General features: G+C 54.4%; 2 protein-coding genes across 9 annotated transcripts; both read left to right on the forward strand.

Annotated features, from left to right (window-relative positions):
• Window positions 1-22448: 22448 nt before the first annotated feature.
• On the forward strand, window positions 22449-32819 carry LOC141976237 (leukocyte immunoglobulin-like receptor subfamily B member 3). Of its 2 annotated transcripts, XM_074937088.1 has the most exons (10): window positions 22449-24051; window positions 24280-24315; window positions 25117-25407; window positions 26157-26441; window positions 27266-27331; window positions 28020-28127; window positions 28681-28708; window positions 30118-30167; window positions 30804-30841; window positions 31131-32819. In XM_074937088.1, the coding sequence occupies exons 1-10, from the start codon at window positions 24021-24023 to the stop codon at window positions 31278-31280; spliced, it is 1083 nt and encodes a 360-aa protein (XP_074793189.1). In that variant the 5' UTR covers window positions 22449-24020; the 3' UTR covers window positions 31281-32819. The 2 variants fall into 2 exon arrangements, with proteins under 2 accessions (XP_074793189.1, XP_074793190.1); XM_074937089.1 differs by lacking the exon at window positions 25117-25407.
• A 3914-nt stretch (window positions 32820-36733) lies between these two features.
• On the forward strand, window positions 36734-60071 carry LOC141976238 (osteoclast-associated immunoglobulin-like receptor). 7 transcript variants are annotated; one of them, XM_074937092.1, is made up of 5 exons: window positions 36734-36777; window positions 50047-50082; window positions 51146-51436; window positions 51860-52150; window positions 52922-53276. In XM_074937092.1, exons 2-5 carry the CDS (start codon window positions 50073-50075, stop codon window positions 53179-53181), a joined length of 852 nt encoding a protein of 283 aa, XP_074793193.1. In that variant the 5' UTR covers window positions 36734-36777; window positions 50047-50072; the 3' UTR covers window positions 53182-53276. The 7 variants fall into 7 exon arrangements, with proteins under 7 accessions (XP_074793193.1, XP_074793192.1, XP_074793195.1 ...); XM_074937091.1 differs by lacking the exon at window positions 36734-36777 and adding an exon at window positions 48988-49505; XM_074937094.1 differs by lacking the exon at window positions 36734-36777 and adding an exon at window positions 53410-56650 and having other exon boundaries at window positions 49988-50082; window positions 52922-53032.
• Window positions 60072-69565: the final 9494 nt, after the last annotated feature.

Raw genomic sequence — 69565 nt, forward strand, 5'->3', positions numbered from 1 at the left:
GAGTCAGTGGTGGAGTATGTCCTGACCTTCCGAGAGAGACTGGCTGAACTCATGGGCCTGGCCAGGGAGAATCTGGCCAGAGCCCAGAGGAAGCAGAAGGTCTGGTATGACCGCACGGCGCGGGCCCGTGCCTACGCCACCGGGGATCAGGTGATGGTTCTCATCCCCGTGAGAAAGAACAAACTACAGGCCGCCTGGGAGGGCCCGTTCAAGGTCGTCAAGCAGCTCAATGAGGTAAACTATGTGGTGGAGCTGTCGAACCGGGCCCACCACCGCCGGGTGTACCATGTGAATATGATGAAGCCATATTATGCCAGGGGGAATGTGGTGTTAGCTGTGTGTGGTCAGTGGGAGGAGCAGGGAGATGACCCTTTAGTAGATCTATTCCCTGGGACCAGAGCTGGTTCCCCCCTGGAAACAATCCCCCTCTCGGATCAGCTCACCCCTGCCCAGCAAGCTGAGGTCAGGGGGGTGCTGCATCCGTACCGACAGCTGTTTTCCAACCAGCCTGGACGCACTAATCTGACTGTCCACCGGGTGCAGACAGGGTCGCACCCGCCGATAAGATGCTCCCCCTTCCGAGTCACAGGGAAAACTGCTCAGGACCTGGAAAGAGAGGTCCGGGACATGCTGGCTTTGGGGGTGATCCAGCCATCGGCCAGCCCTTGGGCCTCGCCGGTGGTGCTGGTCCCCAAAAAGGATGGGTCAGTCCGGTTCTGTGTGGACTATCGGAAGCTCAATGCCATCACTGTATCGGATGCCTACCCCATGCCCAGGCCGGACGAGCTCCTAGACAAGCTGGGAGGAGCTCGGTACCTTACCACCATGGACCTTACAAAGGGCTACTGGCAAGTGCCGCTGGATGCAGATGCCCGGCTGAAATCGGCCTTTATCACCCCTCTGGGGCTCTATGAGTTTCTGACCCTGCCTTTCGGCCTCAAGGGAGCGCCGGCTACCTTCCAGCGCCTGGTGGACCAGCTCCTGAGGGGGATGGAGAGTTTTGCCGTGGCGTATATTGACGACATCTGTGTCTTTAGCCAGACCTGGGAGGACTACGTGTCCCAGGTTAGACAAGTGCTGGACCGACTCCAGGGGGCTGGGCTGACTGTCAAAGCAGAGAAGTGCAAGGTGGGGATGGCTGAAGTATCTTACCTGGGCCATCGGGTGGGGAGCGGCCGCCTAAAGCCGGAACCGGCCAAGGTGGAGGTGATCAGAGACTGGCCCGCTCCCCACACCAAAAAGCAGGTCCAAGCCTTTATTGGGATGGCAGGATACTACCGAAGATTTGTGCCCCACTTTAGCGCCATAGCCACCCCCATCACTGAGCTATGCAAGAAGGGGAAGCCAGACAAGGTGGTCTGGACCGAGCAGTGCCAGGAGGCTTTCCGGGCGCTGAAGGAGGCTCTGGTCAGTGGCCCAGTTCTAGCAAACCCAGACTTTGACAAGCCCTTTGTGGTGTTCACCGACGCCTCCGACACGGGACTGGGGGCGGTGTTAATGCAGGAGGATGAAAAGGGGGAGAGACACCCCATCGTGTACCTGAGCAAGAAGTTGCTACCCCGGGAGCAACACTACGCGGCCATCGAGAAGGAGTGCCTGGCCATGGTGTGGGCCCTCAAGAAACTAGAGCCCTATCTCTTCGGGCGACACTTCACCGTGTACACCGACCACTCTCCCCTGACCTGGCTGCACCAGATGAAAGGAGCCAACGCCAAGCTCCTGAGGTGGAGCCTGCTCCTGCAGGATTACGACATGGACGTGGTCCATGTGAAGGGAAGTGCCAACCTGATAGCGGATGCGCTGTCCCGGAGAGGGGGCCCCGAACTTCCCCAGGTCACTGGTCACAGTGACCCCGCTCCGTTCAGTCTCGAAGGGGGGAGAGATGTGACGATGTGATGCAGCAGGGAGGGGGGAGTGTTGACCTGGGAATGTGCCCTGGGGAGGGGAGACCTGAGAGCCTGTGACCTGAGCCAGGAGGGGGAGGGGGAGGTGACACCTCTGCCCAGGAATGTGGACGGAGGCTGCAGCAGGGAACCTGCTGGGTGGGTTTAGTTTCAGTTTGGGGCTGGGTGGAGGAACACAGGGAACCCCAGGGCTGGGGTCTAAGCTCCCTGCTCCCCCAGAAGGACTTGACTGAGGGGTCCTGGGTGTACCCACAAGCTCTGTTTTGGACTGTGTTCCTGTTGTCCAATAAACCTTCTGTTTTACTGGCTGGCTGAGAGTCTCAGTGAATCCCAGGAAGAGGGGTGCAGGGCCTGGACTCCCCCACACTCCGTGACAGAGGACAATGGGCTGTGAAGAGAGGACCCCGGTGACCTGATCAGCTGGTTCCAGACAGAGGATGGAAGAGAGGAGAGGAGGCCCAGACGACCCTGTTTACCTGGAGAGAAGACAATGGACAGTGTGGGGGCTTGGGGTCAGTGAGATCAGATGCCCAGCTGGGAAGCAGGGGGGCTCAGGACTGGAGAGAGAGAGCAGACAGAGCCCATGTGGATGCAGGGAAGACTTGGACGTGCTGTGCTGATGGAGGCCATGCCTGAGGCCCGGAGAGTTTCCTGTGCAGAGTACAGACGTCTGATGAAGTGAGCTGTAGCTCACAAAAGCTCATGCTCAAATAAATTGGTTAGTCTCTAAGGTGCCACAAGTCCTCCTTTTCTTTTTGTGAATACAGACTAACATGGCTGCTACTCTGAAACCTGTCAATAAACCCTCCTATTTTAAGCGGGCTGAGAGTCACTCCAGTCTAGAGAACAGGGTGGCATTATTCCCTCTGGGAGTGGAGACCCCAGGGGTCGAATGTGAATGGACTCCCTGAGGGAGCCTACAGTGAGAGGCAGGCGTGCTAAGGCTCAGAGAGGTGCAGTTCAAGGAGGCGGAGGGGCTTAACTCCGAGGGAGAATGGACCTCCGAGAAGGGCTGTCACACTGAAGGGGGTTCCCCCCAGGGACTGCATGGGGCCAAGAGTGGGCATGACCTGGGAGTCTGTGAGAACGTGGTAGCAGAGGATGGTTGGCGGATGCACCCGGTAGATGGTTGGCTGCCAGCGATAAAATGAGGGAATTGAAAGGAAGCAGCGTGGAAATGGCTGATAACCAGCTCCATAAGAGGGACCTGGCACGTCTCTGCAGGGAGAGAGGGCTGAGCGTGGGGAGGCTCACTCAGGAGCAGCTGATTGCTCAGCTTGTAGAGAATGACCAGTCGGAGGAACAGGCTCCAGACCCCAGAGGGCTCCCGGGTGCCCAGAGAGCCGGGGAGTAGCCGTGGGGGCAGTCCGTGTAGCAGCCGGGAGTCTATCAGACCCGACTCCCCAGTCAGTGCAGGGGGACCCCAGTCAGGTTTCTCCCTGGAGGAGCTGTGGAGACTGGAGCGGAAGGCGAAGGAGCTGGAGCTGGAGGAGCGGAGGCTGGTGGACCGTGCGGAACAGCAGAAGCAGGAGTTGAAGCTGGCAGAGTGGCGGGCCAAGAGGGCCTGGCGGGGGCGTAAGTGGGGAAGGGCCCTGAGACGCCAGTGTTGTGGGGAATCTAGACACCAAACTGCTGCCCCAGTTTAAGGAGGGGGTGGGGGGGCTATTGATGCCTACTTCACAGCCTTTGAGAAGGCTTGTGATCTGAACCAGGTTGACCCCGCAGACAGGCTTCGCTATCTGACCCCCCTGCTGGGGCCCAAGGCCATTGAGGGGTTCAGCCAAATGGATGGTATTGAGACTGGGGGACTATGCCCTGTTCAAACAGGCTTTGCTGCTGAAGTTTGAACTGACCCCTGAGGCGAACAGGAAACCAGTGTTTTCCCCAGGAATTGAAATGGGGGAGGGGGAAGAAGGGTGGTGTTCCAATTTACAGGTGGGGGAGTGAGGGCCCATGAAGGGTGAGACCGTGAGGGTGAAGGGGGGCTGTATGGCACCACAGTAAAAACTGAAAAATATCCGATGATCATTTTATTAGATTTAACTCATGGTTTAAAATCATCACACAAATTAAAGTTGGCTACTCAAGCCTTCTGTGAAGCACTACGTCTACATCCTTCTTGGTTTCTTGTTATAATTTTTCACAACTCTGTGAATGAACTTCTTGAATGCAATGTGTTCATCTTTGGTGGCTTCTCGTGTGTCTGGTACTTCCATTCCTTCAACTGATATGCTCATTAGTTCATAGACTCATAGATATCAAGGCCAGAAGGGACCATTATGATCATCTCGTCTGACCTCCTGCAGAATGCAGGCCACCGAATCTCACCCACCCACTCCTGCAATAAATCTCTCACCTATGTCTGAGCTATTGGAGTCCTCAAATCATGGTTTAAAGACTTCAAGATGCAGAGAAACCTCCAGCAAGAGACCCATGCCCCATGCTGCAGAGGAAGGCGAAAAACCCCCAGGGCCTATGCCAATCTGCCCTGGAGGAAAATTCCTTCCTGACCCCAAATATGGCGATCAGCTGAACCCTGAGCATGTGGGCAAGACTCACCAGCCAGGCACCCAGGAAAGAATTCTCTGTACTAACTCAGATCCCATCCCATCTAACATCCCATCACAGGCCATTGGGCCTATTTACCATGAATAGTTAAAGATCAATTAATTGCCAACATCACGTTATCCCATCATACCATCTCCTCCATAAACTGATCGAGTTTAATCTTGAAGCCAGATAGGTCTTTTGCCCCCACTGCTTCCCTTGGAAGGCTGTTCCAAAACTTCACTCCTCTGATGGTTAGAAACCTTCGTCTAATTTCAAGTCTAAACTTCCTGATGGCCAGTTTATATCCATTTGTTCTTGTGTCCACATTGGTACTGATCTTGAATAATTCCTCTCCCTCTCTGGTATTTATCCCTCTGATATATTTATAGAGAGCAATCATATCTCCCCTCAGCCTTCTTTTGGTTGGGCTAAACAAGCCAAGCTCCTTGAGCCTCCTTTCATAAGACAGGTTTTCCATTCCTCGGATCATCCTAGTAGCCCTTCTCTGTACCTGTTCCAGTTTGAATTCATCCTTCTTGAACATGGGAGACCAGAACAGCACACAGTATTCCAGGTGAGGTCTCACCAGTGCCTTGTATAACGGTACTAACACCTCCTTATCTCTCCTGGAAATACCTCGCCCGATGCATGCCAAGATCACATTAGCTTTTTTCACGGCCATATCACATTGGCGGCTCATAGTCATCTGGTGGTGAACCAGTCAACCAAGGTCCTTCTCCTCCTCCGTTACTTCTAATTGATGCATCCCCAGCTTATAACTAAAATTCTTGTTATTAATCCCTAAATGCATGACCTTACACTTCTCATTATTAAATTTGATCCTATTCCTATTACTCCAGTTTACAAGGTCATCCAGATCCTCCTGTAGGATATCCCGGTCCTTCTCTAAATTCGCAATACCTCCCAGCTTTGTATCATCCGCAAACTTTATTAGCACACTCCCACTTTTTGTGCTGAGGTCAGTAATAAAAAGATTAAATTAGATTGGTCCCAAAACCGATCCCTGACAAACTCCACTGGTAACTTCCCTCCAGCCTGACAGTTCACCTTTCAGTATGACCTGCTATAGTCTCCCCTTTAACCAATTCCTTATCCACCTTTCAATTTTCATATTGATCCCCATCTTTTCCAATTTAACTAATAATTCCCCATGTGGCACTGTATCAAATGCCTTACTGAAATCTAGGTAAATTAGATCCACTGAGTTTCCTTTTTCTAAAAAATCTGTTACTTTCTCAAAGAAGGAGATCAGGTTGGTTTGGCACAATCTACCTTTTGTAAAACCATGTTGTATTTTGTCCCATTTACCATTGACCTCAAAGTCCTTAACTACTTTCTCCTTCAAAATCTTTTCCAAGACCTTGCATACTACAGATGTCAAACTAACAGGCCTGTAGTTACCCGGATCACTTTTTTCCCCTTTTTTAAAAATAGGAACTATGTTAGTAATTGTCCAGTCATACCCCTGAGTTTACAGATTCATTAAAAATTCTTGCTAATGGGCTTGCAATTTCATGTGCCAATTTCTTTAATATTCTTGGATGAAGATTATCTGGGCCCCCTGATTTAGTCCCATTAAGCTGTTCGAGTTTGGCTTCTACCTCAGATATGGTAATATCTACCTCCATATCCTCATTCCCATTTGTCATGCTACCATTATCCCTAAGATCCTCATTAGCCTCATTAAAGACTGAGGCAAAGTATTTGTTTAGATATTGGGCGATGCCTAGATTGTCCTTGACCTCCACTCCATCCTCAGTGTTTAGCGGTCCCACTTCTTCTTTCTTTGTTTTCTTCTTCTTTATATGGCTGTAGAACCTTTTACTACTGGTTTTAATTCCCTTTGCAAGGTCCAACTCTACTTGACTTTCAGCCTTTCTCACTTAATCCCTACGTGGTCTGATCGCAATAAAGTAGCTTTCCTTGCTGATCTCTCCCATCTTCCACTCCCTGTTGCTTTCTGCTTTTTCTTAATCACCTCTCTGAGATGCTTGCTCATCCAGCTTGGTCTACAACTCCTGCCTATGAATTTTTCCCCCTTTCTTGGGATGCAGGCTTCTGATAGCTTCTGCAACTTTGACATGAAGTAATCCCAGGCCTCCTCTGCCTTTCGATCCATACGTTCTTCAGTCCAATCCACTTCCCTAACTAATTTCCTTAATTTTTGAAAGTCAGCCCTTTTGAAATCAAAAACCCGAGTCACAGATCTATTTTTGTTAATCCTTCCATTCAGTTTGAACTGAATTAGCTCATGATCACTTGACCCAAGGTTGTCCCCTACAATCATTTCTTCTATGAGGTCCTCACTCCTCACCAAAACCAACTCTAAAATGGCATCCCCTCTTGTCAGTTCAGCAACTACTTGGTGAAGGAATCCATCAGCTATCGCATCTAGGAAAATCTGAGCCCTGTTATTATTACTAACGCTCGTCCTCCAGTCTCTATCTGGGAAGTTAAAGTCTCCCATGATCACACAGTTTCCATTAGTATTTACTTCATTAAAAACCTTAAAGAGGGCTCGATCCATACCCAAATCAGATCCCGGCGGTCTATAGCACACCCCAAGCACTATCCCAGGGGAGGCTCTGGTAGTTTTCTTTCCCAATGTCATTTTTGCCCAGACGGACTCTGTCTTATCCATTCCATTGCTTCTTATTTCTTTACATTCTACCTCATCATTGACGTACAATGCTACTCCATCACCTTTGTCTTTATTTCTGTCTTTCCTAAACAGCACATACCCTTCAATACCTGTAGTCCAGTCATGACTCCTATTCCACCATGTTTCTGTTATCCCTATAATATCTGGTTTCACTTCCTGGACCAGTAGCTCTAGTTCTTCCATTTTGTTACCTAGGCTCCTCGCATTGGTGTACAAACATCTTAATTTTTGCTGTTTGGCCTCGCTCACATTCTTTACCCGACTAGGCACGGTCATTCTATAGACAGTATGACCTATTAGACTGGTATCCACACTGCCCTTCCTCCTTTTGTCCATTCTCCTACCCACGGCTGTCTCCTTTCTTACTTTGTTTTCTTCCCTCTCAATGCTAAAATCCGGCATGGAGATTATGTGGACATCTCTCCCAGATTACTAGTTTAAAGCTCTCTTAATCAGTTGTGCCAGCCTCCATCCTAGAAGTCTATTTCCTTCCCTACTCAGATGAAGTCCATCCCGAGAGAACTGTCCTCTGTCCATGAATGCCTCCCAGTGGCCATATATCCCAAAGCCCTCCTTATAGCACCACTGCCTGAGCCATCTGTTGATAGTCATAATCTTGTCACACCTTTGTTGCCCTTCTCTAGGAACAGGCAGAATCCCACTGAAGATCACCTGAGGCTTGATTTCCTTAAGTGTCTTCTCCAGCCTGGCATAGTCTCCCGTGATACGTTCCAGCGAGAATCTACTGGTATCATTTGTTCCCACATGAAGGACGATCAGTGGATTCTTTCCCTCTCCCTTTAGGATCCTCTTCAACCTCAGGTCCACATCCCGTATCTTAGCACCTGGTAGATAGCACACCATTCTATTCTCTGGATCAGCTCTGGTTACAGGCCTGTCCATTCTTCTCAGTAAGGGGTCCCCGATCACATAGACCTGCCTTTTCCTGGTGATGATTCTCCGGTCTGTCCCCTGTTCCCTCTGGCTGCAAGTTCTTTCCATTCCTATTCTCCCTTGTAATCCTCTTCAACCCATCCTGTATCCTCCTGGGGCTCATATTTTGTGTAGTCTCCATTGACTCTTCCCCTTTTCCTATAGGACTAGCCGCTCTTCTCTTCTTCCTTGCCCTTCCACCTTCAGTGACCAGCTGCTGAGCCCCTTCTTCATTTTCCAACTCTGCAAACCTGTTCTGGAGCTCTATTTCTCCTTCACTGGCCCGTCTTTTCCTCTGCCTGGTTCTCTTAGTCATAGGCTTCCACTGTCCATTTTCTTCACCCAGCAGTGTCCCCTCCGAGTTCTTCGGTCCTGCTTCCATCTGCAAATCTGAGCTTTTCCCTTCAGCTGCCTCATGTCTTTGCTCCATAATCCACTCGAACCCCCTTCTAAACTCAACCAGACTTTCCACCTGCATCTCCAAACCTCGGATCTTCTCTTCCATCAGCTCTATCAGACGGCCTTTCATGCAGACGAAACTCTTTCCAGGTCCCCCCTCCAGGATCATGGACATACCGCAGCTTCCACATCCCGTCATCTTCATTGTGTCTTCCACTACTTGGGTCACGCCCACTGCTGCCTCTGTATCTGTCGTCGCCTTCCCACCTCAATCCTGTTCATCTGGGAAACACAAACCCCACCAAAACCCCACTCCCCACAGCAAAAACAAACCCCAAACGAGCAGCGCAATGCAAACTCCCCTGTTTACAGCTCTGTTTGCCGGCTCCTGTGCCGCTGAAGCTGTCTGTGCCGCTGCCTGACTGGCTGGCTACCTTTATAGGACCCCTACTCAGAGAAGCCCCGGCCCCTATGATCAGACAGACGGCGACGTCTTTCAGAACACAAAATTCGACTCAGTGGTGAAGAAGAACGCTCCACTGTAGCTGTTGTGACGGGGAGTAGCAAGAGATGAATTCCTACTTCTCTCAGCCCAGGAAACGTAGCACAAAGATCGGGTCGAGCCACGAGTGAGGATAAAAAAGAAGTTGAAGTCAAATCTTCAATCATTCGTCGTATGATATTCCACTGTACGTTCAAATTTTCTATTCTGTCCTGGGCACACGGCAGCCCCATTGCTGGTCGTGCCTCACTCCACTCAACGGTCGGTGTTTTATAGGACAGGGATCTGTAAAAGCTACGTAGAGGTTGAGTAGAATCTGGAAGTCGCTGTTGTAGATTTTTAAGAATCGAGTCTGTGTACTTTTTCAGTTGCTTAACAAACACTTCTTGTCCTCTTCACTTAAGGATTCAATATAAAGGCCTTCATTAGTCAACTTCTGGACTGAAGTCTCATAGACTCATAGATATTAAGGTCAGAAGGGACCATTATGATCATCTCGTCTGACCTCCTGCACAACGCAGGCCATCGAATCTCACCCACCCACTCCTGTAATAAACCTCTCACCTATGTCTGAGCTATTGAAGTCCTCAAATCATGGTTTAAAGACTTCAAGGTGCAGAGAATCCTCCAACAAGTGACCTGTGCCCCATGCTGCAGAGGAAGGCGAAAAACCCCCAGGGCCTCTGCCAATCTGCCCTGGAGGAAAATTCCTTCCCAACCCCAAATATGGCGATCAGCTGAACCCTGAGCATGTGGGCAAGATTCACCAGCCAGATACCCAGGAAAGAATTCTCTGTAATAATTCAGATCCCATCCCATCTAACATCCCATCACTGGCCATTGGGCCTATTTACCATGAATAGTTAAAGATCAATTAATTGCCAACATCACGTTATCCCATCATACCATCTCCTCCATAAACTGATCGAGTTTAATCTTGAAGCCAGATAGGTCTTTTGCCCCCACTGCTTCCCTTGGAAGGCTGTTCCAGAACTTCACTCCTCTGATGGTTAGAAACCTTCGTCTAATTTCAAGTCTAAACTTCCTGATGGCCAGTTTATATCCATTTGTTTTTGTGTCCACATTGGTACTGATCTTGAATAATTCCTCTCCCTCTCTGGTATTTATCCCTCTGATATATTTATAGAGAGCAATCATATCTCCCCTCAGCCTTCTTTTGGTTGGGCTAAACAAGCCAAGCTCCTTGAGCCTCCTTTCATAAGACAGGTTTTCCATTCCTCGGATCATCCTAGTAGCCCTTCTCTGTACCTGTTCCAGTTTGAATTCATCCTTCTTGAACATGGGAGACCAGAACTGCGCACAGTATTCCAGGTGAGGTCTCACCAGTGCCTTGTATAACGGTACTAACACCTCCTTATCTCTCCTGGAAATACCTCGCCTGATGCATCCCAAGACCATATTAGCTTTTTTCAGGGCCATATCACATTGGGAGCTCATAGTCATCCTGTGGTCAACCAATCCTCCAAGGTCCTTCTCCTCCTCCGTTACTTCTAATTGATGCGTCCCCAGCTTATAACTAAAATTCTTGTTATTAATCCCAAATGCATGATCTTACACTTCTCATTATTAAATTTGATCCTATTCCTATTACTCCAGTTTACAAGGTCATCCAGATCCTCCTGTAGGATATCCCGGTCCTTCTCTAAATTGGCAATACCTCCCAGTCTTTGCTTCTTCCCATACTTTTTCAATGGATATCTCGGATTTATCCAAATTTACCTTCTATTGCTGGACAAAGATCTACTACTGTTGTAGCAGATGCCTGGATGGCGTTGTTTAATGACCCAAGTGTTTTCAACAGTCGAGTTACAAGAGAGAGAATGGCAATAGTCTTCTCTGAATGTAGTAGCAAAAGTAATCCACCAGCCTCACTACTTAGATCCATCCCATCTTGGTAGATACTTTCCAAAGCCAGTAATACCGGCTGGAGTAATTTTAAGACAGCAGCCAACGATCGCTCATGAGAAAGCCAGAGGGTTTTCCCAGGTTGGACTAATTTGAACTTCAGTCTTCGTGTATCTTCTATATTTTCCAAGATATTCAGTCTTTTCGGATTCTTGCTGAAAAAAGAATATAATGAAGACATTAAATTTATAGCTTCTTAAATGTCTTTTGAAGAGTCTGCAGCTAGTAGTGATGCTAGTTGGAGTAGATGGCCTATAGGAGAGACTAGGGTTACACTTTTCTCTGAGCAAAGCTTGTTCTCCACCATGTTTTCCAGAGAAGTTTGCAGCTCCATCAAATGCACAAGCAGCCGTCTGTTTGGGGTCCAACTGACAAGCATTTAACTCTTCTAAGATGTGGGTTGTCACAGATGCAGCCGATGTGTCTTCTATAACTTGAACATCTAGAAATACATCTACTGGCCTACCACTGACATCAAGATAACGTACACAATGACTTAATACTTGATGCCTATTTGCATCGGTGCATTCATCAGCCATGTATGCAAATTTTTTGAATGTGGTGAGAGAGTTCTTCACTTTTTCAGTTGTTGAGTCTTTCACTGTTGCACAGTATGCTTCTAACCAATCAGCTGAGTTTCTTGCAGAAAGATAGTGAGCATTTGCCCGTCCACCACTGTTCAACTGACAGTGCACTTAACACTGGCCTCCAGTTTGCAGTGTGTGGTATCTCCTGCTTAAATAGAAAGGAGGACGCCACGGCCACATTTGTTCGCATGAACTGTGTTGTGTCTCCAGCATTCTTAACAGCCTCATTAAGTATTTCTAAAACTGGCTTTGAAAGTGGGCTTATAAGGCTTTCTGCATGTTGATGCAGTCCAGAGTCCTGGTGTTTTGCAGCCTTTTCACGTAGTTTGTCAGCATTGGCTTTGCTGATCGATTTGACAAACCCAGCTCCTCCACTTTTACCAGTTATAGCATTGGGAAGCTTTCCTTCTTCGTAAGCCTTTTTGGAAGAGGTGCACCAGTCGCCATCTTTTGTAATTTCAATAAATGGGAACACTCTGACCGACAAACATCGGGAGCTGCCTTTAGGTTTTGGAGACACCGTTTCCTCAGTAGGTGACTGTATTTGTGCTTCGGGCTGGACGGATGTAGATACACCACTGGACCCTTCAGACGACATGCTGATATATTCTTGGTTCTTGGTGTGTTCTTCACCTTGGTTGGTTTTTGTCTTTTCAATTTCACTTTGACCTGCAACATATAAAAGAGATCTGAATAAATTAAATGTTTTGTTAGGATAATGCAAATTTACCATAAGGATCACGCAAATTATACCAAAACACAACAGTTCTAGATTTCTAAAACAAATATAAATTTAAAAAAAAATTATTTAAATTGATTTTTGAAAAGTAAGCCATCATGGGATAAGAGGGAAGGTCCTCTCACGGATCAGTAATTGGTTAAAAGATGGGAAACAAAGGATCGGAATAAATGATCAGTTTTCAGAATGGAGAGAGATAAATACAGGTATCCCTGAGGGGTGTGTGTGGGGGGTCTACCTCAGGCCCCATGCTTGTGAAGCCAGCTGGGCCCGGATCCTGCAGCACCTGCCCCCCGGCCCTCGGGTCCTGCCCCTGTCCTGGGAATTTCTCAGCACACCCTGTCCCCACCCTAGTACAACCTTCTGCCTTTGGGAGTGAATCCTCTGATCACTGTTACCCAGATCCCTCTGCACCTGCCCTCCCACTAGCCCTCCCACTAGATCCATAGCACGTTCTGCTGTGGGTCCCTGGGTCCTCGAGGGGGAGGGCCTGGGGCAGCAGGTAACAAACCAGCCGCTCATGGCGCTCACGGCCTGGTGCTGCTTCCCAGGTGGATCGGAACCAAGCACAGCACCGGATCTGACCCGCCCCATCATCGCCGGGGTGAGCACAGCAGCCGCCGGCCTCCTCCTCCTCCTCATGGCTTGGGTGAGAGACAGGGAAGGAAACCCGGGGGTGGGGCAGGGGCCCAGCAGGGGGCGCTCTCCCCTGGTGGTGAGAGCTGGCCCCAAAGCCCCTGGGCAGCACTTGGGGGCGCTGAGCTGCAGGGGGTGGGGGCTCAGTAGGGGGCGCTGTGGTGTAGGGAGAAGGGGGTGGGGGCTCAGCAGGGGGCACAGTGCTGCAGGCGGCTGGGACCTGTCTCTAGGGTATCCAGGCTTAGCAGCTGGAGGGGGCAGGGCTCCCCCGGAAGAGCAGTTGGGGGGGAGACTCCCTCCTGGGCCCCCCATCCTAGCAGCCCCATAGGGCTGGCGGGCTGGGCCCGGGGCCATGATCTGAACCCAGCCCCTCACCGGTGGATTTGTCTCTGTTCCACAAACGCCCCCATGGGTGAAGGGAAGGAGCTGGATGTCTGGGTCAGTGCCCCCCACTCCTCGACCCTCCCCCCAGCACCATTGCACCATCCAGCCTCCCCCCGCCCCGCCATCCGGCCCTGCAAAGGTCCCACTAGAGCCATGTTCTGACACTGGCCCCCCAGACTCTGCCTGCCCCCCCTGTACCCTCTCAGGGCAGACACCGGAGCTGGGGATGAGCAACAGGGCTCCCCCCTGAGAAGGGTGGGAGACCCAAAACACAGAGAATAAGAGCCTGACCCTGCACCCCCCAAACTCTCCTTGACCCCCTCAAACCATCCTGCAAACGTTTGCATTTGTCTGAGTTTTGCGGAGGGTCAGCCAAATTCCATGGGGGGCAGGTGCTTGTGGGGGGGGGATTTCCCTGATCTCTGCCCCATGGGGCTCTGTGGGCTGGAGTGAGCAGGGAGGTGGGTGTTGCTGGATTCCCTGGGGGGCAGGGGGAAGAGCCGCTCTCGGGAGCCCCCTGCTGGACAGGAGAGAGCGTGTCAGTGCAATTGTGCATGGGGAGGGGTTGGGGGGCATCGCTGCCCCCTGGTGGCTGGGAGCAGAACTGTCTGGGGTGCGTGTGTGTGCACATGGAAACCCAGACCCACGCCGGTGTCTCTCTCCCCTCCCAGCCCCAGGAGCCCGACCCCAGCGCCGAGGGATTCACCTACGCTCAGCTGGACCGACAGGCGCTGCAGGCCAAGTGGAGGGACCCGGCCCCTGCCCCCGAGCCCGTCCTGTACGTCACCATCGACGTCAGCAGGGGGCCCGACGGGCAGAGCCCCCAGGGTGGGTGGGCGCCCCTCACCCACCCCCATAGCCTGAACCCAGGGGGAGTCATCGGAGCGATGGGGCAGGGAGCATCGGCCACCACGGGGTGACAAAGTGATCCCCCCCACAGAGAAAGGGCTCAGTTTATAGCCCCCCCCGTAGCCCTCCCTCCAGCTGGTGCTGCCCCACTCGGCCCCACGGTGGGGAGCCAGGGGGTCTCAGCACTGGGAGGGGGAGGGGACATGCCGATGCGGCTGCTTGTGTTATTTTGCATCCCGTTAATCTCCAGATTTGTAATAAACACAGAATCACAAACCAGCCTGTGACGTTCCCCTGGTGTTGTCCGGACCGGTGATCTGCTCGGTCACTCCAGTCCTCGGCTCCGAGACCCAGCCTCACCCTGCCCCGCTGTGAGACCCCCACTCCCGGGCTGTTCCCGCATAGCCTCTGGCGTGTGAGCTGCTCCCAGCCACGGGAGTGAGCACTTTGGGCAGCCGCTGCCTGGACTGTGCAACCGAAGGACGCCAGCCGATATCTCCGGCCCCAGACACCCCCCGAGGAACCTCCGTCTTGCAGCGCCCAGCTACGCCCGCTGGATGCCGCAAGCGTCTATGAATGTCAGTGGGGCTCCCGTGGCTCCGGCCTGACGCCTTGGTGAACCGACGTGCACCGGGTGTTACTAGTCCCCCGCGTCCTCCTCCCTTCCCCGGGGTCTCCCCTCACCTGCCATGGGGGAGCCTTCAGCCTCCACGCGCTCACACTCCACTGAGGCACTGGGACACCGGGGGAGTCTCATCCTTTCAGAGCAGCGGGGTTTTCTCTCAGTTTGGACCAGCAGCTTCAATTCACGTATCAATTCAGTTCACTAACGACAGACAATATTTCCTTTGTTTAAGAACTCAGATTTAAATGCAAAACATTTTTGATAAATACTTTTCTTATGCTTTTCTTTCTGGCTCTGCCGCGGCCTTGCTGTGTAACCACCTCTTGCTTCTGACCGCTATTTTCACCACCTCTGTTCGGGATAGAGACACTTCTCTAACTCCTAGCAGTAGTGCGATTTGAGTAGGTCAGGAGCGTTAGACACCTTTGAGCTCCAAAGGACAATGGGTGATTGTTGTTTGGGGCAAGAATTCATAGTGATTTCCTGCTTCTCCCCCATCCAAAGCCAATGCCACATCTTTGGGTTTGGAATCAATGGTTGGAAATTCTCCGTGTCCCTCAGTCTCCTACTGCCTTCAATTCTTCCTTGAATTTAGAGGCTTGGCTGCTGACAGGACTGGAATTTGTTAATGGGTTCCTGGCTGTTCCTAGTCACTGAGGGTCTCAGTCTGGCCTCCAAAATTCGGAATCCCAGAACTAGTCATCAGGCTGGATTGATTTAAACCATTGATTTTAATCCGGTTTTACAGTTGTACCTTTTAGTTTAGTTTTAGTTATTTTCCTAATGATTGGTTGATCCTCATTAGCTGTGAACCATTCAAAAGGTTGATTTGCAACTAAATACAGTCTTTACACTTTTTCTTTTGCTAACCCTGATGGTAAACTATCTCTATGCACGTTTATTTAAGGAGTTATATGGAGTAATTTACATTTCTTCAGTCTAATTTTGACATGTTTATTACGTTGGAAAATGGCGAATGATGCATTCATTTCCTCGACGATGGTGATTTTTTTACTTCCGATTTGTCCAAGCTCTGTTTGGATGGAAATTCAAATGCACTCAAATGTACAGAAACCGCCTTTTCAATGTGTTTGTTAGTTAAATAAAACTACCTTAAATGTGCTGAATACATAATAACAAAACCATGGTTCCCATTTACACCTAACTGATGTAAGAAGCCTGAGCTGGAGCCTTGTGAGGTCTCCGGTAACTCAGCAACCCACCCATCGCTCGCTCACTCCACTAACCCTGATCCTCAATCCTAACCCTGCCGCCTGCCTTGGCCATCTCTCCCCTTGAAACCTGCAGGTCGACTCTTTCTAACCAATGGGGCTGAATTATGCAAATCACCTGGGGAGAGCTGGCACTGACTGGCTGAGTTAACTCTGATGTCACAAAGCGCCTCCGCGCACAGCACCAATTTAACGGGCAGGGTGCAGAAAATCAAGCTTTTCTGGGGTTGCTGTTTTTCAATTGTCACCAAAACCAACAAGGTTCTTCCCGCCGATGCCCAGAAATTTTGAAATCAAATTAACGGAGTCTTCAAAAATGATCGTGTTCCAGACAGACAAAGAAACGCCCTTGAACTGAGCATTCGGCCTCGCTGCATTCAGCCAACGGGGACCTGAGTAAGAACCCCAAGCTCAGCCCAGCGGTGCGGAGACCCTCATCCAGAAGAGGAGCAGCAGAGAGAAATGAGACCAGAGAAGAGAAAAGACAAGAGGAAGGGAAGTAAAGGCAAGCAAAAAAGGACAATTTCCAAATGCCCCAGTGAATCATAGATTCCAAGGCCGGAAAGATCCACTCTGATCATCTCGTCCGACCTTCTGTATTACATGGGCCAGGGAACATCTCTCAAATTTTAGAAATGCCAGTTATAGAGGATCCATCACAACCCTGGGTAAATGGTTCCAAACCCTGTCAGTTAAAAATGTTCACCTTCTTTCCAGTCTGAATTTGTCTAGCTGAATTTGTGAGATCTTCTTATCCCTGTGTCTGCTAGAGTGAAGAGCCTATTAGGCAGTATTTGTTCCCTTATGCTCATCCCTTAACCTTCTCTTTGTTAAGCTAATTAGATCAAGCTCCTTGAGTCTATCATTCTTAGGCAGGTTTTCTAATCCTTTAGTCATTCTTGTGGCTCTTCTCTGAACCTTCTCCAATTTACTGGCATCCGTCTCAAATTGTGGACACCAGAACTGGACACAATATTCCAGTAGTGGTCACACCAGTGCCAAATGCACCTCTCCACTTCTAGCTGAGATTCTGCTATGTATGCATCCAAAGATCGCATTTGCCATTTTGGCCAAAGTGTCCCACTGGGAGCTCTTGGTCAGCTGATGATCAAACATGACCCCAAGTCTTTTTCAGGGTCACTGCTTCCCAGGATGGAGCCCCCCATCTTGTACATATGGCCTAGATATTTTGTTCCTAGAGGTATAACTTTACATTTGGACATACTAAAATGCATGTTGCTTGTGCTCAGCTTCCCAAACAATCGAGATGGCTCTGTATCAATGACGAGTCCTGTTTGTTATTTACCACTCCCCCAATCTGTCTGTCATCCTAACGTTTTATCAGTGATGATTTTATATTTGCTTCCAAGTCACTGATCAAAATGTTAAACCATGTCGGGCCAAGAACCGATTCCTGCAGGACCCTACTAGAAAGATACCTGTGCGATAATGATTCCTCATTTACAATTACATTTTGAGACCCATTAGTTAACCAGGTATTAAGGGGCAGATTGCCAGGTGGGACATTTTCCTGCCAACTTACCTTGTGTTTTCCGAGCTAGCGCTTGGCTGGCAATGTTCGGATCGGACTGAAATGTTCCAACCCTCACTGAAAATTTTACCTTCTCCACAGGGGGTGTCTGCTTTCTACAGAATCAAGCTGGAAGGGAGAAATCTCCCAAAGAAGCTCCTCCTCAGCACTCGGGGGCGTGAACACAAATCCTCCAGGAGAGACGGCGAGAAGGAGGCTTGCTGCAGCAAGCTCCAGGGGTCTCTGAGGTTCCCCCTGCCCTGCCCCCCTGTACTGCATGTCTGATGTCACGGGAGCTCTGTGAGGTCACAGCCGCCTCACCACCTTTGCCCAATAGGCTGCGTTCCTGCCGAAGGCCCTTGTGATGTCACTGCCACGCTCACCTCTCCCTTGCAGGGCTGGGGTCTGCCCCTGGCCAGCCTGTTTGAGTGTCTCAGCTGCTCCCCCAGATCACCCCACTCGCTCACGATTGATCGTAGGGAACAAGCAGGCGAAACAGTAAAGCCGCAGGATCTGTTCCTGCTCCCGCACACTTCATATAGTCCTAGATTTTTAGGCCTGACGTGGCCACCATTTGATCTCCTACTCTGACCTGTATTTCACAGGCCGGGAAGTTTCACCCACTTACCCCCATATTAAGCCCAGTCGCTCGTGTTTCACTGAAACACGCCTTCCAGACAGACACCCCGTTGTGATATGAGGACATCAGGAAACAGAGAATCCACCACTTCCCTTGGTAATTTGTTCCAGTGGTTAATCAGCCTCACTGCCTTGCTTCTGATTTGAATGTCTGGTTTCAACTTGTTGGGGACACTGGGGCATGGCCACTAGGTAACTCGAGGGGATGGAAGACCACGAGTGTCGATGAAGCCCCCTCGCACTAGGCCCAGGTGTCCTTGGTCCCCCCGCCTGGAGGCACTCGCAGCAGTTATGCTGAGGATCTGCAACAATATTTTGCAGAGTCAGACTCCCTGAAACGAAACAAGGCCAAACAGGGCAAATATAAAAAAACAATGCTGAATAAAGCAGCTTTATGTATAGTTTAACAAATAGTACAAAAAACAAGGGCACTAGCTGGTCAGTACATTGGCTGGCTATATGGATACTTAGGGCATGTTGCCGGCACCCAGTGCCAGAGGCGAACAACAGCAGGGGTTCATTACCCGGTGTGCGTCACCCAATAATCACAACGGGGTGGAGAAGCAGAAAAGTTTATTTGCAGCTGCAAAGAAGGTGCGGGGAGAATAGAATCTCAAATCCTGCACCCAGAGCAGGAAGTTACACAGGCTTATATGCATTTTTTTTTAGCATATTTATTTAATAGCAAGCTGCCCTAAGTATTCATATAGCCAGCCAATTTAGTGACCAGCTAGTGCCCTTGTCTTTTGTACTATTTGTTAAACTATACATAAAGCTGCTTTATTCAGCATTGTTTTTTTATATTTGCCTTGTTTGGCCTTGTTTAGTTTCAGGCAGTCTAACTCTGCAACATATTGTTGCAGATCCTCAGCATAGCTGCTGCGAGTGCCTCTAGGCGGGGGAGCCAAGGACACTTGGGCCTAGTGCGAGGGGGCTTCATCGACACTCGTGGTCTTCCATCCCCTCGAGTTACCTAGTGGCCATGCCCCAGTGTCCCCAACAGCAGCTTGCTATTGGATAAGTATGCTGAAGAAAGGATGTATAAAAGCCTGTGTAACTTCCTGTTTTGTGTGCAGGATTTGAGATTCTATTCTCCCTGTACCTTGTTGTGACTCCCGAGCTGGGCCTCCCGGTCACCAGGTCACCAGTCGCTGGGGTCTCCATTCTCCAGGCCATTGGCCGGGGTCCCAAATTCCGTCGCCGGTCCCCTGTACCAACAAACTCCCTCTCCCATCACCTCGTTACACCCGTAACACCCAGGGAAACTGAATCCCACCCTCTCTGCATGCAAACCATTGAAAATAAAACAAGAAAAAAACCAAGACCCGCCTCCCCCCCTTCATCACAGAGCCTTCAACCAAGTGTCCCCGAATGGTGAAATTATTGGAAGGCCCTGGCTTATATGCTCACCATCACCTGGCTGTGTCTTCTGTTTTATGCGCAAATTGTTTTCTCCGAACAGCACATCTGCCCTAGCTACGAGAGGATTTGATTCAGGGGCTCATGTGGGCAGACTTGGGGAACATGGAAGTTCTACTGAGCTCCAACGAGCTCTCACCCCTTGTGTAAATGCGTTTATTGAAAACTCGAACCCTTGATAAACAGACAGCAGGTGGCTGTATTAAAGAAAGAAATTAGTGGACAGAAGTGTTGAAGCGAGTCGTACGGGAATGCGGGTCAGGGCACAACATCGTATCTGTCATCACCAATCTGTGAAAGGTTCACCACACTCATGGCTAACAAGGTAAAGCAGGACACTGTGGATGCGCTAATACCGGCTATGTAGTTTTCCTTCCGCGTTGATTCCACACTGGATATTAGCCATACTGATCAGCGGACATTTACAGTGGGCTATGTGCTGAGTAACTGCACACCTGTAGAACGCTTCTTGAATCTTGTTCCAGTTACATCGAACGCAGGTCTTCATCTGTTTAATGGTATCCGTGAAACCCTAAGGAATGAACTAAATATCAGTCTAAAGGGCTGCAGAGGTCAACCATACGACAATGCTAGTAACGTCCGGCGTTTATTCTGGTGCGCGAGCTCGGGGAATCGCAGTCGATGAGAAAGCAGTGTACATCCCCTGCGTGACCCTTGTCAAAGTCAGATTCAGGACTCACATAATTTGTCAGACCACTCTGTTTATTAGCAAAGTGCTTTGCCAATGCACCCAGATGTGAGCCCCTCTCTGAGGCTCATGCTAACTTATTTATACAGCTAAGCCAAAGCCAATTTAACATAAGAGACAAAAGGAAGCAGAAACTGACAAATATCTTATTTGCATACTAACATTTACCAATCTCCTAGCTCAGTAGGAGCTATAAGTTAATTAGTTTGAGGACCCATTGTCTCACATTCCTTAATGTTTCTCTTCCTGACAACTATATTTCAACAAACCCTTCAAGTAGCATTTCTTTAATGAATTATAATTTCAGTATAATTCATTCTACTTTCACACCCCCCCTCACTAAATCTATGTGGTGTTGCTGATGCAGAGTCATGCTCTGATGGATTTGTCCAAAAACTGTATGTTTTTTTCTCAGGTTCAACTTATCGCTGGGGCCTGTTGTGAGATTCTCTGGAAGAGGAGACATCCGAGGCCAGTAGGAGAGAACTTCTGGCACAAGATGGTCAGCTCGAGCAGATGCACTTCGCAGTTTATCATGCAACTACAAAAGCTATAAACCCGTGCTTCGGGCTTTTGGTGCAGACCCTGTGCAGAATGGTGAAAAACGAGCAGAGGCAAACTCATGAGTGGAAACCAGGGATCGGTCGGAGACTGCATTTATGACAACGTTTTGGAGTAGAGTTCTTACAAGAGTAAAGAAAACAAGTCAGCTTCTGCGGTCTGAAGCAAGGGACTTCGGTGACGCTCGCTGAGTTTGTGGCATCACAGCGGAGTAGTGTTGAGGAATACCAGGAAGCTGCAAACTCTTTACATTCTCCAGCTAACTTTCAGGCAAAGCGGCAACGTCAGCCAAAGCGTGCGGCTGATGATAGCGAAGAACCTGCTGACAGGGGAAGCGAAGTTCAACGTTGAATCATTCTGCACCATAATTGATTCACTTGTCAGCCATCTCAACGGACGAATTCCTGCACATTCAGAAATAAAGAACTGTCCCTGTTTTGTAACAGGTCTCCGCGGAGACGTCCTGAGCAGAGCGGCCGGAGAGAGGGACCCCGACACCATCGCCCCTCCCCCGGCTGAATCCCCAACCCGGGAGGAAACCGGGTCGGACTTTGACAGCAGCCGCGGCGACGCCGGCTCCAGCCCAGCTCCGCCGGCTCCTCTGACCCCCAGGACAGTCGCTAGCGTCTCCGGGGCCAGCGGGGAGACACCCAAACCCGGGGGATTTTCCGGCTAGAGACTCACTCCAGGGAACAGGGCCGGGGCCGGAACAAACCCCTCGTTTCACACGGCGCCTGCCACGGCTCCCTGGTTCCTGCTCTGCTGGGTCTGTCACAGCTGGTCCCAGGGGTCACTGGGGGTTTGCCGTGGGGCTGAGCAGGCTGCGGGCTCTGGACCCCGCCCCCGGCCCGTGTTTCACCCTGTTCAGTGTGGGGCAGGGGCTGGGGCGTGTTCGCACCTTGGGCCCTTTATTGCGTCTCCATGAACACAACAGGGCCCAGAGGGATTTAGCCGCCGGCGCTTCTGGGCCCCCCCATGGCCGGCGTTTGGGGGGAGCCGGTTGGGGGGAGCCGGGAGTTTGAGGGAAGTAGATTGGGAGTGTTGGGAGGGGGGTAGAGGGGAGGGGGCTGGGATGGGGGACAGGAGTTTGAGGGCAGACAGGCTCCCCGCAAAGGTCAGAGCCGGGGGGGCAGGATTGTTTGGGGGTGTGAGGGGGGAGGAGGCAGACGGTGCCCCCCAGGACAGAGCTGCCATTTCCATCCCTCGGCAGCTTCCCCTCTCACTGCCCTGCTCCTGCTTCTGGGCCCTCAGTCCTGGATCCCCCAATTTCTTTCCCCTCAGTCTCCTGCCCCCACACCCCCCTCTGTCCCACATTCCCTGATGGAGGTCGGGGGGTGTGAGGGGTAGGGGATGGGGTGGGCAGAATGGGGGAGGCAACGGGGGCATGAGACAACACAAGGGGGGGTGAAGGGACATGGGACGGGGGCAGAACTGGGGGGATGGAACCTGATGTGGAGGACGTGAAGGAACTACAGAATGTGGGGAGAGAATGGGGGAGGGGACGCAGGCCAGGGGGCAGATCGGGGGACTGAGGGGCCCAATGGGTGAACGTCGGGGGTGGGGGGTGAAGGGCAAAGGAGCTGGGGAGCCAGAGCTGGGGCATCTGCCGGAGGGGGGGCAGTTTCTCTTGAGCTCTGTCCCCGTGTTCTTGCCTCCTGCCCTTCCTGTGAGCTCTGCCCCGGTCCCTGATCTGCGCAGACCCACTGCCAGGGGGATGGACTGGGGAAGGGACATGGGGCCTTTCACCGCTAGGGGGCTGCCTCTAATCTCTGTCCTTTTCTCAAAGCACCAGACCCCACCTCTGAACCAGAGCTAGGGAGAGAACCCAGGAGTCCTGGCTCCCAGCCACCCCCAGCCCCCAGTCACTAGACCCCACTCCCCTGCCAGAGCCGGGGTATATAACAGGGCAGGTGCCGGCCATCAGGTTCACACAGAGTTTCACTGGCAGTAGCAGAAACAGGATTCGAGCACTGGCTCTGGGCAGACTTCCCCTTTTGCGGATTTATCGGGGGCTCCTTTAACAACTCAGGATCTACAATTACCCCTCCCTCCCCAGCTCATGGGGGCCAGATCCCTCCTTTGCTCTGGGCTGCTGCTCCAGGGAGGTTGGATGGATTTGTTGGAAAAGCTCAGGGCAGCCTGGGCACCTCTTGACACCTCCTGAGATTCCTCCGTTCCCAGCTGGTCCCTAGACCAGGCAGCTCCCATGTGGAGCTGGGAGGTGATGGGGTGGGTGGGGGGACCAGGCAGCTGCAGGAGGGTGTCACGGAGTCCCTGGGCGATGCTCTGGATCTGCTCCCCATGAAGCCAGGAAGTCTCCTTTCTGTGAGCAGCCTGTCTGCAGGACAGACAGCTCCCCCGGCTCCACCTTCCTGGGTCTGACCTCGGAGCATTCAGCCTCCTCTGCCCCTCCGTGCGCGTCCCCCAGCGAGTCCGTCCAGGCGGGATCCTGGGGAAGCCAGAGGGTCCTGAACCCCAACTCCGCAGTCAGACATGACTCTCAGCCAGCCAGTAAAACAGAAGGTTTATTAGACGACAGGAACATGGTCTAACACAGAGCTTGTAGGTGCAGAGAACCAGACCCCTCAGCTGGGTCCATTTTGGGGGGCAGTGAGCCAGACAACCTCATCTGCCCTTCACTCCATGTCTCCAGCCAGCCCCAAACTGAAACTCCCTCCAGCCCCTCCTCCTCTGGGCTTTGTCCCTTTCCCGGGCCAGAAGGGCACCTGATTCCTTTGTTCTCCAACCCTTTAGCTCTCACCTTGCAGGGGGGAAGGGCCCAGGCCATCAGTGGCCAGGAAACAGGGTGTCGGCCCTTCTCTGTGTCCAGACCCCTGCACACACCTGCCCTCTAGGGCTCTGCAATGATCATACACCCTTATCCCACCCCCTAGATACTTAAGAACTGCCTAGGGGAAACTATTCCCCACACTATTCAGAGGAAACATTAAGAACAGTCCCACTTCGTCACAGAGGGGATGTGGTTTGCTGGGCATGGCAGGGAGCCGGCTTTGCTCTGACCGTGGTAGATTTGGGCTGGAGATTGCAGAGAAACCATCTGATGGGAAGAAAGGGGCCGAGCGCATCACGGGCTTCCTGGGGCTGCAGCCCCCGGCGCAGTTCCTCATTCCGCTCGCACTCGGGCCTCAGGCTCAGTGGAGCTCAACTCCGGGGCGTTGGTGGCAGCGCTGAGGGGCCCCCACTGCCCCGTCATGGCGTCTGCTGTCACCGTCCTCTTCCTCGGTGAGTATCGGAGACAGCCAGGGCATGTGCCCATGGTGGGGATCTGAGACCAGGGCGTGTGCCCATGAGGGGGGTGGGGATTTGAGACCAGGGCATGTGCCCATGGTGGGGGTGGGGATCTGAGACCAGGGCATGTGCCCATGGGGGTTGGGGGCGGGGGATCTGAGACCAGGGTGCAGGATCCAGTTGCTCTGGGATCTGGTCACTAACGAGCCCTCTCCTCTCCAGGCTGCTGGCTGACTGGGCACAGCAGAGCATGGGGAGGTGAGTATCAGTCTGAAGGGAGGACAGTAACATCAAGGATGGGGAGGGAGGTGGGGTGGGGAAAAGAGGAACTAAGCCCTGAACCTTCCCCCAGATTCAACCCAAATTCCCCCTGTGAGCTAAGACCCGGCCCCGTTCTCCTGTGCCCCCCACCCCCGACCCCATGGAGTAACTAGGAGCCAAATCTTGCTTCCGGGGTCTGATGAAGCAGACGGGAACCGTCCCCTGGTTCAATGTCCTGCCCCCCACAGGCTGTGAGGATCGTAGGGGAGGGGGGTGGCACGTGGATTTATTTCAGCTCATACAAACGCTAATAGGGCCCATCTGTGGGCTCTAGATCCCCTCAGGTTAACCAAAATGTACACAGTCAGTGCAGCCGTGGGGAAGAACCCCCCAGATCCACCCCCACCCCCAGATCCACCCCCAACAGCTCCCTCCCCTGCACTCACAGCCCCCCGTGTTCCCAAGGACTGGGGAAAGGTGGGTCTTGTGTGACTCCCACTCGTCACAGACTCTATTTCCAACCCCAGGGCGGGGGGCAGAGCTGCAGGGGTCCCACTGGTCAGGCTCCCTGGCTGGCCTCAGGTGGGGCCGGGGGCTGGGGGTGGGGAGGTGATCTCTTATGCAGCCGGGTCCTGAGCTACGTATGGGTGAACCCCCTGCCCCCGGGCCCCATGGGCAGGCAGTGCCAACCCTCGTAGAGGACAGACTCCTAGAGCGCCTGAATGATGGATGGACTTTGGGGTGGGGGGTGGGGGGCTGTGTCTCTCCTGTTTAACTCCTGTCTCTTCTTGAAAGCAGGGCATGAATTTCTCAAACCCACTATCTGGGTGAGCCCCAGCCGGGTGGTGGCGCTCGGGGGAAGCGTCACCATCCACTGTGAGGGTTCATACCCGGGCTGGGAGTTCTTTCTGCGTAAAGCTGGACACCCTGACCGGCAGGTGCAGACGGTGCCTGATGGGACCGTGGCTCAATTTCCCATCCCCAGCGTCAGCTGGGAAGATGGAGGGACCTACACCTGTGACTATCACTCCATAACGGATCAGAATCGCTGGTCATATCCCAGCGACCCCGTTGAGATCATTGTAGGAGGTGAGGGAGGGGCCCGGCTCAGCGGCCCGGCTCCCAGCCCCAAACCCAGCCAGACCCTCAGGGTCTCTGCACCAATGGGACGCTCAGAGCCAGGCTCTGCCCTGATCTCTGTGCCCAGCGGAGCGGACGTGGGGAGCCGGGGATGGAGTCACTGCCGGGTTCCCAGCCAGGGAGGAGAAGCAGCCACTGGAGATCTGGGGCAGAGGAAGAGGGGATCCCTGCCTCCAGGGGGAGCTGCAGAGCAGGGGGGCTTTTTCCAGGTAACACATCAGTTACGGGGTGATGGGCGGAGCTGAAGGTTATAAACCTCAGTGGATAGTAGAGACTTGCACAGTCCCCTACAAGTCAGTGGTGGTACTGAGCACAGAACCCAGGAGTCCTGGCCCCCATCCACCCTGCTCTCACTGACTAGACCCCATTCCCCTCCTAGAGCTGGGGAGAGAACCCAGGAGTCCTGGCTCCCAGCCCTCCCAGCAGAGAAGCCAGGGCGTGAATGGACCCTAGAGACTGGACTGGCCTGTCACCCGCTAGGGAGCAGAGCTCTGGGCCCCCAGGGGCTGGGGTTGCTCCATGTCTCATGCTGTTAGCCCAGGGCTTAGAGGAAACTCTGGGCCCCTGTGGAAAGGCATCCAGGAGCCCATCCCCAGGGCTGCCGGGTCTGACCCCCCACAGAGGCTGCGTGGTGAGGACGGGCCCCAGGACTGGGTGACGGGGCCTGCGTCTCACGGCCTGTCTGCTTCCCCCTGCAGAGCCCAGCTACCCCAAACCCAACATCTCCCTGAGCCCCAGCGGGGGGGTCTCCCTGGGGGGAGCCGTGTCCGTCTGGTGTCGGGGGCAGCACCAGGGCATGCGGTTCGTGCTGAATAAAGAGGGACGCCATTTCCCACCTGTGGATTCGAAGGGGTTTGGGGCTGTGTTTCCCATCAGCAACGTGAGCCGGGAGCACGGCGGGAGCTACAGCTGCTCCTATCACAGCAGATCGGGGTCAGCCGCCGCATCGTCCCCCAGCGACCCCGTGGAGCTGGTGGTGAGAGGTGAGGGGCCTGGCTCGGCATCCCCGTTCCCAGCCCCACCCCCAGCCAGACCCTCATGGGGGCTCAGTGCCAACGGGACCCTCAGAGCCAGGCTGTGCCCTGAGCCCTGACCCCGCAGTGAGGACGCCCAGCCGGGGAGCGCGGACGGAGTCACTGAGGGGTTCCCCAGCCAGGGGGGAGCAGCAGCCCCTGGAGGCTCGGGGCAGGGAGGTGACTTTAACGTTGCTCCTTGTGTGTAGGAACCATGACTCCCTATTTAATCCCATGATGGCATCCCCTCTGTTCTCTAGGCCCGGGCCAGGGCTGAATGAGGCAGGGGCTGCAGGAGAAGCAGTGGCTTGTTGGACACGGTGCTGGGCTGGGACCCAGGAGATCTGGCCCAGCTCCTGGCGCAGCCACAGACTCTGTGTGATGGGAGCGCGTTGCGGTGTACAAAAGTAGCCCCAAGACTGAAGAAGCTCTGTCCCCATGCCCCGGCCCCGTGGCGCAGTGGGGAGTGAGAGCTCCCCCAGCCCTGAGGCCGTGGCGGGTAGCGAGAGCTCCTCCCGTCCTAGGGCCGCAGCGGAGGTCCTGGTGTTAAGGCTTCCCCTGCCTCCCCCACCGTGCTTCTGCAGGGGACCAGGGTCGAGGTGCTTGGCCTTCCCCCATCCTGTTGGCCCGGCGGCCAGGGCTCTGGGGCCCCCCACTTTCCTGGGGCCCCTGGGCACGAGCCCCATAGGCCCAGTAGCTCATCCACCACTGGTCGCGGAGGGTGGGGGACGATCTCTGAGTCGGCGTTTCAGCCCCACCCCCTACCCCGACAGACGCTGGTTTTATTCCCGCAGGGGGAACTGACCCGACCCAGCCTGGAGCGGTGCCGGCTCCCACCCAACCGGGCAGCGCGGGTCCAGGTACTGGGGCCGGCGGGGAATCTATTGAGTCACAGATTATGGGGCAGCTTCCCTCACTGGTTGCCCAGGGGTGGGGATGGAGTCTGTTCTCAGGGGCAGTGACTCCCCGCTCCCCCACCAACCGATTTGGGAGGGGAGCGAAGCCTCCTGCTCAGACACGAACCCGCTGCTAACGGGGCAGCCAGAGGCTTCCTCTGGGGGCAGTTGGGCCCATCAGTAGCCGCGGGGGCGCTGTGACCTGGAGCCCCCCACGAAGCAGCCAGAAGCAGCCAGCATGGGAGGCAGGATACCGGGCTAGATGGGCCCATTGGCCTGAGTCGGTGTGGCCATGAGGAAGGGGGTGAACTGCCTTAGAAATGACAGCCAGACAGCGCCCCCTAGCGCCATGCTGGGGCAATGAGGCCAGGCCTGACTGATGGGGAGAGCGCCCCCTATGGAGCCCTCCACCCCCTGCAGCCCAGCGCCCCCTAGCGCTACAAATCCCCCAAATTTTGCTTGCTCTGACCCCACTTGATGCCCTGGGGCCCCCGACATCCTCCCCATAGAATTTTTGGCTCCCTCTGCCCTGCGGTGTCCCAGCCCCTTGGGTGCCACCTGGGGTGGGAGGGGCTGGGGGTGGGAACAGACCAGCCGCTCCCAGCACTCACGGCCTGCTGCTCTTTCCCACACGGATCGGAATCGCCGGCAGCTCCAGGTCTGACCACCCCCATCATCGCCGGGGCGAGCGCGGCAGCTGCTGGCCTCCTCCTCCTCCTCCTCCTCGTGGCCTTCGTCTGCTTCAGAAAAACCCGAGCCAGTAAGTGCCCTGCCCAGCGAGTGAAGGGTTGAACCTGCCGCTAAGCAGGGCGGGATGGGGCCACGGTTTGGAGAGGGATGGTGCCGGGAAAGCCCAGGAGCAGGGGGGTGCAGCAGAGGGCGCTGTTACATGTGTAACCCCTGTACACACACAGCTGTCCCACCCCAGAGGTGGCTGCATTTCAGTGCTGAGCGAGAGGTCCCGTATAACGAGCCATTGGCACCGTGCCTCTCAGGTAACTAGGATGCCAGGGGAGCTGATCGGCCTGTGGATCAGGTTCGTTATAAGGAGTCACTAACGAGGGAGGATTGGGGACAGGAAAAGCCCCCCCGAGTTAATCTGCCCCACCCCCAGCGCATGCTCTGGTGTTACGCTGCCCCCTGCTGGTCCGTGCCCCCCCCCCACGAGCAGGGATCCAGGCTCAGCCCCAGAAGCAGAGGGGGCCCTCCCAGACCCCGCATCCCTGCTGCCCTGTGGGGGGTGAGTGGCCGGGCGCTGGGACCGGGGGATCCCGATCGGCTCATGGGGGATTCTGGTTTTTGTCCCTCTGCAGGAAAAGGAGCCGCACCGAGACCCAGCAGGTAGGAACCCCGGGTCCTCTCCCTCCCGGTCGACCTGCCTGGGTCACAGGACTCCTGGGTTCTGTCCCCGGCTCTCGGAGGGGAGAGGGGGTTGGGAACCAGGACTCCTCAGAGGTGACCTGGGTCTGCTGAGAGTGGAGGGGCACAACCCCAGAACAGTTGGAGTCACACCACGCCCCCCCCCACTCCCAGAAAGCAGTGACCCCCCCCCCCCGGTGCTGCTCCCAGCTGTTCCTCCACACCTGCCTCTGCCTCTCTGTCACGGACTCCCAGGGGGTGCCCACTCTTGTCCCCGTGCGGTCCCTGGGGGGAACCCCCTTCAGTGCGATGGCCCTTCTCGGGGGTCCACTCTCTCTCGGGGGTTAGGCCCTCCACCTCCTGGAGCCGCACCTCTCTGAGCCTTAGCACGCCTGTCTCTGCCGGGGGCCCCCGCAGGGAGTCCCCTCGCTCTGGACCCCCGGGGCCCCCACTCCCAGAGGGAATAATGCCCCCCTGATCTCTAGCCTGGAGCGACTCTCAGCCAGCGTAACACAGGAGGGTTTATTGAGCGTCTGAACCCAGCACAGGAAACTCTCAGACCCCTCAGGCCTGGCCTCCCTCCGCACAGCACATCCCAGTCTCCCCTGCATCCAGGTGGGCTCTGCCTGCTCCCTCGCTCCAGCCCCGAGCCCCCCTGCTTCCCAGCTGGGCATCTGATCTCACCGGCCCCAAGCCCCCCTCTGTCCATTGTCTTCTCTCCAGGTAAACAGGGTCGCCTGGGCCCCCTCTCCCCTCTTCTGTCCTCTGGCCCCTCTGGCTGGAATCGGCTGGTCCGGTCACCGGGGTCCTCTCTTCACAGCCCATTGTCCTCTCACTGGCTGGACCCAGCTGTGACTCCCGAGCTGGGCCTCCCGGTCACCAGGTCACCAGTCGCTGGGATCTCCAATCTCCAGGCCATTGGCCGGGGTCCCAAGTTCCGTCACCGGTCCCCTGTACCAACCAAGTCCCTCTCCCATCACCTCGTTCAACCCGTAACACCCAGGGAAACTGCGTCCCACCTACTCTGCATGCAAACCACTGGAAAAACCAAGGGAAAAAAAGAAAACCCCCAACTTTGTCACACTCTCCCTGTCCAGCGCAGCTCCCCAGCTCAGCTGCTCCTCAGGGAGGGGGCCCGGCTGCACCATGTGACTGAGCAATTGGGGGGGGGTCATGTGACCCTGCATGCCCCCACCCACATTTTGCCTCTGCCTGGTTCTGTCCCCAGCTCTGACAGGGGAGTGGGGTCCAGTGGTTGTGGCGGGGGGGGGGGGGGGGGCTTAGGGAATAGGGTTCAGTGTGAGGCAGGATGAGGGGGCTCTTTGGGTGTGTTGGGGAATCTCCCCGCAGGTGGGGATATGACATTTACAAGTGGATTTTCTCTCTTTTAGCACTATCCCGTTGGGGAAGTTGGAGGCCTTGGCTCAGCAAGACCCCATCTGTGAGTAACACACCGAAGGGGGTACCAGGGTGCAGGGCCCCTGGGGAGGGGCGGGGCTTGTGGGGGCTCCACCCATACGGGACAGGGCCTGATTTACAGCTGCTGCTGGGTGGGACTAAGGAGAGGGTCCCAGAGGTAGCTGGTGTCAGCTGAGCTTCTTGCCTCCCCCCCACCAGCTCCCTGGAGGTCACCCTCCCCTCCCCCTCTAGTTCAGGGACTCCCTCTGTGAGCCCCCCATTCTCCTCCCTAGGCCTGGGGCTTTGTGGTTCCCCCTTCACTTCTCCATTGGACCTTCCCAGCCAGTGACCTGTGGGGAATCCCCATCCACTCCTGGCTCCCAGCCCCCTGCTTTAACCACTAGACCCTACTCCCCTCCCAGAGCCAGGGAGAGAACTCAGGAGTCCTGACTCCCAGCCCCCTTCCTGCCATAACCCTCTAGACTCTGCTGCCGTCTCTGTGCCTCAGTTTTCCTCTCTGTAACATGGGGCTAATGACCATGGCCCATGCTGTGGGGTGGGGGAGGGGTGGCTGTGCCGGTCTCTGAGCCCCCTGGATGGACGGGGGGTCGGAGCTAGGTGTGGGGTCCTGCTCTGGGCCAGCTGGGGGTGCAGCTCAGCGGGTTTCTCTGTTTTGCAGACTCCTCTGTCGACGAAGGGAAAGAGCCGCAGACCCTGGTAAGTGTCCCTGTCTGCCCACAGGCCCTGACCCTCAACCTGACCCACATGGGCCCCACTCACCTTATCTGGCACACTCAGTATTTTGGGGTGGGGGTTGGGTTGCTGGGAGGGGCTTATGGGATCACCAGCTGAGATTGCAAGTGTGTGTGTGTGTGTGTGTGTGTGAGTGTGTCCCTGTCACCCCCTGTGGGAGGAGACAAGCCCTGCTCTGTGTGAATGTGTGTGTGTGGAGGGGGGTTGGTGCACACACGCACACTCCAGTGACTCTCTCCCCTCCCTGCCCCAGGAGCCCGACCCTGGCACCGATGGTCTCACCTACGCCGAGCTGGACCGCCAGGCGCTGCATGCCAAGCCGGGGGGCCTGGCTCCTGCCCCTGAGCCCACCCAGCCCAGCGTGTACGCCGTGATCAGCGTGAGCCAGGGGGCCTTGCAGTGAGAGCCCCCCATAGCCATGGGGCGCCGGCCCCCAGGGAGCAACAGACTCACTGACTTTAAGGCCAGAAAGGTCCATCGTGCTCATCTGGTGTGAGCTGCTGCACATCGCAGGCCACAGAGCCTCCCCCGCCCACTCCTGTAGCAGGCCCCTCGCCTCCGGCTGAGTCACTGACATCCTCAGATCACGGGCTACAGACTTCGACTTCCAGAGAATCCACCACTGACACTAGCTGAAACCTGCCAGTGCCCCGCGCCGCAGGCCACAGACGAAGGTGAAACCCCCCAGGGTCTCTGCCAGTCTGAGCCGGGGGGGAAATTCCTTCCTGACCCCAGATACAGCGACCGGTTAGACCCTGAGCACGTGGGCAAGACCCTCCAGCCAGACACCTGGGAACGGATCCTCCGTCGTCACTCAGAGCCCTCCCCAGCGGGTGTCCCGTCTCCGGCGGTCGGAGAGATTTGCTGCTAGCAGTCGCGGATCGGCTCCCTGCCGTTGTGGGACGTCTCCTCATCCCGCCCCCTCCAGAAACATCTCAAGCTCAGTCTTGAAGCCAGTGAGGTCCCTTGGGAGGCTGCTCCAGAACTTCGCTCCTCTGGCGGTTGGGCCGTGTCTACACTACAGAGTGTTGCCGACAAAAGGCGCCACGATGACGTCGCTATTGCCCGTTCCCACTGCGCGTCCTCTGCCGGCAGAGCGCGTCCGCCTTTGGTGCGCCACCGTCCACAGCGAGAGCAGTGCATTGTGGGTAGCTGTCCCACCATGCTACTCAGCACCTTCAGCAGCTAGGACTTGTGGGCAGGCGCGGTGGATCGCAGCGCGTCATGGGGGCGGCTCAAGGTCCCATGGTGCCTTATTTTCTCTCCCAGCATCCCACGCTGTTCCAACTGCGTTTCGCGGCATTTTCCAACGGCCCCTGTTCCCGGGGCACCCGCCACCCCTGTGCGAAAGGATGGATCCCGCCCGGCTCTCCACTGCTGTGAACGCAGCGTGGCTGGTCAGGCAGGATGTCACGAGCTCCCAGTCTGAACAGGGATCAGAGCTGCCCAAGAGGCTGAGTGCCAGGGGAAGAAACAACACCAGCTTCCTTCTGGCATCACGGGGCGGCTGCACACAGCGGAGCGTCGCTTTGGGGCTCGGGAAACGAGCGCTGAGTGGTGGGATCACATTGTTATGCAGGTCTGGGACAGGTGACGTGGTGGGGGGGTATGTGGGGGTCACATGCCCCCCCTGATTTCTGCCAGGGTGCGAGTTGGCCTGTGCGTGCGAAAGGCATCAGCAGCGGGTCCTGCCGCTGAGACACACTCGGTGTGTCCCAGAGCCGGGAAGTGAGACCGGGCTGTCAGCGCAGCTCTCTGCCGGAGGGGGCACGGGGAAGCCGGCTGAGTCCCATCCCTTCCTCGCCCGGCAGCCACATGGTCCCCGTGAGAATAACTCCTCTTCATGGGTGACACAGGTCTGGTGAACTAAGTATTAAACCAGCAGGGAAATCTATGTACCTGCTCGAGTGCAGGTCTGGACTAGCCTGCCTGGGTGCGCAGAAGGGGGAGCTCAGGGAGTCGGGGCAAGAGGGGGGAGGCAGCGGGGGCTGGGGCGATATGGGGGGGGCTGGGGGAGGCAGCAGGGGCCAAGGTGCCAAAATACAAGTTCACCTAGGGCGCCATTTTCCCTAAGGACGACCCTGACAGGGCCGGTCTTAAGTGTGGGCGAGGTGGGCGACCACCCAGGTGCCGTGGTCACGAGGATGTTGCTGGAGCGGGCCTTGGCAGTCACCAGGAAGCTGGCCGTGGCTGTGGTGGTGGTGGGGAGCCCGTCATTGCGCCCCCCCGTCCCCACTATCTGCAGTTACCCGTCGTCCGGTCTGGGATGACAAGCCGCGTTCGGATGCGGGAAGCCTCCTTCCTGGACCTGTGTGCGGAGCTCGCCCCAGCCCTGCGGCGCAAGGACACCCAGATGGGAGCAGCCTCTCGTGGAGAAGTGCCCGGTGATCGCTGTGTGGACGCTGGACCTGACCATCTTGCGATAGGAAGATGAACATCACTAGGAAGGGAACTTCTCCAGGGTGTTGCAGGCACCTGTGGATCACCATGGGCATTTCACTGACACCAGCGTGGGGTGGTCCGGGAAGGTGCATGATGCACACATCTTCAGGGACAAGCAGAGACTTTTTTCCACACCAGAAGATTTTTGTAGGGGATGTTGACATGCTCAGAGTAATCGTGGGAGCCCCGGTGGAGCCCCTGCTCACAGGGCTCATGAATCCTGATACGGGAACCCTGGACAGCGGCAAGGAGCCCTTCAAAACCAGGCTGAGCAGGTGCAGCATGACCGCAGGGGGAACCAACCCGACCCAGCCTGGAACAGCGCCAGCCGGGCCAGGTACCGGGGCCGGGGAATCACCATAAAACAAGCCCTGGAAATAGGTTCTTGGTGCCCAAGGAGCAGCCCCTGGGAGCTGGGGCTGGTTGGGTGGGACGGGGACAGTCCATGCACTCCTGGTGCATGGGCCCAGACACCAGGGGGAGGGGCAACCTGACCCCCAGATCCCCAAATGCCTCTTGCCCTGCAGGTCACTGCCCGGAAGCTGCTGGGGGCATACTGGGGGTAGGGCAGTATCTGGGGGACCTGGCTGTGGGGTTGAGCCCAGCTGGGCGCCTGAGTCCTGGGGCAATAACCCTGCTTCTTGGGATGCATGATGTCCCCCTGGCAATAGGAGTGAGCATTACCCAGAATTCCCTCTGCTCTTACTTCCCCTCCCCCCACTGGGGTCTCAGGGGACCCCTGACCCACCCCCCAATAGATGTTCTGCTGCATCTGGCTGGGCCCTGGGCATCGCCGGGACATGGGGGGCAGCGGGTGACGTCCCAGCCTCCCCCCGCGCGCACTGCCTGGCTGTGATTGGCAGAAGCCGAGATACCCCGGGGATGGACTCACTGCACACCTAGGGCAGAGTTACTGTGGGGTGGACAGAGGGGTCCTACAGGGGTGCCAGGTGGCTCGGGGAAGTTCACCCACCTAGGCAACCCCTTGGCCAGGGAAGCGGAGGCTCGGCCCCCTAGGGCAGCAGGACGCAGCCTCCCCTGAGGGGTCCTCTCCTGGCAAGGCCCCATCGGCACCTCGGTCCAATACAGTGACAAGTTATTTAAAAGACTCTGCTCACTCTCCAAAATGTTCTTCTGACCCCAAAGGGTCAGCCATGTTACCAGGTCAGTGTGGGTTTGGATCTTACCCGGAATATCAGACTGCCAGCCAGTCCTTTAATGTCTAAAGCTAAAGGTTTATTATAAAGAGAAAAGAAAAAACCAGAAGAGAGATGTTGAATGGTAAAACAGTCCCGTACATACAAAGACTCCAAAGTCCATAGATCAGGTTCCTAGCAGCGTTGGTGAGTTTGCTGGCTTGAGAGACCCTCTGGAGCCCATCCATAGCTTGGATGGGTCATTCAGTCTTGATGGGCCGTCAAGCAGGCTAGGCAGTGCTGTTGCCTGGCGATCTGGGGATGTCATCCAGATGCCCAGCACAAGTTTGGAACTACAGACGTACCAGACATATAACTTGCAATACAAAGGTGATACAAACACATAAATGAGATTATCATACCTGGCAAATTATAATATTTTTGCAGATACCTTATAGGGCATATCATAACTCATTGCAATTTTACAATATTGGTAATCATAATATTCTAATGTGTCCCCCAAATTCCATACAGGATCAAAGGGAGAGCACCACCTGTGTCTGTGGGGAGCCCGGGGCACTGTGGGGCCGGACCCTCGATAACTAACCTTTTCCCAGCTGGATTTCCTGCTCTGCCCGTTCCCTTTCCTTAGGGCCAGGCACCCGGCATTTCACAGCCACGGTCACCCCACCCGCCTGACACCTGCCCCTTCACAGCCAGCTCCTGCTGGGGGGTCCCCATTGAGACTAAACCAGACGCCCCCTGGTTACAGCCTCCCCCTCAGAGATCCAAGTTGTCTCCTGTCCATCCAGGGCCTCACTGGTCAAGGTGCGTTTGGCCCTAAATCCCCCCAGCAGTACCAGAGCTCATCACCCAGCCCCAAACCAGGCCCTACCCCATCCTGCAGAATCCCAGCCCCCTCTTCAGGGTCCTGAGACAGAGCCACCAGTCCCTTGTGTATGGGGACTCTGCATCTCGCCCTGACACTGGAATAATGGCATTTGCGGCTCCCCAAGTGTCTGTCCCCATTCTTCAGTGGGGTCCCCCAGCCCCTTTTCTCTCTCCCCTATTTCTCCCTAGACCTCCCCGCCCTGTCTTTCTATTGTATAAATGCCCAGAGCTTCCTTCTCCCCTGCCCCACAAATCTCCCCACCCCAGAGGGCGGCTGTGATACGGAGCCTTCCAATGTCCCCCCCGTGGTGGGTTCAGCCAATGAAGGTGAGTGAGAAGTTCAGGCAGCGTCATGAAAACCTGGACGAATGAATGTTGCAGGGAAAGTTGGCAAGACAGAAAGACAGGATTCGTCCAACCTGAGCGGCCGCCGGACAGACCCCACGGGCCGGGCTGGGGCCCGCCTGGGACACGGGAGAAGTGGGGGAGCAGAAATCCATGACCCAAAATTGGGGTGTCAGAAATGAGGCCTCATTGGTGGACAAAACATCGAGGGGATGGAATGTCCCTCTTACCACCCCTTTCGGGGTGTGTTTAGGACCCTTCATTTTTTGTTTTTATTTTATTTAATATTTCCCGGGACTGTATTGGTGTTTATTACGACAACAACATAAACAGGTGAAAATTGGTGCAAAAAACTATTAATAACTTTTGTGGGTTAATATCAGGGTTTATTGTGGTGGACAGAAGGACAGCGGGAAAAAGTATTCTGTAAATTAGTGCTCTGAATTCCGTTCATCACTGTGGTTTGCTGCAGAACTAAACCAGGACTCAAAACGCAAGGCCACCTCGGAGTTCAAGAAAACAATATATCTCTCATCCCCAAATAAAGCTTTTCATTTGAATAAACAGTTTACTGCTGTAGACTTAGAGCTATTAGCCTATAACTTTGATGCCACCCCATTTCCAGGGCATACACTCCACTTCATCCTTTTCTCCTGTTTTTCTTTTTTTAAACTTTCAAATACTTCCTTGTGTTCTGAAACATATTCTGAGACAGATTGTCATTTTCTTCCCATTTTAGTGTGTCAGATCTTTAAACCGTTCTGAAATGTGTACGTGGTGGGCAGGAGATTCATTGGTACATTCAGATGCGTGCGCACGCACTTCAGAGCTTGCGTGCCTGCCTATTTGTTATTGGGTGTGTCATAAATATAAAGGGAAGGGTAAAAACCTTTAAATCCCTCCTGGCCAGAGGAAAAACCCTTTCACCTGTAAAGGGTTAAGAAGCTAGGATAACCTCGCTGGCACCTGACCCAAATGACCAATGAGGAGACAAGATACTTTCAAAGCTGGAGGGGCGGGGGGGGAGGGAACAAAGGTTCTCTCTGTCTGTGTGATGCTTTTGCCAGGACCAGAGCAGGAATGCAGGTCAGAACTCCTGTAAAGAGTTCATAAGTAATCTAGTTAGATATGTGTTAGATTCTGTTTTGTTTAAATGGCTGATAAAATAAGTTGTGCTGAATGGAATGTATATTCCTGTTTTTGTGTCTTTTTGTAACGTAAGGTTTTGCCTAGAGGGATTCTCTATGTTTTGAATCTGATTACCCTGTAAGGTATTTACCATCCTGATTTTACAGAGGTGATTCTTTTACTTTTTCTTTAATTAAAATTCTTCTTTTAAGATCCTGATTGCTTTTTCATTGTTCTTAAGATCCAAGGGTTTGGGTCTGTGTTCACCTATGCAAATTGGTGAGGATTTTTATCAAGCCTTCCCCAGGAAAGGGGGTGTAGGGCTTGGGGGGATTTTGTGGGGAAAGACGTTTCCAAGCAGGCTCTTTCCCTGTTATTTTTGTTAGACGCTTGGTGGTGGCAGCAAAAAGGTCCAGGGACAAAAGGTAAAATAGTTTGTACCTTGGGGAAGTTTTAACCTAAGCTGGTAAGAATAAGCTTAGGGGGTTTTTCATGCAGGTCCCCACATCTGTACCCGAGAGTTCAGAGTGGGGAAGGAACCTTGACAGTGTGTATCTTCTAGACTAATCCATAGCCTTACTTTAGCTGGCAGCTCTGCATATCCACACAGACCAACGTATTACCAGAATACTGATCTCTCATGCAATGGATTGTATTTTCCTAAGAAAACAAGTTACTCTTCATATATTTGAATGATACAAAAGTAGGATGAAAATTGGAATAAACTGAATTTATGAAAAACCCAGGATTTTTTGGGGTACAAATCAGTTTAAACTGAAAACGAAGGGGCTTAGGTGCGCTATACCCACCACCGGGGCGCCTCCTTGCAGCCAGGTCTGGGAATGAGCTCATAGCCTGTCCGACACCCCCTCCTTCAGTCTCTCGCTCCGGGGTCTTGCGCTCGCTCTCTGGAGTTCAGCTGCTCCCCCTGCATTGCTTGGGGTGCCCCCTGTCGCAGTGCCTTCATGGGTCACAACTGAGAATACCAAATTCAGGACAAGCTGCTGTGAAAAAGAGCAGACGTACCCCAAATCTGGTGGTTATTCTTCCTTGAAAAAAAGAAAAGGAGGACTTGTGGCACCTTAGAGACTAACCAGTTTATTTGAGCATGAGCTTTCGTGAGCTACAGCTCACTTCATCGGATGCATAGCATATTGTGGAAACTGCAGAAGACATTATATACACACAGAGACCATGAAACAAAACTTCCTCCCACCCCACTGTCCTGCTCGTAACAGCTTATCTAAAGTGATCATCAAGGGAGGGCCATTTCCAGCACAAATCCAGGTTTTCTCACCCTTCCCCCCGCCCCCCCCACAGACACACATACAAACTCACTCTCCTGCTGGTAATAGCCCATCCCTCTTAGAAACCTCTCTTTATAATGCGCATGATAATCAAGGTGGGTCATTTCCAGCACTAATCCAGGTTTTCTCACCCCCCCCCCCACACACCCCCCTCCAAAAACCACACACACAAACTCACTCTCCTGCTGGCAATAGCTCATCTTACAATGTGCACAGCAATAATCCAAGTTTAACCAGAACGTCTTGGGGGGGGGGTTGTAGGGAAAAAAAAAAAAACAAAAAAAAACCAAGGGGAGATAGGCTACCTTGCATAATGACTTAGCCACTCCCAGTCTCTATTCAAGCCCAAATTAATAGTATCCAATTTGCAAATGAATTCCAATTCAGCAGTTTCTCGCTGGAGTCTGGATTTGAAGTCTTTTTGCTTTAAGATAGCGACTCTCATGTCTGTGATTGCGTGACCAGAGAGATTGAAGTGTTCTCCGACTGGTTTATGAATGTTATAATTCTTAACATCTGATTTGTGTCCATTTATTCTTTTACGTAGAGACTGTCCAGTTTGACCAATGTACATGGCAGAGGGGCATTGCTGGCACATGATGGCATATATCACATTGGTGGATGTGCAGGTGAACGAGCCTCTGATAGTGTGGCTGATGTTGTTAGGCCCTGTGATGGTGTCCCCTGAATAGATATGTGGGCACAGTTGGCAACGGGCTTTGTTGCAAGGATAGGTTCCTGGGTTAGTGGTTCTGTTGTGTGGTATGTGGTTGTTGGTGAGTATTCGCTTCAGGTTGGGGGGCTGTCTGTAGGCAAGGACTGGCCTGTCTCCCAAGATTTGTGAGAGTGTTGGGTCATCCTTCAGGATAGGTTGTAGATCCTTAATAATGCATTGGAGGGGTTTTAGTTGGGGGCTGAAGGTGACGGCTAGTGGCGTTCTGTTATTTTCTTTGTTAGGCCTGTCCTGTAGTAGGTGACTTCTGGGAACTCTTCTGGCTCTGTCAATCTGTTTCTTCACTTCCGCAGGTGGGTCTTGTAGTTGTAAGAATGCTTGATAGAGATCTTGTAGGTGTTTGTCTCTGTCTGAGGGGTTGGAGTAAATGCGGTTGTATCGCAGAGCTTGGCTGTAGACGATGGATCGTGTGGTGTGGTCAGGGTGAAAGCTGGAGGCATGTAGGTAGGAATAGCGGTCAGTAGGTTTCCGGTATAGGGTGGTGTTGATGTGACCATCGTTTATTAGCACTGTAGTGTCCAGGAAGTGGATCTCTTGTGTGGACTGGACCAGGCTGAGGTTGATGGTGGGATGGAAATTGTTGAAATCATGGTGGAATTCCTCAAGGGCTTCTTTTCCATGGGTCCAGATGATGAAGATGTCATCAATATAGCGCAAGTAAAGTAGGGGCGTTAGGGGACGAGAGCTGAGGAAGCGTTGTTCTAAATCAGCCATAAAAATGTTGGCATACTGTGGGGCCATGCGGGTACCCATAGCAGTGCCGCTGATCTGAAGGTATACATTGTCCCCAAATGTAAAATAGTTATGGGTAAGGACAAAGTCACAAAGTTCAGCCACCAGGTTAGCCGTGACATTATCGGGGATAGTGTTCTTGATGGCTTGTAGTCCATCTTTGTGTGGAATGTTGGTGTAGAGGGCTTCTACATCCATAGTGGCCAGGATGGTGTTATCAGGAAGATCACCAATGGATTGTAGTTTCCTCAGGAAGTCAGTGGTGTCTCGAAGGTAGCTGGGAGTGCTGGTAGCATAGGGCCTGAGGAGGGAGTCTACATAGCCAGACAATCCTGCTGTCAGGGTGCCAATGCCTGAGATGATGGGGCGCCCAGGATTTCCAGGTTTATGGATCTTGGGTAGTAGATAGAATATCCCAGGTCGGGGTTCCAGGGGTGTGTCTGTGCGGATTTGATCTTGTGCTTTTTCAGGAAGTTTCTTGAGCAAATGCTGTAGATGCTTTTGGTAACTCTCAGTGGGATCAGAGGGTAATGGCTTGTAGAAAGTGGTGTTGGAGAGCTGCCGAGCAGCCTCTTGTTCATATTCCGACCTATTCATGATGACAACAGCACCTCCTTTGTCAGCCTTTTTGATTATGATGTCAGAGTTGTTTCTGAGGCTGTGGATGGCATTGTGTTCTGCATGGCTGAGGTTATGGGGCAAGTGATGCTGCTTTTCCACAATTTCAGCCCGTGCACGTCGGCGGAAGCACTCTATGTAGAAGTCCAGTCTGCTGTTTCGACCTTCAGGAGGAGTCCACCTAGAATCCTTCTTTTTGTAATGTTGGTAGGCAGGCCTCTGTGGATCATTATGTTGTTCAGAGGTGTGTTGGAAATATTCCTTGAGTCGGAGACGTCGAAAATAGGATTCTAGGTCACCACAGAACTGTATCATGTTCGAGGGGGTGGAGGGGCAGAAGGAGAGACCCCGAGATAGGACAGCTGCTTCTGCTGGGCTGAGAATATAGTTGGATAGGTTAACAATATTGCTGGGTGGGTTGAGGGAACCATTGCTGTGGCCCCTTGTAGCCTGTAGTAGTTTAGAAAGTTTAGTGTCCTTTTTCTTTTGTAGAGATTACTCTGAAACCATTCTTCCTTGAGATATACCAGACCAGCAACAAAAGTAAACTTCTGTCTCATCACACTGGCTATCAAGAAGTCAGAAATGCAGCCTCCTTAGGTATTCCAATCCTCAATTCAACACCAAACACAAGACTTAATGATGTGTGGTTATTTAAAACCAATTTCATCAAACAAAAGGGTTCTTCTGATCCCAAAGGACCAGCCAGACACTGAGGTCAATATATAACTCAGATCCTACCCAATAATCATGCTGTTGCCAATTCTTTAGTATCTAATATCTAAAGGTTTATTTATAAAAAGAAAGAAAGAAAGGTGAGATTTAAAACTGGCTAAAGGAATCAGTTATACACAATAATTGCGAAGTTCTTGGATCCATCTGTACCAAATGACTGGAGGACAGCTAATGTGAGGCCAGGTTTTGAAAAGGGTTCAAGAGGTGATCTCGGCAATTACAGGCCGGTAAGCCTCACTTCAGTACCAGGCAAACTGGTTGAAACTATAGTAAAGAACAAAATTGTCAGACACACAGATTAATTTAATTTGTTGGGGAATAGTCAACATGGTTTCTTTAAAGCGAAATCATGCTTCACTAATCTACTAGAATTCTTTGAGGGGGTCAACAAGTATGTGGACAAGGGGGATCCGGGGATATAGTATACTTAAATTTTCAGAAAGCCTTCGACAAGGTCCCTCACCAAACGCTCTTAAGCAAAGTAAGGTGTTATGGGATAAGAGGGAAGGTTCTCTCATGGATCGATAACAGGTTAAAAGATAGGAAACAAAGAGTAGGAATAAATGGTCAGTTTTCAGAATGGAGAGAGGTAAATAGTGGTGTCCCCCAGGGGTCTGTACTGGGATCAGTCCTATTCAACATCTTAATAAATGATCTGGAAAAAGGGGTAAACAGTGAGGTGGCAAAATATGTGGATGATACAAAACTACTCAAGATAGTTATGTCCCAGGCAGACTGCAAAGAGCTACAAAGGGATCGCACAAAACTGGGTGACTGGGCAACAAAATGGCAGATGAAATTCAATATTGATCAATGCAAAGTAATGCGTGTTGGAAAACATAATCCCAACTATACATATCAAATGATGGGGTCTAAATTAGCTGTTACCACTCAAGAAAGAGATCGTGGAGTCATTGTGGAGAGTTCTCTGAAAACTTCCACTCAATGTGCAGCGACAGTCAAAAAAGTGAACAGAATGTTGGGAATCATTAAGAAAGGGACAGATAATAAGACAGAAGACATCCTATTGCCTCTATATAAATCCATGGTACTGCCACATCTTGAATACTGCGTGCAGACGTGGTCACCCCATCTTGAAAAGGGTATATTGGAATTGGAAAAGGTTCAGAAAAGGGCAACAAAAATGATTAGGGGTATGGAATGGCTGCCATATTAGGAGAGATTAATAAGATTGAGACTTTTTAGCTCAGAAAAGAGATGACTAAGAGGGGATATGATAGAGGTCTATAAAATCATGACTGGTGTGGAGAAAGTAAAGAAGGAAGTGTTATTTACTCCTTCTCATAACACAAGAACTAGGGGTCACCAAATGAAATGAATAGCAGATTTAAAACAAATAAAAGGAAGTATTTCTTCACACAATGCACAGTAAACCTGTGGAACTCCTTGCCAGAGGATGTTGTGAAGGCCAAGACTATAACAGGGTTCAAAAAAGAACTAGATAAATTCATGGAGGATAGGTCCATGATGTTGCAGTCCATAATGTTTTATGGAAATATGCTTATAAGTGAAATATGCTTATGAGTGTAATTGGAATATGCTTTATGCAAAAGATCTCTTGTAAGGTATCATAACAAAAATTATAACCTACTGAATATATTCCTCCTATTTGTATGTATGTATCATTCTTGTATCTGAAGCTAGCAATATAAAGTATAACTCTGAGGTTCTATTGTAATTATGCAAATTGTGAGCTATTGATGGTGGTTTAGAATCTTGATGGCTCCCATTGACTAGGACAATTGGTTGTGAAACGCTTTATTTACTTGCAAACCTTCCTGTGTTCCGTGTGAGCCAGCCCAGGAAGAGTGGAGGCTTGGGGGATACTGGAATTCATCTTAAACCTTGTGCTTTTTCATTTAGAAGGCGGGGTGGGGACCCAGAGAGACAAAAGATTCCCTCCTTTTGCCAAAGCTATAAAAGGGAGTGGAACAGAACAAAAGGGGCAACCAGGCATGAGAACACCCCTGCTTTCCACCTGAAATGACTGGAACTAACAAGAACTGTACCAGGGGAAAGAGGCCAGACTAGGAAGGAGTCTAGTCTGTGAAAGAAGCTTATTGGAACATCTCTGAGGGTGAGATTTTACCTGTAAACAGAAAAGGAGTACTTTACTCCTTTTCTTTTTGTGAATACAGACTAACACGGCTGTTACTGTGAAACCTACCTGTAAACAGTTTCTTAATGTATTAGGCTTAGACTTGTGTGTTTTTGCTTTATGTCTTACTTTGTTCAGTCTGTTATTACTTGAAACCACTTAAATCCTACTTTTGTATTCTTAATAAAATCACGTTTGTTTATTAATGAACCCAGAGTAAGTGATTAATACCTGGGGGAGCAAACAGCTGTGCATATCTCTCTATCAGTGTTATACAGGGTGGAGAACTTATGAGTTTACCCTGTATAAGCTTTATACAGAGTAAAACAGATTTATTTGGGGTTTGGATCCCATTGGGGACTGGGTGTTTGGATGCTGGAAGCAGTTTAAACTGCTAAGCTGTTTTCAGTTAAGTCTGCAGCTTTGGGGGAGTGGACCAGACCTGGGTCTGTGTTTGCAGCAGACATAGCATGTCTGGCTCAACAAGGCAGGGTTCTGGAGTCCCAAGCTGGAAGGGAAAATGGGCTCAGAGGTAATTCCAGCATGTCAGGTGACAGTCCCAAGGGGGTCTCTGTGACTGAACCTGTCACAAGGTCCATCAATGGCTATTAGCCAAGATGGGCAGGGATGGTGTCCCTAGTCTCTGTTTGCCAGAAGCTGGGAATGGGCGACAGGGGATGGATCGCTTGATGATTACTTATTCTGTTCATTCCCTCTGGGGCACCTGGCTTTGGCCACTGTCAGAAGAGAGGATACTGGGCTAGATGGACCTTTGGTCTGACCCAGTATGGCTGTTCTCATGTTCTTATCAGGCTTGTAGCAGTGATGGAATAAAATGATGGCTTGTTGAGTCTCTGGTTGCTTCCAAATCACCGGAAGATCCTCAGTTCCTTGGTTCAAATGCTCCCATTGCTATAAGTTCATAGTCCAGAGGTGTGAGCAGGAAAGAGGCAAAATGGAGGTGTTTCCAGGGCCATTTATAGCTTCTGCCAAGTGAAGGGAAACCCATCGTTCTCCCATGGAAATTACAGGGAACAAGATGGTGTTTGGAGTCACTTGTCTGTGCATGCTGCCCTTAGTCATTGCAGAGGCCATCCCAGGAAAGGCCATTCAGTGTAGACAGGCAGCTCCCCTGGTCTATTGTGAGTTAAGTGTTCTTTGATGGGCAACTCAACTTGAATAGTTCCTTCACAATCTGCTGGCTAATCACTTTGTTGTTACCACAGGAGCAAACGTGTGAAATACAGGTACGTGGTTAATATTCATAACTGCAAATACAAAAATGATACATGCAACCACAGTCAGCCAATCACAACCTCTCCATAGACACCTCACTGGACATACTTTGTACAAGATTTGTTGCAATTATATAACGGTAGCAACAACGATCGACATGGTCATATTTTAATCCGATAACATCACAACCCCTCTTTGGGGTCTGCGGTCGCTCTGCTCCGCCTCGTCCAGGGTAGCAAAGTCCCATTGGATGACAGCCCCAGGCAGGCTCCTGCTTTGCTCCCCATTCGTTCTGTGCCACGGCCCCCGTGGCTGGTAGGGGAAGCCCGGCCCGCCTGCTACTCCAGGGTCCAGCCCAGGGACCTATAACCAGCAGCCAACCTTTGTCCTGTTCCAAACCTCGGCTGCTTCCTCCCCATCAGGGTCCTTCTCCACCCCCCTTGGGGCCCCTTCCCTTGGGGTGGGCACCCAGGGGGTCTGTTCTCCCCGCTTTCCTCCCTCTCCTCTCTAGGCCCAGAGACCTGGAAACCCTCACCCAGCAGCCCCCGTGTAGCTCCTGCTTTCACAGCAGCTCAGCCTGCCCCTCGCCCAGCCCGGCATCAGCATCAATTCAGAGCTGATCAGCCCCGACTCTCCCCCAGGTGCCGCCTGCCACGGGGTTCATGGGCCCTTTCTCTGGACTCGGGTCCTTAAAGAGACGGGGGGAGAGAAATTGGCTTCACCCTCGTGACTGCCACCCCCCATCTACTGAGTGATTTAGCCACCGGTGCTTCAGGGGCCCCCCACGGCAGAGCTTCAGGGGGAGCCGGTTGGGGGGAGCCGGGAGTTTGAGGGAAGACGGTTGGGGGTGTCTGGAGGGGGGTTATGGGGAGAGGGGCCGGGGGACGACGACAGGAGTTTGAGGGCAGAAAGCCTCCCTTCCGCGAAGCTCAGAGCTGGGGGGCAGGATTGTTGAGGAGTCTGAGGGGGAAGCCAGCACCCCCCAAGTGTCGGCTGGGCTGCCATTTCTACCCCCAGCAGCCTCCCCTCTCACTGCCCCCACCTCACCCCCCCCTCAGCTCCAGCCCCCGCAGGGTCCCCCATTTTCTTTTCTGTCCCCTCAGTGTCCCCTGCACATCCCCTCTGCCCCACATTCCCTGCCCCATAATGGGCCCAACCCCACATTCACCCCTCCTCCTCCCCCTTCCCCTCTAGACAGTTTTGGGGGGCAGGATTGTTCCCTACCTCAAGCTGAGGTGTCGGCCATCTTAGTTAGGGGGCAGCATGGCCACCCTGCGAGGGCTGTGGGATGGCCATGTCAACTGAGGGCAGCCAGGGGCTTCCTTCCCTTGGGGAGCAAAGGGAGATAGCAGCCATGGCTAGTGGGGGGCTGTGAGGGGGGACAGGCTGGGGGCAGGGGAGTCAGGCTGGGGGGGAAGGGGAATGACCCTGCTTCACAATGTATCTGCTGCTTATCTCCCTCCTGCTCCTGGGGTGAAAGCTCCTGGGGGGCTGGTGAGCAGGGGGGTCGGGGTCCTGGCACGAGGGGGCTGATTGAAGGAGGCTCATTGGGACCCTTCGGCCGGGCAGCTGATGCACCTTTAATGCAGCCCCGGCCCAGCCCAGGGCTGTGTGCGAGCCCCGGAGGGGCGACACCGCAGTGGTTACACCAGGAGTCCTGGCCCGGCTCCACCCCCCGGCTCTAACCACTAGTCCCCACTCCCCTGCCTGGCTGGTCCTTTGTTGCAGTTGTAAGTTTGGCTGTGGGCATCTCCCAACCTCACGCCATATTTCAGTAGCACACACAGCAATGCCTCATCACTTCCCCTACAAGGGTCGCACGTACAATCCAATAGGACATTAATGTTCAGGACAGCAAGACTTTTAAAATGATCCCTCACAAGGCAGACTTTCAGAGTGGTAGCCGTGTTCGTCTGCATCAGCAGAAAGAACGAGGAGTCCTCGTGGCACCTTACAGACTAATAAATTTGTTAGTCTCTGAGGAGCCACAAGTACTCCTCATTCTTTAAGGCAGACTTTGTATCTAACCTATCATAATTCTATCGTAGTGGTGAATGGGGGGGCTCCGTGGTGCTACTTTGGGGTACAGATTGCCACACTGTGGTATCACCACAGTGCAGCCAGGGCCTGGGAAAGAGACCTTGGAAGTTTGAGGAAAAAAATGTGAACTTCCTTTCCTGTGCAGAGACAGCTGTCTGTGGTGTCCCCATGCCCACAGGGTGGAATGACTTGTTTCCTTTAAGTTTCCCCATATTTTCCTTATTTTTTTTAATGAGTTTCTGTTTAATAAATGGTATGTACTGTTAAGGAAAAGTTAGCATATGTGCATATGTGACTTCATTTTGGTTTGGGGCCCACCATTGTCTAAAAGCAAACACATCATGCACCAGGAGGAGTGTTCCTTAGATACTGCATTCCTGTGAAAACCCCCCCCTTGTTTCCAGCCTGTCTCGACTCCCAGTTTCTGTTCTTTTTCTGTTCCTAACTCCCTGCCTCCTGGCCTTGATGCGAGCCTCCCCTCCTGATAAGAAAGGCTACTGGTGCGTTGCTTTAGGACCCTGTTGTGTAGTTGAAGTCATGGTTTAGCACGGGGGATGCACTTAGCAGGGATAGGTGGTAGATAAGGGAAGGGTTTGTCTATTGGCTAAGGTTTCCGGTGCACAAGGGCAACATGCTTTGCTAAAAGGTATATAATCTCTGTATAACCTGCATTCGGGGTCCCCTCCTGATTAGCAGGGGGGCACCACGCTCGAGCGTAATAAACTTAGTATCTTTGGGAACTCTGCAGTTGTGGACTTTGTTCGTGAGCCTCAGCCTAGACTCGAACTGTGCGTGACCAATTAGGTATAATTCGTAACAGTGCTCTGAACTCTATGTAATGATCAGTCAGTCAGGGAAGCAACCGGTGCAAAGAGAGTGCCTGTGAGACCCTCTGCAAGGAGCAGCATGGCTCTGGGACTTTGCGGGGGACAGGTTGAAGGCGGGGGAGTGAAGGGATTAGAGGGGAGACGGGCTGAGATCAGGGAGGAAGTGGGGACAGGAATTTGAGGGGAGACAGAAAGGGGTGGTTGGGTGGGATTTGGAGGGGAGATGGGAGAGAGAATGAGGGCTGGAGCAGGGACAGGGAGAGGGGGAGATGGGTTGAGTTTGGTGCGGGGTGGGGGAGTTTCAGGAGAGACAGGACCAGCGCAGAGAGGACGGGGATTTGAGGGGAGATGGGATGGGGCTGGGGGAGTGTAGTTTTGAGGGGAGATGGACTAAAGTCCAGGCAGGAGAGATGGAGGTTGGAGGTGGGATGGGGGGAAGGGGTTCCCCTCTCACAGAGTTGGGGTCGGCGGATGGGGGCAGTTTTGTTTTCCTGCCAAAACTGAGCTGGGGCACCACTGGCCGGGAACAGGGGGAGCGAGGGTCAGGCGATGCCCACCAGCCCCCATGGCCATTGGGGAGATTCACCCTGAAATGCTCAGGAGGGGAGAACCCAGGCACCCCTAATCACGGGGGCAGCTTCCATTTCCCCCCATTCCCTGTCACAGCCCTGCCCCCAGGTCCTGCCCCTAAGCCCGCTGGCTGCCAATGTTCCCCACGTTATCCCACCTCCCATATTCCCCTACCCCCCACGCCCCCCACTGCTCCTCCTAGCCCAAGTCGGCGCCATTTCCCAGAGGACAGCCTGGCACCAAGCCCACTGGGAACACTGGGAGATTGCGGCCATCTTAACTGAGGGCGGTGGATGGGCATTTGAGGGCAAATGGGGCAGGAGATGGGGGTGTGAGGAGGGATGGGCTGTGGAGGGGGCAGGGTGTGAGGGGGGCAGGCTCGGGGAGATTTCAAGGGGAATAGATCAGGGGGTAAGATGGGAGATGTGGGGGCAGGCAGAGGTAGGGGGTGTTAGTTGTGGGTGACAAGGGGGAATGATTCTGTTATGCAGTGAATATGCTGCTCATCCCCCTCCTGCTCTGTGGGGCCGAGAGCAGCTATGGGGGGAGGCTCCTGTGCGGTTGTGGGGCGGCTGGCGAGCAGTCGGGTGGGGGATTTAAGAAGCCCATTGGGACAATCTGGCCAGCCTGAACCATCTTCTAATGCCGCCCCCGAGGCACGGTGCCCCCGGCATTAGAAAGTCTCTCCCGGCTGGCGACCCGTTGGGGGCCCGGGATGGAATTTCTCTTTCTCCAATTTTCTTTTGAACCTGCTTGATTTAATTCACATGCTGAGAAAAGCCCCTTAGAAGCAGGCGTTACAGTGTAAACCCGTCATCATTGCTCAGCTGTGGGGCAAGGGGCAGCAAACCCAGGGGTCCCCCATCGGGCCCGCTCCTCACACAGTGCCACGGCTCATGTCGCAGGTGGGCAGGTTGGCAGGCTGAGCGGGAAGTCTCCAGAGTCAAACCCTCCAGCACCAGGAAATGCCATAGTTAAGTTTTCCTTAACTTTGCCCCCTTTAATTGCATGATCACGTATTCATTTTACCTACATGGGTCACCAGCCAGCTTTGATCTCAGAATGCAACAAACCAGGCGGTGTGTGTGTGTGTGGGAAGGAGGGGGTGTCTGTTTGTGAATCTGCATGGAAATACAGTAGAACTAGGGTGACCAGATGTCCCAATTTTATAGGGACAGTCCCAATTTTGGGGGCTTTTTTTATATACGCACCTATTACCCCCCACCCCCATCCCGATTTTTCACACTTGCCTTCTGGTCACGCTAAGTAGAACCTGAGAGTTATGAAAACCTGGGGAATGGAGGTTGTTCACAACTGAAATATTCACTCCTCTGAACAAAACGTTACTGCTGGTCTTTCAAAAGTTTACAACTGAACAGTGACTTCATACAACTGCACATGGGCTTCGTACAGCTTCGAAACTTGACTGTGCCAAAGGAAAATGCTGCTTTTAACCATCTTAATTTAAATGTAACAAGCACAGAAACACTTTCCTTCCCTTGTCAAATCTTTCTTTTTAAACTTCCCCTTTATTTCTTTAGCAGTTTATGTTTAACACAGACCTGTTCTGTATTTGCTTGTTTTTTTAAGTTATCTCTGTTGCCATCTGATAGGTCACTTCCTTTTGCAAATGAGGTGTGTGGTTGATTGGTCAGTTCCTAACTCTGGGGTTCGACTGTAGTGGTCAGTGGAAGATTGAAGACAAGACCCTGTGGTTTCCTGGCTCCCATCCTCATGCCCCTTCCCCAATGCTGCAGGGTGCACTGCAGGTGATCTCTCCCCCCACCCCACAGAGGCATAGACAAGCTGGGAGCTGCATGCTGCTTGGCCAGGCTGGTGGGCCCAGGGTTTCCTGGGTTTTGCAGAGACCTCTGCTTGCTTTGCCTTGCTAGATTTCACCTGCAGATTAGAGACAACATGTGACAGACATAGGAGGAGATGACACATCATCAACTTCCTGTAGCTGGAGTCACCAGCTGAGTTCCTTATTTGGGGCTCAGTGGAGCTGGGCTTTGGGGCGTTGGGGGCAGTGCTGAGGGGCACCCCGCTGCCCCCATCATGGCATTTGCTTTCACAGTCCTCTTCCTCTGTGAGTATCAGAGAGAGCCAGGGCTTGTGTCCATGGGGGAAATCTGAGACCAGGGCGTGTGTCTGTGGGCGGTGGGGGGCAGGTCTGAGGCCAGTGTATGTGTCCATAGGGGGGATCTGAGACCACAGCGTGTGCCCATTGTGGGGGCAGCAGATCTGAAACCAGGGTGTAGGATCCAGTTGTTCTGGGATCTGGTCCCTAACGGCCCATCTCCTTTACAGGCTGCTGGCTCGTTGGGCGGAGCGGGATGTCAGGAGGTGAGTTTCTGTGGGCAATGGGGGAGCTGGGGGAATTTCCACTTTAAGGACGAGGGGTGGGAGGTGCCAATCCCCCAAAGGGATGATCCTGTCAGATCTCTGCTCCCCTCCACACCCAGAGGTGGGGACTGAGACCTCGCCCCACTCATTATAGGGATGGGTACCACACAGGGAGAATTCACCTGCACTCAAAGCTCTGCCCCCCAGGAAATACAGAGTGAAGGCACCAGCCACCCCGCAGCACCCCCGAACTGTGCCCAGGGAGCTGGCGGTAGCCACGGGGAACGGGTCAGTCAGAGCAGGGCTGTAAGAAGTGGATGCGCAGAGGGACTGGAGCAAGGCACCGTTGTGTCTCACCCTCAGCTTGCTGCACACGCACGTGTCACTGCTTTGCTCGTGGGTCAGGCTCAGCCTGACCCGGCATTCGGAACATCCCGTTGGAAATATCCCGTCCCCAAATGGGCCCCCAGCACCGGGCAGAGCAGAGCTAAATCCCCAGCGGCTGACAGCGGTTTGGGCTGGAGCAGAGCCGGAGTTTGGGCCCCAGAGATGGGCAGGAAAATGTTAGAACAACCGGGGGATTTTGCAAACGTGTTTTTCGGAGCCTTTGCTCAAAGGACTCAGAATTGTCCCACGAACCCCACCCGGCGCTCCTGTGTGTACAGCACATTGCCGGACAATTGGAGTAAACGTGGTTTTTAGAATATTCTAAAGAATAATCCATGTTCAGCCCAACCCCAGCAGAGCTGCCGCTGGGCTACAATGTTAGAGAAACAGGAGGGTGATTCTGATCTCAGCCCCCGGGGTCAATCCGGAGTCACTCCTGACTGCAGCGGGGGCAGGGCTGAATTGACCCTGGAGAAATGAAGGAATCTGAGACGGGAAATCTCCTTTCTCCCCTGCTGTGTCTCTCCCCGGCTGTGAGCCAGGGGCCGGGCCTGCACCCAGGGACGGGCCGGGGGGCGGGGGGTAAGACGCTGGAGTGACAGACGGGCAGAGGATTGAACCAGACGGACGCGGTTTGTGTCACCCCCACTCACGGCCTGTTTGTTTGTGAATCCAGAGGGGTCCCTCCCCAAACCCTCCATCTCCGTCAGCCCCGGTGGGGTGATCCCCGTGGGGGGAAACGTCACCATCCGGTGTTGGCATCAGCGCCTGGGCATGAGGTTCCTCCTCTACAAGGATGGAGACAGGAACCATCTGAGGTACACGGACCCTGCTGGTTATGTGGCTGAATTTCCCATCCCCAGCGCCAGACGGGAACACGGGGACAGCTACACCTGTCGTTATAGCTACAGAACAGGACCAGCTGCCTACTCGGAGCCCAGCGACCCTGTGCAGATCATTGTAGCCGGTGAGTGGCCCAGCCCGGCACCTCGGCTCCCAGCCCCACAGCCAGCCAACCCTGCTCCCAACCCCACGCCCAGCCAGAGGCAGGGCACCTGGCCTTGGAGCCGGAGGTGGGAAAGTTTGGGGGGCTCTCGGCTGCTGGGGGACCTCGTACCCCAGCGCGCGAAGTTCTGTCCCCTGCCCAGACGAGCGTGGCCCTGTTTGAGGCCGGGCCGGAGGCAGGGAGCCGTCACCCCGGGGTCACCCCAGAGCTGAGGGCTGTTGTGGGGTGTCTGCCCTGCAGTGGGGGGCCGGCGGGCGGCAGCCGGGCTAGCTCTGATGGAGCTGAAAATAGCAATGGAGCCGTGGCCGGGCAGGACTAGCCGCTCGCGTGTGTACCCGGCGCCCTGGGCGGGCTTGACTCTCACAGCCTGTCTCCTGTGCGCAGATCCCAGCTTACCCAGACCCTCCATCTCTCTGAGCCCCACTGGGGTCACCACCCCAGGGGCAAACGTCACCATCCGGTGTCAGGGGCAGCGCCGGGACGTGAGGTTCTTCCTGCACAAGGCTGGAGACCGGGACCCGCCGCGACACATGGACCCTGCTGGGGACGGGGCCGAGTTCCACATCCCCACCGTGGGCCGGCAGCACGGAGGGAGCTACAGCTGCAGCTACCGGCCCCCATCAGAGCCCTTCGTCTCCTCGCAGCCCAGCCACCCCGTGGACCTGGTGGTAGCAGGTGAGGGGCTCGGCTTGGCATCCATGCTCCCAGCTGGACCCTCGCCGGGGCTGGGGGATGGGCTCCATGCTGATGGGACTCTCAGAGCCAGGCTCTGCCCTGAGCCCAGCAGAGGGGACGCCCGGCTGGGGAGTGGACATGGCATGGGTGGCGGGTATAATAGGCCAGTTTGCTGGCCGGCCCAGGGCTGTGGTTGGCCGACTGGCTGGGGGCTGAGGCTACGCGGGCATAGTACAGGGCTGGGGTTGCTCAGGGTGGCTGGGGATGCTTGGCGTTGCATGGCTGGGGCTCGGGTTGGTTGGCTGGCTGGGGCTGACCCAGGACTGGGGCCAGTCCGTGGTTCCTCTGATGGTGGGGGACTGGCCTGGGGGTTCTCCAGCTATGGGAGTGGGTGGCGAGGCGGTGCCTTGTGCAGCGCGGGAGGGCTGCAGGGCTAACCTCCCGGAAAAGGGGGTCCACCTGCCGCTCATGGGGGACAGAGTCACTGGGGGGAGCAGCAGCTGATGGAAATTTGAGTCCGAGGGAGGGGGGATCCCTGCCCCCAGGGGGAGCTGCGGAGCAGGGGTCCTCTCCCAGAAGGATACTCCCCGTCTCGGGGGATGCACAGAGGCCTCGGGGTCCAGGGGCTGCTCAGCCATCCCCTCCCCACTCCCCTGGACACCCAGCACTCAATGGGGAGCTGTGCTAGTGAGAGGCCGGTGGCTAGGTTGCCGTGTCGGCCCCTCCCCACCCGGGGTCTGTGTCTCACGGCCTGTGTCCTTCTGCTCCCAGATCCCACTCTGCCCAAGCCCTCCGTCTCTGTCCGCCCCAGCCGGGGGTTCGCCACGCAGGAGCCGGTCGCCGTGTCCTACCCCAGCGACCCTTCATCCCTGGGGGTGAGAGGTGAAGGCCCCAGCTTGGCATCTCCTGGTCACTCTGCCCCAGGGCCCAGGCAGCGAGGGGGCAGGGGAGGAGACCCCCTTGGCCAGTTAAACGGGCTCGTTCTGCCCAAAGAGCCGCCCCCAGTGGGATCCACGAAGGGCTCGGGCTAGGTGGGGAGAATGGCTGGAGTTACTAGGGGTATGTAGGGCCCAGATGCCACGGGAAGGGGCTCCCTGCAGTGGGATGGATCGAGAGGTTCGCACGGGGACACAGACACAGACAGGGTGGGGGGATGGGGATAGGGAGCTGTTGCGGCTTCCTGTCCTGGGGCGCAGGAGCGGGAGGGGGCCCCGGTGGGTCTGACTGCACCAACCCGCCTCCCCCTTTGTCACCCCCAGATTACATGGGGGGCAACATCGTCCGCCTGGCCCTGAGCGCCGGGGTCCTGCTGGCCCTAGTGCTGATCCTGGCCGAGGCTGCCCACAGCTGGAGAAGGGTTGGACGGTAGGTGAGGTGAGCCCCCCACACCCCGCGATTCCCCCCACTACAGCCTGGCTGCCTCCGCGTTGGGGAAGGGCAGCGGGGTCACCCTCACCCCAAGCGACGTGACGCTGCATCGTCAGGATGGAGCCGGAAGGACCAGTGCAGCCGAATCCGTCTGAGCATCCGGACGGGCCCAGCTCGGCGTGGGGCTGGGGGAGGGGCTGTGTCAGGGCCTCCATCTAGGGGTGGCGGAAATGGCTAATGGCAGCAGGGATGGGGAGTCTGCGCCACGGGGCGCCCTGGGGAGAGCTCCGGGCCCTACAAGACGGCTGGGCCATCAAGGCATCAAGGACAGGGCTTCATGGGCAGCACCCCCCCTGCTCATGGTCTCCGGGACACACTCCGATACAGCCACGCCGGAGAGGACGTGGGATTGAACCCCATGCCTGAGCCGCCCGGGGGTCGTTTGCACGGTTGTGACTGTGGAGCCTGCGAAGTGGCCCTCCTGCGAGCTCCCCTGTAAAACCCACGGGCAAGTTCCCCAGCTGTGCCAAGGCCGCGGGAACCAGGGGAAATTGGGGACGACGCTGAACATTGTAACCTGGGCGAGAGAACCAGCCACAGATACTGGGTTGGTCTGACCCAAAAAGCCCCCTGGCTACAGCCCCACGACTGTCGATATCGCGCTGGGGGAAAACAGAAGCTGGAACCAGGAGTTAATAGCCCCAAATTGGTGGGAGGGACTTTGGGCCAGCACAGAGAGATGTCCCCAGCCAAGAGACCCTGCAGGCCAGACTCGGAGGGGGATCGTAACGCTGGGAAGAAGGGTCCTGCCATCTAGCACCTGAGGGCATCTGGCCACCGCCAGAACAAGTGTCTGACCTGTGTGTGATGGGGTCCCCACGGAGCAACCTGGACTGTGGGACCCCCTCCAAAGCCACTAACCTGGCCTGCCTCTCACACTGCGATGCTGATGTCAAACTGCAAACCTCGGAGAGGCTCTGCAGTCACACAGCCATCCACAGGCAGGGACCCACCCAAATGTGTTACACGAATGATCTCCCAGCCACTCAGGTACCATCAATAGGGGGGCTCCAGCCAATTCCCGCCAGCTCCCCAGCCTTGCACCCCAGACTGGTACCATCCTACCCTGGTCAGAAGCCAGTCCAGTGTAAGTTCATTAAGTTCGCCACTCCCTCGGTGTGGAGTGGACAGGCACTAGCCTTTGTAAACTGAGCGGAGATTTCCCAAGCACTTCAAGCAAAACACACTGTTTTAGGTCAGATATAAAACAGATTTATTAACTCCAGAAGGAGAGATTTTAAGAGGTTATAAGGTGCAGGTGCAGAGATCAGAGTTGGCTACTTAAGAAATAAAAATATATTCGCAGTCTAATTTCTACAAATGAAACAGGATTTGAATCAGGCAGTGTCTCCCCCTGACAGATGGTACAAGCAGGTTACAGATTCTCAATACACAGACTGGACTCCATCCCAGCCTGGGACCACCCTTCCCCAGTTCAAAGCCTTTGTCCTTCAGATGTTCCTCCAGGTGTTGAGTTGTGGGGAAGAGAAGCCCTTATGTCCCTTCCCCTCGCTTATATGTTTTCCCAATTTGCTGGAAAGATCTTTGCTGTGACCCGGGGATCAGGCAGTCCCCATTGCTCAAGCACTCTCCATTGTACTCAGTCTCTGGGATAGTGGATTCTTTCCTTGAGGGGTGTTGATGAGCTATTAACAGTGTCTGGCTGGTCCTTTGTTGCAGTTGAAAGTTTGGCTGTGGGCATCTCCCAACCTCACGCCATATTTGAGTAGCAAACACAGCAATGCTTCATCCCTTCCCCTACAAGGGTCGCACGTACAATGTACCAGGACAGGAATGTTCAAGAGGCTTTTAAATGTTTAACAACATTAATGTTAATGTTCAACTTTGTTAACGTTCAACACTTTTAAAATGATGCCTCACAAGGCAGACTTTGTACCCAAGTTTCAGAGTAACAGCCGTGTTTGTCTGTATTCGCAAAAAGAAAAGGAGGACTTGTGGCACCTTAGAGACTAACCAATTTATTTGAGCATAAGCTTTCGTGAGCTACAGCTCACTTCATCGGATGCTTATGCTCAAATAAATTGGTTAGTCTCTAAGGTGCCACAAGTACTCCTTTTCTTTTTGTACCCAAGCTATCATAATTCTCTCATAGTGGTGAATACGGGGGCTCCATGGCGCTACTTTGAGGTACAGATTGTCACCCTGTGGTATCACTGTGGCACGGCCACGGCCTGGGCAGGATGCCTGGAACGTGGGAGGAACAGACTGTGAACTTCCTTTCCCATGCAGAGACACTGTTTGTGGTGTCCCCGTGCCCACAGGGCGGGTGACTTATTTCTTTAAACCTTCCCCATCTTTTTCGTATTTTCTTATGAGTTGTGTTTAATGAATTGTGTGTGCTCTGAACTCTGTGTAATGATCAGTGGGTCAGGGAAGCATCTGGTGCAGACAGAGTGCCCCGGAGTGGGGACACCCTCACCCTTGTCCTAAGTGACCATCACAAGACTGGGGGTTGAGCCCGCAGGAATGCGGGGCCCAGCCTTGCCAGGGTTATGAGGACTCTGACGCACAGGAGGGAGGAAAGGGGTAAAGGAAGCGGGAGCGAAGACTCAGATCCTTTCGCCAGTCAATCCCACCGGGGCGTGTATAAGCCAGCAAAGTTCCCCACAATAGCGGGACCATTCCCCCGCTTACACTAGGAGCGGGGTCAGCGGCCGCCCTGCCCGTCCGTCCGGAGAGTGAAATGAACCGGTTCCTCCCCACAAAGCCCGGCTGTTCTGGAAACAAGCGGCTCTGCTCCGGTGACTCCCGAAGGAGCGGGACTTGGAGCCGGTCTGACTCCGGCTGTTGGCCGCCATTGCTCAGCCCCCGTTTCAATAGACAGGCTGGGTTTGTTTCCTTGTCCGGGGGTTTAACCCGAAAGCTTTGCCTTTGAACGGCTGCTGCTGGGGGTTTGCCCAGGAGCCGAGTAAAACCAGGGGCTTGGTTTGAAACGAGCCCCTCCGGGCCCCGGCCTGTGTGACGCTGGCGAGGGAGGGAGTTTCCAACCCCCCTGAGCCCTCTGGGCCTGTGAGACCCTCTGCAAAGAGCAGCAGGGCTCCGGGAATTTGGGGTACAGGCCGAGGGGCGGGGGGGAGGGATTAGAGGGGAGACAGGTTGAGATCAGGGAGGAAGTGGGGACAGGAATTTGAGGGGAGACAGAAACAGGGTGGGTGGATGGGTGTTGGACGGGAGACAGGCTGAGGTGGGGAGGTCACGGGGGGCACAACATGGGGTTTGAGGGGAGATGGGAGAGGGGAACGAGGGTTGGAGGCACGATGGGGAGATGGACCGAGACTGGCGCGGGCTGGGGGGGTTTGAGAGGAGACAGGACCGGGGCAGAGAGGATGGGGATTTGAGGGGAGATGGGATGGGGTTGGCAGAGCTTTGAGAGGAGATGGACCAAATCCGGGGAGGAGGTTGGAGGGGGGATGGGATAAGGACGGGGCAGGAGGGGCTCCCCCTCACAGATTCGGGGTCGGCGGATGGGGCGAGCGGTTGTTTTCCTGCCAAAACTCCGGCTGAGCTGGGACAGGACTAGCCACGTGCGGGAGGTGGGAGGTGGAGCGAGAAGCAGGGGACGCCCCCCCACCCACCATAGCCATGGGGCAGATTCACCCTGAAACGCTCATGAGGGGGAACCCAGGCGCCCCTAACCACAGGGGCAGCTTCCATTTCCCCCCCCTTCCCTGTCACTGCCCTGCCCCACAGCTCCTGCCCCCTCAGCCCCCTGGCTGCCAATGTTCCCCCACGTTCTCCCACCCCCTGCATTCCCCTGCCCCCCACTGCCCCTCCCAGCCCAGGTCGGCGCCATTTCCCAGAGGGCAGCCTGGCGCCAAGCCCACTGGGGACACTGGGATATGGCGGCCATCTTAACTGAGGGCGGGGATGGGCATTTGAGGGGAAACGGGGCAGGGGACGGGGGTGTGAGACGGCACGGGCCATGGTGGGGGCAGGGTGTGCGGGGGGGCAGGCTCGGGGGGATACAAAGGGGGATAGGCCAGGGGGCAGGATGGGAGATGGGGGGCAGGCAGGGGTGGGGCATGTTAGTTGTGGGTGACAGGCCATGGCGGGGGGAATGTCGAAGCAAAGGACTGGTGACGGCGAGACCATCACACCCGGGTCCTGGCTCCCAGCCCCCTGCTCTAACCACTAGACCCCACTCCCCTCCTGGAGCCAGGAATGGAGCCCCCTGACCCCCAGCTTTCTCCTGCCCTCCAGCCAATGGCGTATAAACAAAGCCTGTGTCACGTCCCTCTCTAGGGGCCTGGCCACATAACCACTGACAGTGTCTCCTCCAGCTCGGGGACCGGGTCTCTGCAGGGGCATTAGAAGGTGCCTGGGTCTCTCCCGGCTGGTGACCCCATCACGCCCGCTCCTCTCACGGTGCCACGGCTCGTGTCACAAAACACCTCGGGATTGGAGGTTGTTCGTAACTCTGAAATATTCGCTCCTTTGAACAAAACGTTACTGCTGGTCTTTCAAAAGTTTACAACTGAACATTGACTTCATACAACTGCACATGGGCTTCGTACGGCTTCGAAACTTGACTGTGCCAAAGAAAAATGCTTTTAACCATCTTGATTTAAATGTAACAAGCACAGAAACACTTTCCTTCCCTTGTCAAATCTTTCTTTTTAAACTTCCCCTTTATTTCTTTAGCAGTTTTTGTTTAACACAGACCTGTTCTGTATTTGCTTGTTTTTTTAAGATATCTCTGCGGCTGTCTGATTGCTCACTTCCTTTTCCAAATGAGGTGTGTGGTTGATTGGTCAGATTGTAACTCTGAGGTTTGACTGTAGTGGTCCGTTGAAGATTGAAGACAAGTCCCTGTGGTCTCCTGGCTTCCAGCCCAATGCCCCTTCCCCATTGCTGCAGGGTACTCTGAGGGTGACCTCTCCCCCCACCCCACAGAGACATAGACAAGCCGGGTGCTGCATGATGCTTGACCAGGCTGATGGTCCCAGGGTTTCCTGGATTTTGCAGAGACCTCTGCTTGCTTTGGCTGCCCTAAATTTCACCTCCCACCCAGAAGTGTCCCTTTCGCAGCATCCTGTGGTCAGAGAGGGAAGCTCGGCTCAGCCCTCGGCCCCTGTGAGCTCTGCCCCAGGCCCTGAGCTGCGCAGACCCGCTGCCCCAGGGATGGGCTGAGGAAGGGACACCGGGCCTTTCACCGTGAGGGGGCTGCCTCTAATCGCTGTCCTTTTCTCTAACCACTAGACCCCACCCCCCCAACCAGAGCCAAGGAGAGAACCCAGGAGTCCTGGCTCCCAGCCCCCTCCGCCAATCACTCGACCCCACTCCCCTGCCAGACCCGGGGTATATAAACAGGGCAAGTGCCAGGCATCAGGTTCACACAGAGTTTCACTGGCAGTAGCAGAAACAGGAAGCGAGCGCCGGCTCTGGGCAGACTTCCCCTTTTGCGGATTTAACAGCTCTTCCTTTAACAACTCAGGATCTACATTTACCCTTCTGTCCAGCTCCTCCCAGGTGCCGGAAACCACGGCCCCTCCAACCGCCCACACTTATGTCCTGTCTCTGTGCCACATCACTCAGCTAAGAACAGAGTCTGCAGTGGGGTGACTAGACAGCACATGTGAAAAATCGGGACGGGGTGGGGTTAATAGGAGCCTATACAAGAAAAAGACCCCAAAATCGGGACTGTCCCTATAAAATCAGGACATCTGCTCACCCTAGTCTGCAGCGACATGACCTGGGAAGGAAGTTGGCCAGACTTCTCCACCCTCATACTCCAGGGCAGGTGCTGGGAGCAGTCGGGTCAGGAAGGAATCTTTTCCCTGCTCCATGGGAGAAGGCCACTCCATGGGGGGCACTGTGTGTGTGTGGGGGGGGGAGAGCCCTCCTCTGCTCTAAGCTGTTGCTGCTGTAGAGAGGCTTGACCAGACCGTTGGAAAAGCTCAGGGCAGCCTGGGCACCTCTTGACGCTTCCTGAGATTCCCCCTTTCCCAGCTGGTCCCCAGACTGGGCAGCTCCCATGTGGGGCTGGGAGGTGATGGAGGGTGGGGCTGGGTGTGACGAAGTGGGACTGTTCTTAATGTTTCCTCTGAATAGTGTGGGGGTGCCTCAGTTTCCCCTAGGCAGTTCTTAAGTATCTAGGTGGTGGGGTAAGGGTGTATGATCCTTGCAGAGCCCTAGAGGGCAGGTGTGTGCAGGGGTCTGGACACAGAGAATGGCCGACACCCTGTTTCTTGGCACCTGGTGTCCTGGGCCTTCCCCCCTGCAAGGTGAGAGCTAAAGGGTTGGAGAACAAAGGAATCCGGTGACCTCCTGGCCTGGGAAAGGGACAAAGCCCAGAGGAGGAGGGGCTGGAGGGAGTTTCAGTTTGGGGCTGGCTGGAGACATGGAGTGAACGGCAGACGTGGTTATCTGGCTCACTGCCCCCTGAACTGGACCCAGCTGAGGGGTCCGGTTCTCTGCACCTACAAGCTCTGTGTTAGACCATGTTCCTGTCGTCTAATAAACCTTCTGTTTTACTGGCTGGCTGAGAGTCATGTCTGACTGCGGAGTTGGGGGGCAGGACCCTCTGGCTTCCCCAGGACCCCGCCTGGGCGGACTCGCTGTGGGAAGTGCATGGAGGGGCAGAGGATGCTGAATGCTCCGAGGTCAGGCCCAGGAAGATGGAAGCTGTGTGAGCTGTGTGCCCTGCAGACAGGTTGCTCACAGAAAGGAGACTTCCCCAGTTCCAGCAGCAGTTCCAGAGCATCGCCCAGGGACTCCGTGACACTGGGCACTTGCAGGAGGGGATGTGGTTTGCTGGGCGTGGCAGGGAGCTGGTTTTGCTCTGACCACGGTAGAGTTGGGCTGGAGATTGCAGAGAAACCATCTGATGGGAAGAAAGGAGCCGAGCGCATCACGGGCTTCCTGGGGCTGCAGCCCCCGGCGCAGTTCCTCATTCCACTCACACTCGGGCCTCAGACTCGGTGGAGCTGGGCTCCAGGCTGTTGGTGGCAGCGCTGAGGGGCCCCCGACTGCCCCCATCATGGCATCTGCTCTCACTGTCCTCTTCCTCAGTGAGTATCAGAGACAGCCAGGGTGTGTGCCCATGGGGGGGATCTGAGACCAGGGGGTGTGTCCACGGGAGTGGGGTCTGAGACCAGGGCACGTGTCCATGGCTGGGATCAGAGACCAGGGCATGTGTCCATGGTGGGGTATCAGAGACCAGGGCGTGTGCCCATGCAGGGAGGATCTGAGACCAGGGTGTAGGATCCAGTTGCTCTGGGATCTGATCACTAATCTCATCTCCTCTCCAGGCTGCTGGCTGGCTGGGCACAGCGGGGTGTGGGGAGGTGAGTATCAGTGTATGGGGAGGACGGTATCATCAAGGATGGGGGATGGGATACATGGGGTGGGAAAAAGAGGATCTGAGCCTTGAACCTTCCCCAAAACTGAACCCAAACTCCCTCTGTGAACTCAGACCCATCCCCGTTCTTCTGTGCCCCCCTCCCCTCCGCTCGCATGGAGTAACTAGGAGCCGAATCTGGCTCCCAGGGTCTGACGAAGCAGAAGGAAACCGTCCCCTGGTTCAATGTCCTGCCCCCGACAGGATGTGAGGATTAGGGAGGACAGCACATGGATTTATTTCAGCTCATACAAATGCTAACAGGTCCAGTAGAATCATAGAATATGAGGGTTGGAAGGGACCTCAGGAGGTCATCTAGTCCAACCCACTGCTCAAAGCAGGACCAATCCCCAACTAAATCATCCCAGCCAGGGCTTTGTCAAGCCTAACCTTAAAAATATGTAAGGGAGGAGATTCCACCACCTCCCTAGGTAACGCATTCCAGTGTTTTGCCACCCTCCTAGTGAAAAAGTTTTTCCTAATATCCAACCTAAACCTCCCCCACTGCAACTTGAGACCATTACTCCTTGTTCTGTCATCAGCTACCACTGAGAACAGTCTAGAGCCATCTGTCAGGGAGAGTGGGGGAGTCCAGGCCCTGCACCCCTCTTCCTGGGATTCACTGAGACTCTCAGCCAGCCAGTAAAACAGAAGGTTTATTGGACAACAGGAACACAGTCCAAAACAGAGCTTGTGGGTACACCCAGGACCCCTCAGTCAAGTCCTTCTGGGGGAGCAGGGAGCTTAGACCCCAGCCCTGGGGTTCCCTGTGTTCCTCCACCCAGCCCCAAACTGAAACTAAACCCACCCAGCAGGTTCCCTGCTGCAGCCTCCGTCCACATTCCTGGGCAGAGGTGTCACCCCCCCGCCCCCTCCCGGCTCAGGTTACAGGCTCTCAGGTCTCCCATCCCCAGGGCACATTCCCAGGTCAACACTCCCCCCTCCCTGCTGCGTCACATCGTCACATCTCTCCCCCCTTCGAGACTGCGGGGTCACTGTGACCAGTGACCTGGGGAAGTTCGGGGCCCCCTCTCCGGGACAGCGCATCCGCTATCAGGTTGGCACTTCCCTTCACGTGGACCACGTCCATGTCGTAATCCTGCAGGAGCAGGCTCCACCTCAGGAGCTTGGCGTTGGCTCCTTTCATCTGGTGCAGCCAGGTCAGGGGAGAGCGTTCGGTGTAGACGGTGAAGTGTCGCCCAAAGAGATAGGGCTCTAGTTTCTTGAGGGCCCACACCATGGCCAGGCACTCCTTCTCGATGGCCGCGTAGTGTTGCTCCCAGGGTAGCAACTTCTTGCTCAGGTGCACGATGGGGTGTCTCTCCCCCTTTTCATCCTCCTGCATTAACACCGCCCCCAGTCCCATGTCTGAGGTGTCGGTGAACATAGAATCATAGAATCATAGAATATCAGGGTTGGAAGGGACCCCAGAAGGTCATCTAGTCCAACCCCCTGCTCGAAGCAGGACCAATTCCCAGTTAAATCATCCCAGCCAGGGCTTTGTCAAGCCTGACCTTAAAAACCTCTAAGGAAGGAGATTCTACCACCTCCCTAGGTAACGCATTCCAGTGTTTCACCACCCTCTTAGTGAAAAAGTTTTTCCTAATATCCAATCTAAACCTCCCCCATTGCAACTTGAGACCATTACTCCTCGTTCTGTCATCTGCTACCATTGAGAACAGTCTAGAGCCATCCTCTTTGGAACCCCCTTTCAGGTAGTTGAAAGCAGCTATCAAATCCCCCCTCATTCTTCTCTTCTGCAGACTAAACAATCCCAGCTCCCTCAGCCTCTCTTCATAAGTCATGTGCTCTAGACCCCTAATCATTTTTGTTGCCCTTCGCTGGACTCTCTCCAATTTATCCACATCCTTCTTGTAGTGTGGGGCCCAAAACTGGACACAGTACTCCAGATGAGGCCTCACCAGTGTCGATTAGAGGGGAACGATCACATCCCTCGATCTGCTCGCTATGCCCCTACTTATACATCCCAAAATGCCATTGGCCTTCTTGGCAACAAGGGCACACTGTTGACTCATATCCAGCTTCTCGTCCACTGTCACCCCTAGGTCCTTTTCCGCAGAACTGCTGCCTAGCCATTCGGTCCCTAGTCTGTAGCGGTGCATTGGATTCTTCCATCCTAAGTGCAGGACCCTGCACTTATCCTTATTGAACCTCATCAGATTTCTTTTGGCCCAATCCTCCAATTTGTCTAGGTCCTTCTGTATCCTATCCCTCCCCTCCAGCGTATCTACCACTCCTCCCAGTTTAGTATCATCTGCAAATTTGCTGAGAGTGCAATCCACACCATCCTCCAGATCATTTATGAAGATATTGAACAAAACCGGCCCCAGGACCGACCCCTGGGGCACTCCACTTGACACCGGCTGCCAACTAGACATGGAGCCATTTATCACTACCCGTTGAGCCCGACAATCTAGCCAGCTTTCTACCCACCTTATAGTGCATTCATCTAGCCCATACTTCCTTAACTTGCTGACAAGAATACTGTGGGAGACCGTGTCAAAAGCTTTGCTAAAGTCAAGAAACAATACATCCACTGCTTTCCCTTCATCCACAGAACCAGTAATCTCATCATAAAAGGCGATTAGATTAGTCAGGCATGACCTTCCCTTGGTGAATCCATGCTGACTGTTCCTGATCACTTTCCTCTCATGTAAGTGCTTCAGGATTGATTCTTTGAGGACCTGCTCCATGATTTTTCCAGGGACTGAGGTGAGGCTGACTGGCCTGTAGTTCCCAGGATCCTCCTTCTTCCCTTTTTTAAAGATTGGCACTACATTAGCCTTTTTCCAGTCATCCGGGACTTCCCCCGTTCGCCACGAGTTTTCAAAGATAATGGCCAAGGGCTCTGCAATCACAGCCGCCAATTCCTTCAGCACTCTCGGATGTAACTCGTCCGGCCCCATGGACTTGTGCACGTCCAGCTTTTCTAAATAGTCCCTAACCACCTCTATCTCCACAGAGGGCTGGCCATCTCTTCCCCATTCTGTGATGCCCAGCGCAGCAGTCTGGGAGCTGACCTTGTTAGTGAAAACAGAGGCAAAAAAAGCATTGAGTACATTAGCTTTTTCCACATCCTCTGTCACTAGGTTGCCTCCCTCATTCAGTAAGGGGCCCACACTTTCCTTGGCTTTCTTCTTGTTGCCAACATACCTGAAGAAACCCTTCTTGTTACTCTTGACATCTCTTGCTAGCTGCAGCTCCAGGTGCGATTTGGCCCTCCTTATATCTTTCCTACATGCCCGAGCAATATTTTTATACTCTTCCCTGGTCATATGTCCAACCTTCCACTTCTTGTAAGCTTCTTTTTTATGTTTAAGATCCGCTAGGATTTCACCATTAAGCCAAGCTGGTCGCTTGCCATGTTTACTATTCTTTCGACTCATCGGGATGGTTTGTCCCTGTAACCTCAACAGGGATTCCTTGAAATACAGCCAGCTCTCCTGGACTCCCTTCCCCTTCATGATAGTCCCCCAGGGGATCCTACCCATCCATTCCCTGAGGGAGTCGAAGTCTGCTTTCCTGAAGTCCAGGGTCCGTATCCTGCTGCTTACCTTTCTTCCCTGCGTCAGGATCCTGAACTCAACCAACTCATGGTCACTGCCTCCCAGATTCCCATCCACTTTTGCTTCCCCCACTAATTCTACCCGGTTTGTGAGCAGCAGGTCAAGAAAAGCGCCCCCCCTAGTTGGCTCCCCTAGCACTTGCGCCAGGAAATTGTCCCCTACGCTTTCCAAAAACTTCCTGGATTGTCTATGCACCGCTGTATTGCTCTCCCAGCAGATATCAGGAAAATTAAAGTCACCCATGAGAATCAGGGCATGCGATCTAGTAGCTTCCGTGAGTTGCCGGAAGAAAGCCTCATCCACCTCATCCCCCTGGTCCGGTGGTCTATAGCAGACTCCCACCACTACATCACTCTTGTTGCACACACTTCTAAACTTAATCCAGAGACACTCAGGTTTTTCCACAGTTTCGTACCGGAGCTCTGAGCAGTCATACTGCTCCCTTACATACAGTGCTACTCCCCCACCTTTTCTGCCCTGCCTGTCCTTCCTGAACAGTTTATAACCATCCATGACTGTACTCCAGTCATGTGAGTTATCCCACCAAGTCTCTGTTATTCCAATCACGTCATAGTTCCTTGACATCACCAGGACCTCCAGTTCTCCCTGCTTGTTTCCAAGGCTTTGTGCATTTGTATATAAGCACTTGAGATAACCTGTTGATCGCCCCTCATTCCCAGTATGAGGCAGGAGCCCTCCCCTCACAGACATTCCTGCCTGTGCTTCCTCCCGGTATCCCGCTTTCCCACTTACCTCAGGGCTTTGGTCTCCTTCCCCCGGTGAACCTAGTTTAAAGCCCTCCTCACTAGGTTAGCCAGCCTGCTGGCAAAGATGCTCTTCCCTCTCTTCGTAAGATGGAGCCCGTCTCTGCCCAGCACTCCTCCTTCATGGAACACCATCCCATGGTCAAAGAATCCAAAGCCTTCTCAAAGGGCTTGTCAAAGTCTGGGTTTGCCAGAACTGGGCCACTGACCAGAGCCTCCTTCAGCGCCCGGAAAGCCTCCTGGCACTGCTCGGTCCAGACCACCTTGTCTGGCTTCCCCTTCTTGCATAGCTCAGTGATGGGGGTGGCTATGGCGCTAAAGTGGGGCACAAATCTTCGGTAGTATCCTGCCATCCCAATAAAGGCTTGGACCTGCTTTTTGGTGTGGGGAGCGGGCCAGTCTCTGATCACCTCCACCTTGGCTGGTTCCAGCTTTAGGTGGCCGCTCCCCACCCGATGGCCCAGGTAAGATACTTCAGCCATCCCCACCTTGCACTTCTCTGCTTTTACAGTCAGCCCAGGCCCCTGGAGTCGGTCCAGCACTTGTCTAACCTAGGACACGTGGTCCTCCCAGGTCTGGCTAAAGACACAGATGTCATCAATATACGCCACGGCAAAACTCTCCATCCCCCTCAGTAGCTGGTCCACCAGGTGTTGGAAGGTGGCCGGCGCTCCCTTGAGGCCAAAAGGCAGGGTCCGGAACTCATAGAGCCCCAGAGGGGTGATAAAGGCCGATTTCAGCCGGGCATCTGCATACAATGGCACTTGCCAGTAGCCCTTTGTAAGGTCCATGGTGGTAAGGTACCGAGCTCCTCCCAGCTTGTCTAGGAGCTCGTCAGGCCTGGGCATGGGGTAGGCATCAGATACAGTGATGGCATTGAGCTTCCGATAGTCCACACAGAACCGGACCGACCCGTCCTTTTTGGGGACCAGCACCACTGGCGAGGCCCAAGGACTGGCAGATGGCTGGATCACCCCCAAAGCCAGCATGTCCCGGACCTCTCTTTCCAGGTCCTGAGCAGTTTTCCCTGTGACTCGGAAAGGGGAGCATCTTATCGGCGGGTGCGACCCTGTCTGCACCCAGTGGACAGTCAGATTAGTGCATCCAGGCTGGTTGGAAAACAGCTGTCGGTACGGATGCAGCACCCCCCTGAACTCAGCTTGCTGGGCAGGGGTTAGCTGATCTGAGAGGGGAATTGTTTCCAGGGGGGAACCAGCTCTGGTCCCAGGGAATAGATCTACTATAGGGTCATCTCCCTGCTCCTCCCACTGTCCACACACGGCCAACACCACATTCCCCCTGGCATAATATGGCTTCATCATATTCACATGGTACACCCGGCGGTGGTGCGCCCGGTTCGACAGCTCCACCACATAGTTTACCTCATTGAGCTGCTTGACAACCTTGAAAGGGCCCTCCCAGGCGGCCTGTAGTTTGTTCTTTCTCACGGGGATGAGAACCATCACCTGATCCCCGGTGGCGTAGGCACGGGCCCGCGCCGTGCGGTCATACCAGACCTTCTGCTTCCTCTGGGCTCTGGCCAGATTCTCTCTGGAAGATCTCTCTCTCGGAAGATCAGGACATACTCCACCACTGACTCTCCATCGGGAGTGGCCTTCCCCTCCCACTCGTCTCTCATCAGGTCCAGGGGGCCCCTCACCCTCCTTCCATATAACAGTTCGAAAGGCGAAAATCCGGTAGACTCCTGGGGCACCTCCCTGTACGCGAACAGCAGGTGAGGTAAGTACTTGTCCCAATCCTGCGGGTGCTGGTTCATAAAGGTTTTCAGCATCATCTTTAGCGTCCCATTGAACCTCTCCACCAGCCCATTGGACTGGGGGTGATAAGCTGAGGCCCAGTCGTGCCGGACCCCACATTTCTCCCACAAGCACCGGAGCAGGGCCGACATGAAGTTGGAGCCTTGGTCTGTCAAGACTTCCCTGGGGAACCCCACTCGGCTGAAAATGGTCAGGAGTGCATCCGCCACGGTGTCTGCTTCAATGGAAGCTAAGGGCACTGCCTCGGGGTAGCGGGTGGCAAAATCTACCACCACCAGAATGTATTTCTTCCCCGACCGGGTCGTCTTGCTGAGAGGCCCCACTATGTCCATGGCCACCTTCTGGAAAGGCTCCTCTATGATGGGCAAAGGTCTCAAAGCCGCTTTCCCCTTGTCCCGGGCCTTCCCCACCTTCTGACAGGGGTCACAGGATTGGCAATACTGCCGGACCGTGGTAAAGACCCCGGGCCAGTAAAAGTTCTGTAGCAACCTCTGCCGGGTGCGCCAGATTCCCTGGTGCCCTGAGAGGGGGATGTCATGGGCCAGGTACAGTAGCTTGCGGCGATACTTCTGGGGGACCACCAGCTGCCTCCTGATCCCACAGGACTCTACTTCCCTTGTGGGAGCCCATTCTCGGTACAGGAACCCCTTCTCCCACAGGAACCTCTCCTGGCAGCCTCTCCTCATGGTCCGTCCCACACTGAGGTCGGCCAGGTCCCTGAGCTTCCGCAAGGAGGGATCTTTCCTCAACTCGGCCTGGAACTCAGCGGCTGGGGAAGGGATGGGGCCCGGTTCCCCCTCAGTGGCCAGGTCTGAGGCCTCCGCCACTCTGAGCCGTGCCCCTCGGTGCTCCCTCCCCACCAGGGTAGGGTCCTGCGCCTCCGGTGTGGTACCCTCCCCAAGGTCAGGGTGCAGTGCCCCTCGCCGGCTCTGGCTATGGGTCACAACCAGGGCGGTCTGGGGCTTGCTTGGCCAGTCCTCTAGGTCTCCCCGCATCAAAACTTCAGTGGGCAAATGGTGGTGTACCCCCATGTCCTTGGGGCCCTCCTTGGCCCCCCATTTCAGGTGTACCCTTGCCACGGGCACCTTAAATGGGGTCCCGCCCACCCCTGTCAGGCTCAGGTAGGTGTTGGGCACCACCCGATATGGGGCCACCACCTCGGGCTGGGCCAGCGTCACCTCCGCGCCCGTATCCCAGTATCCATTGACCTTCCTCCCATCCACCTCCAGGGGAACAAGGCACTCTCTCCGGAGGGACAGCCCTGCGCCCACCCTGTAAACCGAGCACCCTGAGCCCAGAGCCTCCAGCCCTCTGGCGGAGCTGGCCTGGGGTACTCTTCCCTCCTGCGCAGGTGGTAAACTGGTAGCCTCCCTTGCCTGGGTCGTCTGCCCCTCGTCCAGCTGAGTCCCTACCCAGTTAACCCTGGGTAGGTTGGGTCTGCTCAGTTTGTCCCTGAGCCTGGGGCACTGGGTCCGTACGTGGCCTCTCTGGCCACAGTGATAGCAGCTCAGGTCACGTTGGTCCCCTCAAGCGGGTCGGAGGGGCCCGACGCCAGGCTTTCCCCTTTGGAGGGGGTACTCCCTCTTTCCCCGCTGGGAGGCCCCATGGTGACTCTCTCTCTGCATCGGGGGGGACTGTTCTTTTGGGACTCCTCCCGGCTGCCCCCTGACCGACTGTTCACAAACTCGTCGGCCAGCTGCCCTGCGTGCTGGGGGTTCGCGAGCTTTTTGTCCACCAGCCACAGCCTCAGGTCGGAAGGGCACTGTTCATACAGCTGCTCCAGTACGATCAGGTCCAGCAGGTCCTCTCTAGCTTGGGCCCCAGCTGTCCACTTGTGGGCATATCCCTGCATTCGGTTGACCAGTTGTAGGTAGGTGACCTCAGGCGTTTTACGCTGACTCCGGAACCTTCTTCGGTACATCTCGGGGGTCAGCCCAAACTCACGGAGCAGGGCCTGTTTGAACAGTTCATAGTCCCCTGCCTCTGCCCCTGTCATCCGGCTGTACACCTCCACGGCTTTGGGGTCCAGTAAGGGGGTGAGGAACTGGAGCCTGTCTGCAGGGTCAACCCTGTGCAGCTCGCAGGCATTCTCAAAGGCCGTCAGGAAGCTATCTATGTCCTCCCCCTCCTTCCGCTGGGCCAGGAAGCACTTATCAAAGCTCCTTGCAGTCTTGGGTCCCCCCACACTCACTGCAGCCGGGGCCCCACTGCTCCTCAGCCTGGCCAGCTCCAGCTCATGCTGTCTTTGTTTCTCCTTCTCCTGACGTTCCCTCTCCTTCTCCTCCTGCTCATGTTGATGTTGTTTCTCCTCATGTTGATGTTGTTTTTCATGATCCTCCAGCTCCCTCATTTTCATCTCCCTCTCCCATTCCAGCCGCATCCACTCCAGGGATGGGGAGCTCTGCCCAGAGGATCCCCTGCTGGCTGCCGGGGTCAGGGGGCCCTCGGTATTCGCCGGGCTTCTCCCAACCCCTCCCCCAGGCATAGGTAGGAAGGGT

This window comes from Natator depressus, chromosome 23, assembly GCF_965152275.1.
Source record: "Natator depressus isolate rNatDep1 chromosome 23, rNatDep2.hap1, whole genome shotgun sequence".
Classification (NCBI taxonomy): domain Eukaryota; kingdom Metazoa; phylum Chordata; order Testudines; family Cheloniidae; genus Natator; species Natator depressus.

Excerpts from the sequence above, each read along its gene's own strand:
- LOC141976237 (XM_074937088.1), top strand. The coding sequence starts at position 24,021 with ATGGCGTCTGCTGTCACCGTCCTCTTCCTCG. Across the intron at positions 25,408-26,156 it reads CGTTGAGATCATTGTAGGAG|AGCCCAGCTACCCCAAACCC; the intron begins GTGAGGGAGGGG and ends TTCCCCCTGCAG. Across the intron at positions 28,128-28,680 it reads CTTCAGAAAAACCCGAGCCA|GAAAAGGAGCCGCACCGAGA; the intron begins GTAAGTGCCCTG and ends GTCCCTCTGCAG.
- LOC141976238 (XM_074937092.1), top strand. Across the intron at positions 51,437-51,859 it reads TGTGCAGATCATTGTAGCCG|ATCCCAGCTTACCCAGACCC; the intron begins GTGAGTGGCCCA and ends TCCTGTGCGCAG. Across the intron at positions 52,151-52,921 it reads CGTGGACCTGGTGGTAGCAG|ATCCCACTCTGCCCAAGCCC; the intron begins GTGAGGGGCTCG and ends TTCTGCTCCCAG.